We start from the raw sequence: 72,089 nt of genomic DNA, 5'->3' as shown, positions 1-72,089 counted from the left end.
ACCCATATATGCTCTATCAAAAATGTCTTTGACCATGACCTTTGACCTGTCCTTAATTTCAAATGCAAAAGTGGCTTAAACTCCTTACACAGTATAGTTAGGGTAATGGTTACTGTGGAAGCGACAGCGTGGGAGAAGTACAGGCGTGGAAAAGTACAGAACAGTTTGAAAGCAGGTTGACAGCTGTAGAAGCTAAACTAAACTACAAAAAATAAATATTAACATGTTCAAGCCGTTAATCTGTGACACCTGCTTGATGTGGGAAATCCGAGAAAACCCAGCAGAGCTAAATCAAGTGTGTGTAAAGTGTTGCACGATCCAGGACTTGCATAAACTAGTAAGTGTGCTAGAAATGGAGCTGCAAGAAATGAGACAGCAACAGGATCTTGAGGAGCGGCACACCCACAATTCATGGAAGTCTGCACCCATAACAGACGGATAGCCACCAGGGAGATAGAAGAAGAAGGTCAAAACAGCTGGGTTCAGGTAGGCAGAAGCAGAGAAAAAAATAAACTTTGTCAAACACAACCACCAGAAATCAAAACAACCAATAAATTTGAGCCACTTCAAACTTTAGATGATCGAAACCAACATCAAGAGAACGAAAGGAACAAGATCCAGGACCATATTAACAGTGGTGGCCAGACAGCAAAAAGAAGGGAGGTCATGATTGTTGGGGACTCCATGTTGAGAAACACAGCAAGTTCAGTTTGCAGTTTGGACCCCCTTACTAAAACGGGGTGCTGTCTTCCGGGAGCCTTTGACACAAACATCACTGAGAACGTGGACAGGCTCCTAGAACGAACAGGAGATGACCCGGTAGTAGTCGTCCACATCGGTACAAACAACAGTGGAAAAGACAGACCAAAATCCCTGCAAAACAAATTCAGAGAGCTAGGAAGGAAATTAAAAGACAAGACCAAAACTGTGGTATTTACTGCCGGCACCTTGCAAAGGAGCATACGGACGGCTGGAAATAATTAATCTAAACGCATGGCTGAAAACATGGTGCACACAGGAAGGCTTCACCTATCTTGATCATTGGACCACATTCTACAACAAGGACTATATAGGCGGGAAGGACTGCACTTAAATAAAAAGAGAACCAATCTACTTGGAGAAAAGATCCTCCAGCAGCTTCAGAAGCATTTAAACTAGAAAGGAAGGGGGGAGAAATCAATACAAAAAAAAACTGAAGGGAGACAACACCAAAACAAGGGCATTAACTCAGGTAAGACAGGTCATGGTTTCAAGACCTTTGTAAGGGAAGTCCCGAGTTGGTTTGATGCCTTCTACTGTTGGGAGGCTGAATTGCAGACCGAAACCCCTTTGACTCATCACATAAGAAAACTTGTTAAATTTGCAGATGACATAAAAATAGGAGTAGTGGCAAACACTGTTGCAGAAGCAAAGGTCATTCAAAAGGATCTAGACAAAATTCAGAACTGGGCAGACACATGGCAAATGACATTTAATAAAGAAAAGTGTAAGGTACTACATGCAGGCAATAAAAATGTGCATTATAAATATAATATGGGACATACTGAAATTGAAGAAGGAATCTATGAAAAAGACCTAGGAGTTTATGTTGACTCAGAAATGTCTTCATCTAGACAATGTGGGGATGCTTTAAAAAATGCCTACAAGATGCTTGGATATATTGTGAAAAGTGTTGAATTTAAATCAAGGGAAGTAATGTTAAAATTCTACAATGCATTAGTATGGCTCAGCGCCAATTAGTAGCAGGTGTACAGCAGGTGCGGTGCTGGTGCAGTAATCCCAAATAACAAACAGACAACAAATCCAATGGTCTAATGACCAGCCAGTAAATAATAAAGCTTTTGTAATACACAGCAATGTGTATTGCGTAATGAAAATTGGGATTGCATACCTGTAAATAATAAGTATGGTACGTTTTTACACAATTAGACACACGCATTCACAGAGTCCAGAGTGAGTGCTCTCAGTGCTTGTGGTGCAGTACAATTAGTGCTAACAGTGTTAGTCATGACGGTAGTGTGGATTCATGTTTAACTGTCTAGTGACACAAACAAGACTATTACTAATAACACGAAAAACAAACACTCACAAATACTTTCACAATGCTTTCTCTATGTCTTTCACTGTGCTTCTAGTTCTTTAATACAAACCAAGCAAAAGAAAAGATTTACGATTCTCTGGCTCCTTTATGCTGTCACGCATAACCCCTTGGTAAGCGACTGCAGCTGTGTCTATTGCTTACAGCTGCTACCTCGTTTACCTTCTGTGTCAATACGTTCCTGCAACAAAGTCTCGCCTTCATCCAGGCTGACCAACTTCCCAACCCAGGAAATGAACTGTCAGGCCAGCCTGTCCAAAGACTTCCCCTTTCGCTACTCAGCACCCTCACAGGTTGATAGGGAGATTTCCAACCAGAACTCATTATTATATTTCTGTCCAATTAGTAAGACCTCATCTTGAATATCGTGTTCAGTTCTGGTCATCTCGCTACAAAAAGGATATTGCAAAGGTTTAAAAGGCATGTAATATGCAGACAGGCTAAAAGAATTGAATCTATTCAGTCTTGAACAAAGAAGACTACGCGGTGACCTGATTCAAGCATTCAAAATTATAAAAGGTATTGACAATGTCAACCCAAGGGACTTTTTCGACCTGCAAAAAGAAACAAGGACCACGGGTCACAAAGAGATTAGACAAAGGGCCATTCAGAACAGAAAATAGGAGGCACTTTTGTACACAGAGAATTGTGAGGGTCTGGAATCAACTCCCCAGTAATGTTGTTGAAGCTGACACCCTGGGATCCATGATGGGATTCTGGGATCAATAAGCTATTAACATCCAAACAAGCAAGATGGGCCTATAGCCTCCTCTCATTTGTAAACTTGATTATGTTCTGTGATGCACTGTGATGTACTGTGATGCACTGTGATCGACTGTGATGTACTGTACTGTGATGCACTGTGGTGTACTGTGATGCACTGTGATGTACCGTACTGTGATGTACTGTAATGTGTTGCACTGTGATGTACTGTGATGTAGGTAGTTATAATAAAGACAAGGAACCATTGCTTTTTTCACACTTTAGAGATGAGTCTACATTGCTGTAATGTTGCTGACTTTTTACATTTTTCAGTCACATTGAAATTCACAGTGAGCAGTCAAACAGGGAGGCAGCAGGAATGCTGTAGAATGAGAGGAGGGTGAGGCATGTGGTGGCTAACTGAGAGATGGCACAGCTAGGCTCCAGAAGCACTGGTGCCGATTGAGCAGGCTGAACTCAAGGAGAGATAGAGCGGGGGGTGAAAGAGTTCAGCCATGACACAGAACTTATACAATTGATACATTTTGGAATTGTTTTTCTGCTGCTCTTAACAAGCCCTGCTTTGTTTAAAAAAAGCAGAGTTTTACAGCCTCATCACAGTAAACAAAATCAATAAGCCACCTGTAACTGTATGGCTCAGTTAACAAAACCACTCGAGTCAGTCAATATGACTGCAGTCCCTGAGATTAACTATGAAAGTTCAGCAGCTGTAAACATTGGAAAAGAAAAGATACCATACTGAGGAAAATGAAGCAGGTTTAGACAACTTAAAAATGAATAAAACTGAGGAAAACACCAAGCGCCAGATAAAATGGGCTATGAAAGCTTTTCGTAACTGGCTAACTGAAAAGAACATTGACATTAATTTAAATCTATTATCGAAGCCCTATAAAAAAATATTACACAAAATGGTTTAAAATTAAATTTTAGTTACTGTGGAACTACTTTTCTCTCTGTGGAAGGTTACACAAATAAAAATGATTTAAAAAGTTTAAAGTCTTCTTTATTTACCAACAACAAAACACTCATAGACCCATTTAATGATAGTTCACGAGGCAGGAGCCAGGCCTGAGTAAAGAGACTACTAAATAAAAACTAAGTGCTTATGACTAGCAACAGAATTTGGTTTTCCCCTTGACTAGTCACAGAGAACTGCCCTCGCTGATGTGAGGCCAAACCGATTGACCTAAGGAAGGACAAAGGATGAACTAAGGTCTCCCTGGCTTACTGAGACGTCTAATTGAGAGGTCAGACTCTGCTGACTCTCTGAGACTGCATGGACAGCAATATATGCAGGGAGAACAAAAGCCCTGGAAAAGAGGCTAAAGAAATAAACACATTGAGTAGCTGGTGTCTATGGTGGTCAGGAGGCAGAAAGGAGTCTCAGAACTGAAGGTTGCAGTTTTAACGCTGGTTGCGAACTTTTATTTCCCACAGAATAAAAAAAAACCTAAAACCTCTCCATCTGGAGACCTAAACTAAACACTTTGTTTGATCTAAACTAATAAACTGGATGGCTAAGCCGTTTACAGGCTCGGCCGATATGGAGTTGCAATATGAAACAAATGAAGCTGCAAGAGCACTCGCAATCCTTTTTTGAAAATAAATTTCACGAGTTTGTCGACGGACAATCTTTGTAAAAAAAAAAAAGTTGTGCTGGAGAATCAGGTTTGATGCGTTTAAAGCGGCGAAGAGGAATGGCAGAGGGCACAGATGGACAATCAGAGGTTGAAGCAGCAGCATTGTCAGATGGAGGAGAAGCAGGATGGGTGGATTCCTTTGAAAGTTTTTTCGGTGGATTATATGTTGAAGGAAGGAGAAAAAAAAGTTCTTCATCTGAGTCACAGAAAATGAAAGCTGCCTCGGGTGAGAAGTAATTTTAAACTGATTGAAAACAAAGGTTTGTTTTGAGATTGGGTCTGTAGGTCTGCATGGTAACTGCAAACTGAAAAGCAAGACGAGAATTAGGAGGCTGGCTACAGTTTAAATAGGGTGGCTGACAGGTATTTTAGTGGAGATATCACCACTTCTAGGGTGGTTGAAGAAGTGATAACTCACCCTGTCGTGTATTATTGCTTCATTAATAGGGCTGGACTGTTTTGCAGGGTTATATAATACCACATTAACAGGGCTAGACTGTTTGGTTGGACTAAACTTGTGCTGTTTAATAGAAGAAACACACACTAACTTCCACATCCTCCTTTACTGAGTTTAATACTGTACTTTTACCACAAAATAAAACCACTTTTTGAACACCATTCCCATGCTGGTGATGCATGTTAGCCAGCTGTGTTCTCGAATACAGGGGTATTGTATGTCAGTCAGTAAGGAAATTAGCTGATTGATTATTGACAGGAAAAAAGCATAACTGGTAAATAGGTTTGCTTCACCTTGTGCAGCAGCAGGGAAAATGTTTTAATGTTTTACCTAGAACCGCTACGCGGGTCACTTTGACCCATACATTTTACTGCTTTGTTGTGAAAATGAAAGACATACTATCGGATACAACTGAAATGTTTTATTCATGAACATTAGATCTAACATTTGCATTGCAGAAACACTGTATTTAAATAGAAAATTAAACATAAAGGCTTTATTTTTAAAATGAGTGCACATACAGCACAACTGCAGTAAAAAAATACAAAAAAATATACATTTCAAAAGAAATGGGTATGTACATACACACATGTACAGGTATAAACAGGTGTATGTAAACACAAAACTATAAAACCAAAATCATTGTTTCTAATACTACATAAAAATAAAATATAATGCTACTTCCAGTATAATGGCTGCATTGTACTCTATGGAGGAGTGTACGCGTCTCCCAGCTGACTGTGCCTGCATCCAGGAGCTGTGTTGTAAACACAGACGGAGTTCTTTTGAAAACTATTGTGTAAACTAGTACATACAAACCTGTAAAACCGAAATGTTTTTTTTTTCTAAAAGCAATATAAGAAAATAATTTATAACATATGTTTTATATTAGGCACATAAGTTGTTATCCTACCTGTAGTTTCAGTTTGCTGTATGCATCAGAGTGCAGTTGACCGTATTTCAATCAAAATGAGTACTTTCAAGATTATATTTTTCCTTCTGATATATTCCTGGTAACATTTGTGAAAAAAAAAACAAAGTACTGTTGTATGAAAAATAAGAAACTAGGCTTTCACTGAGTTGGTATCTTGACAAATCCACAATCATAGTCTTGTAGTCAGTCTACAAACTAAGGCTTGAAATAAAAAATAAACAACACGTGTGCTAGCAGGAGGAGGTGTGTCTCGTTTGTTGAATTTGCCAAAAAATTTGAATATTTCACATTATATTAAAAAAAGACATGTATTGTAATGCATGGGTTAAATTGACCTGCATGGCGGTCCTAAGTAGAACTGTTTATAACTTTATCATTTTTGCGATTCTGGCTATCAAACGCTGTCAGGATATTTAATTCATATATTTAGGAAAAGTCAAAAACAGACATACATATACGACTTACAATGGAAGAGTAATTTACATTTTAAATGCAAAATAGGTCTAACTGACCCTCATGGCAGTTCTAGTGTTAAAATGAAAATCCATGTTTGCTATAACATGGGTCTCTTTCAAAAGTGGTGTAGAAAAATGTATGGAACTATTTTGCTAGCTACAATTACTTTAAGGTATAATTTGATTTAGGCAAAAATAGGTTCAATGCTATGTTATAGATATCTCGTCATGCTTATTATCTCATGGGTATGTGAACCATAGTCCACTGTCCCACTTCCCATCACACAGACTGCTGGGATCATCAGAAGTCTCTCCACGTGTATATTAGCTCATGTGTATGCAAGCCACTGCAGAAAGGAAACCTTACATCATGCATGGCCTAATTGAAAGCTGCAGAGCTGCATGAGCTACAATTTCACCTGTGCCTCGTCACATTTTAAATTCCTTGAATTTTTGCATTAAACTCCATTCTAACCGTAATTTGAGGTAAAATGGGGGGGGGGTTAGTAAATCTAACGGTACTCTTATCTTGTGTTTATATATATATATATATATATATATATATATATATATATATATATACACACACACACACACACACACACACTAATAAATAAGCAGATTTTGCATTTGAGTGATTTTATTGTCACAAACGACTCTAAAATGCCACAAGCTGTGCTCTTCCTACAGTCCCCGAGGGTTCCTGGCTTGCAGGATGGCTGGTAGTTTAAAAATTCCACTTCCATTAGTTTGCTGGCAAAAACAAGAGCAAAGCACAGTGATCCAGCAGGGCCTCGGTCAGGGCAGCACACATAGGACCTCATTCCCATACAAACATTACATCTGTTGAGTAAATACCAGATTGCACCCAGCCAGGTAGAGGCCAAGCAGACTCTTAAACACAGACATCTGAGTCCAAACACTTGGGAGGGGAGCCAGGAACTGTTGAGCAGACAGGCCGTTAACCATATGCTGCCTATGGGGAATGACCATATTTGCCATATTTATAGTATAAAAATAAAGAACCACACAAAGGAATCAAATAAAAACTTTTTTTTTATTATTTTGAAAAAAAAAAGAGGCATATTACAAATAAGTTTGATATTAAGAATTTTATTTGGTAGGGAGGGAGACCAAAAATAACCTCCATATTGTGCTGTATTCATTTATTTTCAAAACTAGAATACATAAAAATTAGGCTAAAACATTTTATTGCAGAAAATTTATATTTTATAACATTTTATGTATGATAAATACAGAAAGATGACAAAGACAAGACAAGATGCTATAAGAACAGTGAGGCAACATAATTAGAAAACAAGACAGCATGCTATAGGAACAGTGAATGAACAGTGAGGGAACATGCAATTAGAAAACAAGACAGCATGCTATAAGAGCAGTGAATGAACAGTATGGAAACATGCAGTAAGAACAGTGAGGCAATTTGCAAAATAATAAAACTGAACAACAAGCACCTTGTTCATGTATGGAGACCTTCGGGGGAGTGCCAGCTTTGGGGGTGCCAAATGTGAAAATCCTCTGCAGCAGCTCTTTATCAAGGAGGTCCTCCTCCATGGTGTGCATTCCCTTGTGGTCCTCCACAACGAGGATCTCCATCTCCTCAAATCAGCACCTCCTCCTCTCAGTGACTGAACTAGATGTTGGAACTGATTGTCTCCATCCATTTTCTGGCTTACACACACCCACATAAAACATTAAATAAATATTTTATTAATTATTTATATAATAATAAACGATAATAATTAATAATTATAATTAATATAATAATTAATATGATATTATTATTCTATTATTAGATTATTATTTATACAAGAAATACGTGTGTGTGTTTCATTTTCATTTGCTTATTACACAAATGTCATGTACCGTCACACACAAAGTAAAAGTAAACGAATAATAAAATACAGTACATGGTTAAATAATAATAATGACTCCAGCTAAATAATGCCTCTGTTCTTTACACACACACACAGTAAACTAATAAAACACATGGCTAAATATTACTACAACCACTACTACTACTACTACTACTAATAATAATAATAATAATAATAATAATAATAATAATAATAATAATAATAATGACTCCAGCTAAATAATGCCTCTGTTCTTTACACACACACGCACGATTTCCATTACATGAGAGTTGAACTTCATGCTGATTTGAACTCGGCTCTCGCCAGGATAAGCACCAACTAATATGTAGCTCTGCAGTAAACTAATGTGATCCATCTGCATCTCCATCCATCAACACCAGACAGAAGGATATCTACATCTGATGTTGTATATATCCTTCTGTCTGGTACTGATGGCTGAAGTGTAATGCTGGCTCCAGGGATCAGCTCATTTTGCCTCCCCAGAGCATCAGCACACACAGCGGCTGCGATGCTGGCTCCGGGGATCAACCACAGTGCGGTCTCCCCAGTGCATGCCAACCGTCTGGATTGAGCTCAGTAGGGTACACCTCTGGAGTTTTCAAGTGGGCACCTTCTATCCTCTGTGTTTTGTTGACTAGCCCACGACACCTCAAGAGGGCTCAACAGTGATTCTGATGTCCCAGCATCACCCCCCTCCACCCTCCACTCAACACAGTAAACTAATAATTAAACATAGCTAAATAATAATAATAATAATAATAATAATAATAATAATAATAATAATAATAATAATAATCCAGCCAGCTAAATAATGCCTGTTCTTTACACACACACACACACACACAGAGTAAACTAATCATAAAATACATGGCTAAATAATAATAATAATAATAATAATAATAATAATAATAATAATAATAATAATGACTACAGCTAAATAATGTTTTGTTCTTTACATAGGCTACATACACAAAGTAAAAATAAAAATTAAACCAATAATAAAAACAATGGAATAACTATGCCTCATTCTTTTATACATTGAATAAAAAAAATTTAGTTAAAAAAATAATAATAAATGCATAGCTAAATAATAATAACAACCAGATTCAGCCAGCAACTATAAGGCTTCCAAGGCACTAGCGAAGCGTTAGAATATGTTTTCCATAGTAAACATGGAGCTTTCTGCACTATCTAATGAGTAACAAACCATTTGACTGTTAGGAAAGGTCAGAGGTCACAGGCTAACATTATTTTTTTAGCAATTATATATATATATATATATATATATATATATATATATATATATATAGAGAGAGAGAGAGAGAGAGAGAGAGAGAGAGAGAGAGAGAGAGAGAGAGAGAGAGAGAGAGAGCAAACATGGGTTGCTATAAGTGTTCCATAGTAACCATGACCTTATCTGGACTCTCTAAGGAGTTATAAGCAACATTGGTCCATGTCGGCCATCTTGGATTGACGAAAACTCACCATTTGAATAACTTTTGATGCTCTCATGTTTAATAAGATCCCGGAAAATTTCAGCTCAATTGGTCCAGTGGTTCCAGAGGAGTTGCATTTTAAAGCTAAAATGTAGAATCCAAAAGTGGCGGCAACGTGTCAAGTCACTTGATATGTGTAATTGCACCCCTCTCCTAAACATATGTCAGAAGTTTGAGGGCAATAGCAGCAATGTTTTTTGTTGTTTTAGTGTCTTCAAAATTAGTTACTAAAAATACAAAATCCAATATGGTCACCAAACCATGTGACCTATTCACTCCATTTATTTTTCAGGGTCAACTAGCCATAGCCATGTACCACCATACCAAACTGCAACGGTTTTTGTTTTATGGGCTGTTAAAGTCCTTGGTAGACAATAAGAAATAACAACAGTGATAATCCTATCATGAGAGGTCAAAGGTCACAGGCAATAACTGTTTTTGATAGAGCACATATGGGTTCCTATATGTGTTCCATTGGAACAGTGGCCCTGTCTGCATTCTATAAGGAATTATCGACTACTATCACGTTTGACCTCATGTCATAAATGTGGCCACCATTAACAAAAACTTTTCTTCTTGACTAACCTTTAAAGATTGACCATTCATAAACATGTGCAGCAAGTTTCAGAGCTCTAGAATAAACGGTTTCAGAGAAGAGCTTTGAAAATGACCACAGTTTTGCAAAAATCCAACATGGCTACCAAACCATGTGACCTACGTGCACCGTTCCAAACGGCGAGTCTCTGCGTGCTACGGTTTTCATTTTATGGGCTGTTAAAGATTTATCATTGCAGCAGAAGGAAAGAAAAATAATAATAATCTTTTGAAGAACAATAGACTTCCTGCGGTTCTGCTTGGAAGCCTAATTGTGCATTGCCTAGAAAAAGTAAACAAAAATTAGCTAATATATACACAGACATACACAAACACCTAACTTTTGGCATCATATGTGGTATACCTATTTAGTTTTATATATATGAACTAGTTAGTCCTGCCCAACAAGCATGCATGCAACACACAAATGTCAAAAAAAAAAAAAAAAAAAAAAACACTGCAGATATACTCAGCACTAAAATAAAAACTAATATAAAGTTGACAAAAACAACAAGAATATGGCTAATTAGCCCAAGTACTTACCATTTAGATGATATGAAGATTCGCACTCTTGCAATTGTAAAACCGAGTGTAACAGGGGAGACCTGCGCTGACTCTCTGGGCGCATTCATAGTGCTTCAGGAAGGAGGCAGCAGCCCAGCAATAACTGCCTGTCAGTCACGGCATTGACACAGAGAGGTGGGAAAGAGGGTGTGTGGGCTTTCCCCCTCTCTGAGTGGCTGAGGGATGGGCTTTGGGGGGTTGCTGCACTGATCAAATAACGCATTGGGGTTCCCTCAGGTCTGGCTCCTCTCAAAGGAAACGAGCCAGCCAGCTGGTGGAAGCTCTGCTGCCAGACCGAGCACAGCCGGAGAAGAGCGAGCGAAATAAATAAAGAAAAAAGAAAGAAAAGATTATTTTTGCGGGGGGGAAAAACTTGGGCAGACCCCGATTATTGTTTAGGGTAGTGAGGGAACACATAAGCGTAGGACGGAGACCCGGGCCGTGCGAGTAGCGGTGGTTGGGCTGAACGCTGCATAGTGTAGCAACTTTGTTTTGTAGTTTTATTACTGTGTATTATTTTCCCTTTTTCTTTCGCCTTTTGTCCTTTGTGATTATTATTTGCAGAGCACCTGCAAGTGCACCTGCATTGGACTGTGTACCCGGTTTGGTATAACCATGGTCTTGTTTACCGTTGAGAGTACTCAAGACACGGAAAACAGCGCCCTCTGCAGGTTGAAATAAATCAGTGCACCTGAGCTGCATTACAAATAAAATTCTGTCTCTGTGTCAGTGAATTGCACACCACCTTTCCACACTTGGTGTCAGTAGTGGGATTCACTGGCACTGCCCAAATACAGCAGTGCAGAATCAGGAAGAAGAATGGATCCCCAGCAATTTACCAGTTTTATGGATCTCTTGCGGGAGACCCTTGCTGCGACAGGTCAAGGAAATGCAAGAGCTGTGGGGCCAGACCCATGGCTACAGCAGCCAACCAAAATGATAGCAGAGGATCGGCCAGAAACATACCTGGAGGTATATGAATCTCTAGCGACCTCTGCCAGCTGGGCCCAAGAGCAGTGGTCTAGCTGCCTCCTACCGCAGCTGACGGGGGAGGTGCAGGTGGCAGTGAGGACCCTGCATCCGGTAGCGAGAATGGATTACCCCATGCTGAAAGCTGCCATCCTCAACCGCATGGGGGTGACTCCGGAGGGCTACTGCCGCAAATTCCGGCAGGAGAGCTTCGCTGCGGAGGAGCATCCCAGGGCCATCACTCACCGTCTGCGGGATTACGCCCAGGGATGGCTAAACCCAGGGGCGACCACCACTGCCAGGCTGGTGGAGGTGTTTATCGTTGAGCGGTTCCTGGAGTGCTTGGCTCCGGGACTACGCTTGTGGATGCAGCGACAAGCGCCAGTCACCCTGGCTCACGCGATCCAGCTGGCAGAACAGTATCAGGAAGCAGAACCAATGCACACCTAGCTGCCTGGAAACCGCACTGCTTCAGCATCACCCTCTCTACTAGCCCAACGGAGGGCGAAGGAACTGGGGGAGGGGTAGTCAAGTCCTTGAACACAGGCTTCTGCAGTGTTGGACCGGCGTCTCGCCCAGCCACCCTACCGTCGAACCTCCTTGAGGGCTCCTGTGTTTCAATCTCCTGTTGAAGCTTTAGGGCGAGAATCCAGTTCACCGATGTGTGGAACAAGCTGGGAGGTGAAAAACATCAACCGGGAGTGCCCCATTATGGGATGTGATATCAGCCGACCAGGTAAGACTGTTGCATTACGTCAGTCACTCCAACAAAACCAGATGGGTTTTGTTATTCCTGTGTCAGTGGATGGTACAAAAACCCAGGCTCTCTTGGATTCAGGGTGTGGTCAGTCCCTGATACGGGAGAGCCTAGTCTCACCAGGGCATAAACACATATTGGGACGGGTGCATATAATGTGTATTCATGGGGATGTGCGCTCTTATCCCAAGATCAGTATAAATATAGAAATTGGCCTTGGCCAGCAGGTGACGCAAGTACATGTGGGGTTGTGTCCTCGATTGCCTGTGCCGGTAGTTCTGGGATGGGACTGTGAGCAGCTTAAAGATTGGTTGGCTGCCCTGATGGCCCTGTCCTCCCTATTGGACAAGAAAGAGGAAATAATTGGAGAGATTTTCCAATTTCGTGATCCAGAATGGTATTGTCATAAATTTAAACCCCGTAAAACTAAATGGGACTGTTGGATCACCAAGAATGAGGGAGTGGGTCAAAGAAGTTTCAGGTGGTGGCGGTTGGGGAAGAATCTGGGGGGGAGGCCGCGGAGCCAGCGCAGGGACTGCTGTGCTCGAGACCAACCTGACCCAGAGCTGGAAGCCATGGGAGCTGATTTCTTAGCTCGCTCCCATGACCTCCGACTCGAGCAAGGGCATGACGATGTGCTGAGCAGGCTCTTTGACCAAGCAGCTGTGGTTAACAGTCAGGTGGTCTAGCCCAGGCGCACCACCACGTACCCTCACTTTGAAATTAATCGAGATCTCTTGTAAAATGTTGATAAAATACCACAGATCGGGGAAGTGCATCATCAATTGTTCATCCCTCAGCCCTTTAAAGAGGATTTGCTTCAACTGGCTCATGCTATTCACCTGTCTGGACATTTGGGGAGGGACAAGACCAGAGCTAAGATGTGTCATGGTTCTATTGGCTGGGGCTGGATGGTGACGTCAGGCTTTTTTGTGAACATTGTGGGGAGTGTCAGAAGGCCAGCCCAAGAGCAGTCTCACGAGCTCCATTGGTGCCCTTGCCACTCGTGGAAGCTCCGTTTGAGTGTATTGGAATGGATATAGTTGGACCGCAAGAGCACAGTGCTGCAGGAAACACTCACCTATTGGTCATCTTGGATTACGCTACACGTTATCCAGAGGCCATTCCCCTCCGCTCTGCATCTGCTAAATCTGTTGCCAACGAGCAAGTGAAGGTTTTCTCTTGGGTAAGGATCCCCAGGGAAATACTGACCGACAAAGGCACCAACTTTATGTCCCAGCTATTCCATGGAACATGTAAACTTTTGGGGATTAAGTCCATTAGGACCTCAGTTTTTCACTCCCAGACCGATGGTCTTGTGGAGCATTTTATTAAGACCCTCAAAAATATGTTGTGCAGATTCATTGACAGTGATATGCGCTACTGGGACCAGCTGATTCCTCTCATTCTCTTTGCCATCAGAGAGGTACCTCAGGCTTCTATGTGGTTTTCACCATTCGAGCTGCTGTATGGGTGGAGACCCTGGGGTGTACTCAATCTGGTCAGAGAGATGTGGGAGGAACAGTAGGACAATTCAGAAACAAAATTTTAGAACTTGAAGCTAACAAGTAATTATGATGTGATAGGTGTTACAGAAACTTGGTTGATGGGGGACGAATATAATATCTGTGGTTATACACTATATAGGAAAAACAGGCAGGACAGAAGAGGTGGAGGGGTGGTGCTATACATAAGAAAGAGTCTTGAAGCCGAGGTGTTAAACCTGGACAAAGAAAATAAAGCCGAATCAATATGGCAGAATAACAGACAAAAATTCAAAGGGCATAATAATAGGAGTATGCTATAGACCACCAGATTCAGACGGTGAGCAAAATAATCTGTTATACAATGACATTAGAAATGCATGTAGCAAAGGTGAAGCCATACTAATGGGGGATTTCAACTTCCCCCATATAAAATGGGAAAACCCAGTGGGGAGCACGATGGATGAAATTGAAATGGTAGAAATGACAAATGACTGCTTCCTAACACAATTTGTCAAGGCACTGACTAGAGAGGAGGAACTGCAAACGCAAGTCAAAAAGGAAGTTAGAAAGGCCAAGAGAGAAATAGAAATGAACATTGCTACAGGGGCTAAAACCAATTCCAAAATGTTTCTCCAATATAACAACAGCAAGAGAACATTCAAAGAGGAGGTTAAATGTGTAAGAGATACAAATGGCAAAATCATAGATGAAGAAAAAAAAATAGCAAATATATTAAATGATTACTTTTCACAAGTTTTCACAAAGGAGGATACGGATACGGAGAGAGCCGTCCCTAGTCCAACGTGCGGATAAAATATATGAATGAGGCTCAATTTATAATAGCAAATATATGAAATGATTACTTTTCACAAGTTTTTACAAAGGAAGATACTGACAACATGCCCCACATGTCATCCAGTTCCTATCCTGTTTTAAATAACTTTTGCATAACCAAGGCAGAAGTGTTAAAGGGACTAGGAGCTCTTAAAATAAACAAACCCCCTGGGCCAGATGAGATCCTCCCAACAGTACTCAAAGAAATTAAAGAAGTTATTTACAAACCGCTAACCAAGATCATGCAACAGTCTCTTGACACAGGGGTTGTACAGACAGACTGGAAAATTGCAAATGCAACACCGATCCACAAAAAGGGAAACAAAACTGAAGCAGGTAACTACAGGCCAATAAGCCTGACTTCTATTATATGCAAACTTATAGAAACTATAATAAGATCCAAATGGAAAATTACCTATATGGTAACGGTATCCTTGGAGATAGTCAACATGGTTTTAGGAAAGGGAGATCGTGTCCAACTAACCTGCTTGATTTTTTTGAGGATGCAACATCGATAATGGATAATTGTAAAGCATATGACATGGTTTATTTAGATTTCCAAAAAGCTTTTGACAAAAAAAAAAAAAGCAGAAAAGATTAATTCTCAAACTGAACATAGCTGGGATTCAAGGATACACATATGCATGGATTAGGGAGTGGTTAACCGTAGAAAACAGAAAGTACTGATTAGAGGAGAAACCTCAGAATGGAGTGAGGTAACCAGTGGAGTACCACAGGAATCAATATTAGGTCTTCTGCTATTCCTAATCTTGTTAAATTTGCAGATGACACAAAAATAGGAGTGGCAAACACTGTTGCAGCAGCAAAGGTCATTCAAAATGATCTAGACAATATTCAGAACTGGGCAGACACATGACAAATGACATTTAATAGAGAAAAGTGTAAGGTACTGCACGCAGGAAATAAAAATGTGCATTATAAATATCATATGGGAGATACTGAAATTGAAGAAGGAATCTATGAAAAAGATCTAGGAGTTTTTGTTGACTCAGAAATGTCTTCATCTAGACAATGTGGGGAAGCTATAGAAAATGCCAACAAGATGCTCAGATATATTGTGAAAAGTGTTGAATTTAAATCAAGGGAAGTAATGTTAAAAATGTACAATGCATTCCTAAGACCTCATCTTGAATATTGTGTGCAGTTCTGGTCACCTCACTACAAAAAGGATGTTGCTGCTCTAGAAAGAGTGCAAAAAAGAGCGACCAGAATTATTCCGGGCTTAAAAGGCATGTCATATGCAGACAGGCTAAAAGAATTGAATCTATTTAGTCTTGAACAAAGAAGACTACGCAACGACCTTATTCAAGTATTCAGAATTCTAAAAGGTATTGACAATGTTGACCCAAGGGACTTTTTCAGCCTGAAAAAAGAAACAAGGACCAGGGGTCAAAAATGGAGATTAGACAAAGGGGCATTCAAAACAGAAAATAGGAGGCACTTTTTTACACAGAGAATCGTGAGGGTCTGGAACCAACTCCCCAGCAATGTTGTTGAAGCTGACACCCTGGGATCCTTCAAGAAGCTGCATGATGAGATTCTGGGATCAATAAGCTAGTAACAACCAAATGTGCAAGATGGGCCAAATGGCCTCCTCTCGTTTGTAAAATTTCTTATGTTCAATTCGACCAATACTGTCCGGTATGTGTTGCACCTATGCAAACGTCTTGAGTCTGTGGGCGCATAATAATTTGCAGCAGGCTCAACGTAGACAGGAGACCCAATATAACAGGGGAGCCCGGTTACACACGTTTCAGTCAAGGGATAAAGTGCTTCTATTGTTACCCAGCACTGAGTCTAAACTTCTGGCAAAGTGGCAAGGACCTTTTGAGGTTACACACCGGATTGGGAGGGTGGACTATGAGATCTGCCAGCCAGAACGACAGAAAGAAAAGCACATTTACCATGTAAACCTCTTGAAGCCCAGGTTGCAAAAGGAGGCTTTGTTAGTGGCGCAAGCTGAGGACGCCACAGACCTGGGACCTGATCTTTTTGTGTTGGCGGAAAAGGGGTCGGTACAGATTGCACACCAACACAGAAATATCAGGCTCGGGTGCTGGTGACGGAATTTCCTGATGTGTTCTCTCCCATCCTGAGGCAGACTCGAGTAGCTCACAATCACATTGAAGTTGAGCCGGGGGCACCAGAGGGCGTATCGTATATCTGAGTGCAAAAGTCAGGTAATAAAGACGATACTCAGCTTGGGTGTAATAGAGGAGTCCCAAAGTGACTGGAACAGACCGATTGTTACAATGGATAAGCCAGACGGGTCAACTCGAATTTGCATGGGTGAATTAATGAAAAATCAAAGTTTGACACTTATGCTATGCCCTGGGTAGATGATTTGCTAGAGCGTCTGGGCACAGCTCATCTTATGACGACACTGGATTTAATGAAGGGGTACTGGCAGATACCCCTGACCCCCGAATCCCGAGAGAGGACGACGTTTGACTCCCTTCAGGTTGTACCAATTTAGGACCATGCACTATGGGTTGCATGGAGCACCATCCACTTTCCAGCGGATGATGGATCGCATTTTGTGGCTCCATCAGCAGTACGCCGCTGCTTACACAGATGACGTGGTTATCCACAGTGAGGATTGGCAAGGTCATCTGTGGATAACCATGTCATCTATGTTTTGTGCAAGGTAGTGGCAGTACTGCAATCCTTGCGGGAGGCTGGGCTCACTGCTAACCCAAAGAAATGTGCCATTGGGAAGAGTGAGTCAGAGTATTTGGGGTATCAAGTAGGGAGTGGTCAGAGCAGACCGCTGGTTGCTTAGGTGAAAGCCTTGGCTGACTGGCCAGTCCCTATGATGAAAACATTCTGCACAGACATTTGCAGAAATTGACTCACATAGGAAACCATTTTTTATTATTATTTAATCAGAAATACAGTCATGTTGATTTGCTGTAGTTTATTTTGGTGCCTGCAACAGCACCCAACAGCTTCCGTCTAAACTACAGGATGACTCGTGCACACAGAATATAACTGCAAATGACTGTGCTGAATAGTACTGCAAAACCTTTTGTCGCAGCTACAGTGATACAAATGTGTAACTGTGGCAAATTGGCTAGTAAAGGGGGAACAGGTGTAGCGGTGATGCGGTGCAGGAGTGAAAGGCAGACACTTATAATCCTTTAGAAAGCGGTCTTTATTTGTATTCCAGGTCTGGTGACCATTTAAATAATAAATCCCCAGCAATACACAACCATGTGTAAAGCGCGGGGATAACAACAGGGCACAGTCCTAAGCAGAAAACAAATAGACGGTCACCAGTCTTGGGTGAGTGCAGACGTGCTTGTGGTGAGTGAAGATAGGGTATTTTGTGACGGTTTTGTGCAGTGATGATCCGGATTGTGCTGACCCTCGTTGACAGCTCCGGATTGGAGAGTTAACTGTCTGGTGGTGCAAAACACAGACAATTACAAGACAGACAATACACAACACGCTTTTCTCTTTCTGCATGAGAGCTCCTCTCTCGGTCCTTCTCTCTCCTGAGCCTTTACCCAAACGAAGGAAAAGATCAGCGTTACCCTGGCCCCTATTACTCTGTTGTAATCCCGCATGACATCTTGGTAAACGGTTGCAGCTGCCTTATTGCTTGCAGCTGCCCCTCGTTTACCTTTCAGGTCAGTATGATCTTGCAACAGAGTCTTGCTTCTTTCCAGGCTGACCGACTTCTGGTCCTGGAAATGAACTGTCAGGCCAGCCCTTCCAGATACTTCTCCTCCGTTCTTTAGCGCCCTTACAGGTCGGGAGGGAGATTTATCACCAGAACTCATTATCTTTCTGTCACAGTAACATATGCAAATATAAATGCGAAGGATATTATCACTGTTAACAAAAAAAAGTAAATATATTCAAACTTTGGAACCCCTCTGAGTGCACGGGCCTGAGTGCAGCTACACCTGCTATTGCTCCGCCACTGGCAATTGGTTTTACTATCAACACTGTTCCTTACCGATACTGCTTCTTTATAAAGTGCTTGGCTGTGATCTAAATGTGTAATCATACTCGTCCTTTGAAAGAACAGCTCGACAATTTACAAATTGGCCCTCTCTCTTCAATAACCTGGCCATCATCATTTTTTTTTTAAACCAAAATGATCCCAAATAACTTATTATATCCGTTTTTTACAAGGAAAGACTTCGTTCCTGTCATTCTCGCTATCCTCCACAGTTGTTGTGCGCTGCTCTTGTTGAGTTTTGTGGCTATATAAAACCCAGTGAAAGGTTCATTATCGCCATCTACTGGATATTCCTATTATAGTTTTTTCTGCATTCTGTCCAGTTGATGCGGCTCTCAGAGAGGGCAAAATCATGAATATAAAAAAACTAATTACCGCGATAATTAAAACTATTGATGATAAAATAATCGTTAGAATTAATATCACAATTATCTTTTTATCGTCATATTGCAACACACTAATACAGTTTATGGTGATAAGAGTGCTGTGCTTTTATGGGTTTGTGCTGGTCTTTGGCGACAGCTCCGGAACATGTTAGCCAAACGTGTTAAAATGAAGGAAGAGATCACGTCGCTTCAACCCCTACTTATACCGTCACTCATGCCCCTTTGGTAACCGATTGCAGCCGCGCCTCCAATCCACGGCTACCACATAACTGAAGAGAGTGAAGATGGCTGCAATCCTAGCCAAATGCTCTTGCCAGGTGGAGCTGTAAATAACCATGTCATCAATATACCCTGCTGCATATTCATGATGTGGGCATAAAACCTGGTCCATCAGTCTCTGAAAGGCAGCAGGCACACCATGTAGCTCAAATGGCATAGCTATGAAATGAGACAGCCCTTCAGGGGTTGAAAATGCAGTTTTCACTCTAGAGGTGCAGGTTAAGGGGATCTGCCTGTATCCCTTTGTCAAGTCCAGAGTAGCCATAAACTTCACCTTTACCAGTCTATCTAAAAATGTGTTGACCCGAGGCATAGGGTACACATCGAACTTGGTAATACCGTTTACCTTCTGGAAGTCTACAGAGAAGCGATTGGTGCTGTCTTTCTTGGCCACTATGACAATAGGACTGCACCACTCGCTCCTGGAAGGTTCAATCACCCCAAGTTCAAGCATGTCTCATACCTCTTTGTGAACGCCACTGCTTCAACTTTCTGGGATCTGGTAAGGTCTCTCTCGTTAATGATATGTCGTTAAAGATAATATCATATTGAACCAAATTAGTTCTGCTGGGCAAGTCAGAAAAAACATTGCTGAACTCCTCAATAAGCTTATGCAGCTCTGTGGCAGAGCAAAACTCTGCCCTTTAAATTGGCAGGGATGGGGTTAACTTCCCCTACCTGCCTGGGTTTATTATGTTCAGGTGGCTGGGGTTGATTAGTTGATTAGGTTGATTAACGATCAATCAGCGCCCAGCCACCTGATATAAAAGGAGGCCTCTGCTTCTCATTTGGGAAGAGGGAGCTGAGGAAGCAGGTTGGTTTTGTTTTGGTTGTTTAGAAAGTTTGAATCCAGTGAAGGCATTGCCCAGCCTGGAAACTGTTATTTTTGTAAGTTTTGCTTTTTATCTTTTTTGTGTTTAAATTGCTTTGTTTTGGCCCTTGTGCCCTTTCATTTTGTGTTTATTTATAATAAAAGTATATTTGTTTGAACTGAAGTCTGTCTCTGGGCCTCTATCCACTCGCCAGCCTGCCACATTTGGTGTCAGAAGTGGGATAGCGCCACCTAGAGGCTCAGAGCAGTATTTTTGTTTTGATTTGTGGAATTTTTGGGATATTTTTTTTTTTTTTTTTTTTTTTTTTTTTGAAAAAAAAAAAAAAATGGGAAAGAGCAGACAGCGGCAAAGGCAGGAAAAGCAGCAGCAGCAGCAGCTGAAGAAATGTAAGCTGCTGCAGCCACTGCTGGAGGACCCGGCCAGCCTCTTCCCCTGGTGTTCCTGGTGTGGGAAGGAGGACCATCGTTGGCGGTCCTGCCCAGACGTGCCACCGGCAAACTGGTGTGGCCGGTGTGAGGAGGACGGCCACAACTGGGCAGGATGCCCCTACAACCAGGCCCAGGAGGAGGTGCAGTGTTCACCCCGGGCATCAGGGGCCACCCCACTACCTCCAGCACCACCACCTTCACCACCGTCCCAGGAGATCTGGGACTGGTTGATGCACCCTGAGGCAGACCTCGTCCACGATCTCCCCATAGTTATCAACACGCTGTGGCGTCGAGATGGGGAGAGGTGGGAACAGTGGGAGGAACAACACCACCCGGCCTCCTTCCCAGAGGTTGCCCTCATGGTGGTTAATTACCTGGCGGTAGACATGGGAGATGCCCCGGTCACTCCAATAAAGAGGGGTGAGCCGCCTTCCCGAGAGCCAGAGAGGGGTGAGCCGCCTTCCTGAGAGCCAGAGAGGGGTGAGGAGCTGCCGTCGCTCCCAGAGCCAGAGAGGGGTGAGGAGCTGCCGTCGCTCCCAGAGCCAGAGAGGGGTGAGGAGCTGCCGTCCCTCCCAGAGCCAGAGAGGGGTGAGGAGCTGCCGTCGCTCCCAGAGCCAGAGAGGGGTGAGGAGCTGCCGTCCCTCCCAGAGCCAGAGAGGGGTGAGGAGCTGCCGTCCCTCCCAGAGCCAGAGAGGGAGGAGGAGCTGCCGTCGCTCCCAGAGCCAGAGAGGGAGGAGGAGCTGCCGTCGCTCCCAGAGCCAGAGAGGGAGGAGGATCTGCCGTCGCTCCCAGAGCCAGAGAGGGAGGAGGAGCTGCCGTCGCTCCCAGAGCCAGAGAGGGGTGAGGAGCTGCCGTCGCTCCCAGAGCCAGAGAGGGGTGAGGAGCTGCCGTCGCTCCCAGAGCCAGAGAGGGAGGAGGATCTGCCGTCGCTCCCAGAGCCAGAGAGGGAGGAGGATCTGCCGTCGCTCCCAGAGCCAGAGAGGGAGGAGGATCTGCCGCCGCTCTCAGAGCCCGAGAGGGAGGAGCCGCCTCCGCCACCAGAGGGAGCCGGGTCGCAGTGGCCGCCTCCGCCACCAGAGGGAGCCGGGTCGACAGTCGCCGTGCTACCTTGGAGATTCGGGGCCCCCTCAACCAAAGAAGTCTTGGGGGCTCCGACATCAACCCCGCCCACCACCACCCACCATAACAGCCCACCCAAGGGACATAATTGGACTCTTGGGGGGAGGGGGGTGGGGGGGGTGGGGGGAAGGGGGGAGTTGGCCGATTGCGGCCGGTGTACGTTGTACATGGGGGGAGGTGTGTGGCAGAGCAAAACTCTGCCCTTTAAATTGGCAGGGATGGGGTTAACTTCCCCTACCTGCCTGGGTTTATTATGTTCAGGTGGCTGGGGTTGATTAGTTGATTAGGTTGATTAACGATCAATCAGCGCCCAGCCACCTGATATAAAAGGAGGCCTCTGCTTCTCATTTGGGAAGAGGGAGCTGAGGAAGCAGGTTGGTTTTTTTTTTGGTTGTTTAGAAAGTTTGAATCCAGTGAAGGCATTGCCCAGCCTGGAAACTGTTATTTTTGTAAGTTTTGCTTTTTATCTTTTTTGTGTTTAAATTGCTTTGTTTTGGCCCTTGTGCCCTTTCATTTTGTGTTTATTTATAATAAAAGTATATTTGTTTGAACTGAAGTCTGTCTCTGGGCCTCTATTCACTCACCAGCCTGCCACAAGCTCCTATTGCTGATCTGGAACCAATTGTTCCCCCATCAAAGTAATTTTAGTTCTAGGGGTCTCTGGACAGGGGCCTAAATCAACCTCTACATCACCTGGGGCTATAAATAAGGCCTCCCATAGGCCTGCCAGAGCTTTAATAAATTTACATGATCAATTTCACGGTCATTACGGTGATCAGGCTGGCCAATTTCATAATTCACCTTTCCCAAATCATTTTATATGGCCCCTGCCATTTAACACATAATTTTGATTCTGAGGAGGGAAGCAGCAGCATTACCTTGTCTCCTGGTCGAAAGGTTCGAATTAGTGCATTTTTATTGTAATGCTGCTGTTGTCGGTGCTGAGCCGATTTGAGGTTGTCCTGGGCCAAAGGACTGACCAAATCCAGGTGATCTCTTAGCAGGAACACATGCTGCACTACATTTTTGGACAAGCCTTTGTGCTCCTCCCACCCCTCTCTCAACAGATCGAGGATACCGCAAGGCTGTCGGCCATACAAAAGCTCAAAGGGGGGAAAACCCTGATAAACTCTGCGTCACCTCTCTCACTGCAAAAAGGAGTCTTATCAGTCGTACTATGAGGGTAGGGTATGTTGCCATATCTCCATTGACCCAGGAGATCACCACCTAGCCTTGTGGCTGCCACGACACACAGCACAAGAAAGCTGATTTAATTAAGGTTGTAACGATCACTCTGCACAACTGAGAAGCAGTTGTACTGTCCTCCCTAAGGAGATACTACTGGCCCAATATCTATAACTAGTTAAGTCAGCAAGAGTGACAGACAGCAAAAGCAGGGATGTCAGAGGTGTCAATTTCACGAACAAACAGTTTATTGTTGTAAACTATAATGTAATAAATGAAATATAACTACAGCAACTTATTGCAGATAACAGTTAGTTAAGTGGAAGGTACAGGTGAGTAAGAAAGTAAAGTGAGCTAAACAAACATCCAAACAAACTAACATTAAAGCGAAATGAATGTGGTGTCTGGTGGACCTCCAATAAACCGACACACACAAACACAACACCAACACAAAACCAACACACTGACAGGCAAAAAAGACAAAGGTGAATGAATAGTATATGGGGAAAACAATTACATAGACAGTTTTGATGGCAATGGATGATAAATGAAATTTTCGCCCAACAAGTCCAGTGAAGCAATGCACATGTAATCCAAAGTAACAAAAAAACAAAACCAAAATTCCAGGAACCAAAGTATCAAAATAAAGTAGAAAAAAACTAGCAAACAGAAAAGGAATAATCTCACCAACCAATAATGAAGTCCCAAATAGAGTTCTGTACTGATGATGATGGATGTTTGTAAATGGATTCCTCAAGACAAAAGGGAGTTCTCTCCTAGCCTAGCCAGCCAGCTTTAATACCGGTGCTGGCTTCCAAGGAGCTCTGAGATTGGAGGAGTGGATATCTGAATGATCCAATGGGGGGAGAGGATGAACAGAGGGTGATAGCAAGGAACTATGGGAAATTGAGTTTTAACCTGGCCAGGCTACTGACCCTAATTAAATGGGACAGGTGGGTGAAACTTATACCCACTTTATGGAGCAAGTGAATTGCTACAAGGTCTGTTCACACCCAGTGACCACTAAAGCATGGGTTGTCACCTTGCCTAAAACTCTATTAACACTATAAAACCATATTAACAAGGCCCCTCCCAATCATTTTCCTTGTGCTTACCAGCTTCAGATGCCCAATTGCATGCAGTCATGTCACATTCCATTGCCGATGGGCATGACCTGGCCTGGTGCCCCTGTTAGTTGCATTTAAAACAGCTAAGGAAGAAGGAGGGAACATTGGTTATATGTTTGTCTCGTTGCTGGTATAGCAATGGGGCTTGGGTAGCAGCTTTATCCCCGCTGGGGGCCAACCTTAACTTCCGGAATCATACCTTGTGCGTTTCACCTGTGATGTTGAGTCGGCGTAGGATGGCTCGCTTTACCAGGTCTTAGTCGGCGGCTTTGGTGACCATCACGGCCTGATAGGCTGCCTGCACCTCCCTGATCAGGCAGGATCCCAGCTGGCTCTCCCCGTACATTCTGGGCCATGACACAGTGGTAGCCAGATGCTTGAAGGCGACCGGGTAAGCCTTGGGGTCATCCAATGCTGTCAGTTTCAGTGCCCTCGCCTTTGGGGCCATCATCACGGGTGCCGTTGGTACTGCGGTCACCAGACCAACTTTCTTACCGCTCTTCTCTCCGCAACCTCCTGTCTGCTGTCCAGTGCTTCCAGCAGTGCTGAAAGTGATGTGTGATCCATAATCCCATGTTCTGTGCAGGTGATCAATGAACAGACAGACAATTATAATCCAAGAGCAAAGGGTTTGTTTTATTTGGTTTCTGTCCAGTGCCTCACAGCAAAACAAACAATAAACAATAAAGCTGGTAAGTAATATAGCAGTGTATTACTTATTTTAAAATCTCCAGGTTGGTCCAGAAATAATAGTCCAGTTTATTGTATCCCCATGTTAAACACAAAACACATACACAAGTCTGTTAGTGCGTGAATTAGTGGTTATGGTACAAACACAATTTATGGTGAGATGGGTGCAGTGCTGTATCGGGTTTGTGCTGGCCTCTGGCAACAGCTCTGGCATGTGTTAGCTGTCTAATAATAACAAGCAACAATTAGACAAAACAAACAAACACTCACAATATGTATATTCACAATACAGGCCCTTTTGGGTTCTTAGACCAATAACCAAAACGAAGGAACAGATTACGTAGCCTCAATCCCTACTTACACCATTACCCCAATCCATGGCTGCCACACCATTTCCTTTCCAGGTTGATGAGTTAGTGTCCGGCTCTGCCCCTTTTCTAAATGACGACTTCTTTTAACCCTCAGAAGAAGTGTCAGGCCAAGTTGTCCAGAGTTGTCCCGTTTCTTAGCACACTCACAAGTCAGGAGGGAGATTTACCACCAAGAATTATTGTCTTTCTGTCACACCCACCCATCCAAGTCCTAAACCAATGGTATCATGACATGCCCCGTAGTCATTGCTATGACCCACACTTAAAAAAAAAAACAAGTTTGCTGGTTGGACGGCTGAGATATGACATGTTTTGTCATTGTAACAAAAGTTATGAAATTATAAAGTGTTGGCAGCAAAGGGTTAATGGCAGCACAGCGGGGATTACTGGAGGGACAGGAGAACACCAGTTGCCTTGGGTATTGTATTTATTGTATTCCTTCAAATTTAAGACACACTTTTTGAACCATTTTTTGCTTCTCAAAAATAGACTGAGTACAGTTTAGTAATGCATGTTTAAAAGTCGCCAACATAGAGCTTAGGTAGGTCAGGGTGTCCTCGGCTCACCACGCAGCAACGAATCCTGTAGTCTGGCCATGCGCTTGTGGGCTTGCCTGTAAGCTGCCCAGAGCTGTACGTAAGATGTAGAGCTGTAAGTGGCTGCACGGTGAGTTTGCAGCGTGAAAAAAAAGCAGTCTGATGATGGTACATAGTTTGGAGGACAGCATGTGTTCATCTTTGCTGCTCCCGAGTCAGTGTGGGGGTGATAGCAATGAGCTGATCCTAAAAAATAACTGGATATGCCAAATTGGGATTAAATAATAAAATAATTGGTGATTACTAAAAATAAAAATAAAAAAATTGATGTGAGAGCATGACGTGACAACCTGAGTACAGAAACAGCAACGTGACTGACGGCCGAGGAAAGACAAAGACATCTGCCTGAATACACAAGCAGCAATGTGACTTATTTCTGAGAAAAGACGAACCAAAACAGTACTGCTCAAACTCAATTCATCCATGACATACAGGCAGCCATTTTCAAAGAGTCATTAGGTTCCTGAGGAATTAAAAAATAATCTTTGACAATTTCAGCATTTCTAACAAACAGTACCAGCTTGGACAGATCGGAAATGCTGATCAGACCATCGTATTTTCTGATCTCAAATTGGGAGAAAAACAGGTGTGAGTAGTCTGCATAATAACATAAGAACATAATAAAGTTTACAAACAAGAGGAGGCCATTTGCCCCATCTTGCTTGTTTGGTTGTTAATAGCTTATTGATCCCAAAATCTCATCAAGTTACTTCTTGTTGTTGAAGTGTCATCTTCAACAACATTACTGCGGAGCTGGTTCTAGACACCCACAATTTTTTGTGTAAAAAAGTGGCTCCTATTTTCTGTTGTGAATGCCCCTTTATCTAATCTCCATTTGTGACCCCTGGTCCTTGTTTCTTTTTTTCAGATAGAAAAGTCCCTTGTGTCGACATTGTCAATAAGTTTTAGAATTTTGAATCCTTGAATCAGGTAGCTGCATAGACTTCTTTGTTCAAGACTGAATAAATTGAATTATTTTACCCTTTCTGCATATGACATGCCTTTTAAACCAGTAATAATTCTGGTTGCTTATCTTTGCATTCTTTCTAGAGCAGCAATATCCCTTTTGTAGCAAGATGACCAGAATTGAACACAAAATTCTAGGTGAGATCTTACTAATGCATTGTAAAGGTTTAACATTCAACACTCTTCATTGTATATCTGAGCATCTTGTTGGCCTTATTTTAAGCTTCCCCACATTGTCTAGATGAAAACATTTCTGAGTCAACATAAACTTCTAAGTCTTTTTCATAGATTCCTTCTTCAATTTCAGTATCTCCACATTATATTTATAATGCATATTTTTATTTCCTGCGTGCAGTACCTTACACTTTTCTATATTAAATGTCATTTGCCAAGTGTCTGCCCAGTTCTGAATGCTGTCTAGATAATTTTGAATGACCTTTGCTACTGCAATGGTTTTTGTGCCTCCTCCTATTTTTGCGTTGTCTGCAAATTTAACAAGTTTACTTACTATACCTGAATCTAAGTCATTAATGTAGAATCGGAATAGGAAAGGACCTAATACTGATCCCTGTGGTACACCACTGTTGCTCCATTTTGAGGTTTCTTGCTTTAATCAGTACTTTCTGTTTTCTACAGGTTAACCACTCCCTAATCCATGTGCATGTATTTCCTTGAATCCCTACTGCATTCAGTTTGAGAATTAATCTTTTATGCAGGACTTTTTCAAAAGTTAAATCTGAGAAAAAGTTAAATCTTGTTTGGACATCTCTTTGTTAACTGCACCACTCACCTCCTCTTCACAAGTGTATACCCACTAATATTATATTTGTCTCCATCACTCTTGGTTAACCAAGTTTCTGTAACACCTATCACATCATAGTTACTTGTTAGTGCAGTAGCTTCAAGTTCTAACATTTTGTTTCTGAGACTTCTAGCATATAGATAAATTCATTTAATGGGTGTCTTACCCGAGTCATTGCCTTTGTTTTGATGTAGTCTCCCTTCTGTTTTTTTGTTGATTTCTCCCCCACTTCCTTTCTAGTTTACATGCGTATGTTATGTTCTGTTAGTTGGTATTGTGCATACCGTTCTGACTTGTGTTTGCAATGCTATCAATGCTGTTGTGGTTGCTGGGTCACGTGGTGCTGGGATGCGTAGTGTCGTAAGTGAGTGAGTGGTATGTGTACGACAGAGATGCCATCTTAAGTATTATACAGTATGCAGCACAGTAGACAAGCTCCGTGGTTAGTCTACAACAACACTGTTTCAGGTCAGTTTTGTACAATACAACAGAGCAATTAAGGTTCTATCTGTGCAAATGCATATTTTATTTTTTCCTCAAATTGAGGGTGGTAAATTTGGGCTGCGTCTTAAATTCGAAGTAACAGTAACAGTAACAGTAGTTATGAACCCCACAGATTGCCTTGTACCTTGCTCACACTCATTGCATGAGGAACTGTGGCAAAGTGGCTGCTGATCGTGTACAGATGCAGAGGTGATGCAGTGCAGAAATAACTAGAGGCAGGCAGTTTAGGAAAAGTTAGGAAAAGGGCCTAACTTATTTATTATTTTTTTATTTATTTTATTTATTTATTTATTTTTTTGTACTCCCTGTCTGGCGACCAAACAATAAACCTCCTGCAATACATACCTATGTGTAAAATACAGAGGTAATTTTATAAATGCTTCTGCACAACCAAATAATAATACACTTTCTTTTATCCGCCCCACAACAATACAAAACACAGTCACCAGCCCCTTTATGCTATCATGTATGACCCCTTGGTAAACAATTGCAGCTGCTTTTATTGCTTGCAGCTGCTACCTCGTTTACCTTCCAGGTCAATAAGGTCCTGCAACGGAGTCCGGGTGCGTGCTGTAGTGTTTGTGGTGGGTGATAATAATTACAGAGTGTGAGTGAAGTGCATTGATGATCCGGTTTGGTGCTGGCCCACAGCGACAGCTCCGGATAACACACAAAAACAAACAAAACACTCTCAAATTCTTTCTCTTTTATATATTTATCTGGGGACAATCTCCTGGTCCTTCCAGTTCCTCGTATCTCAAACCAAGCGAAGGAAAAGATTAATGATTCTCCGGCCCCTTTATGCTATCACTAATGACCCCTTGGCAAATGATTGCAGCTGCTTTTATTGCTTGCAACTGCTACCTCATTTGCCTTCCAGGTCAATATGTTCCTGACCAACTTCCTGACCCTGGAAATGAACTGTCAGGCCAGCCCATCCAAAGACTTTCCCTTTCGCTATTTTGTGCCCTCATAGGTTGGGAGTGTGATTTCCAACATAACTCATATCTCCGTCACAGGAACACACAAGTTTCATTCCAAGATCAATAAGCACAGCCTCACAGTGTGACCTGCATTGACATGACATTAGTCGTTAGCCATAACACAATCACAAAAATAATAGCATACTAAACACACAATCGGGGTCCCAGCTGCATGCATGCAGCTGCATTTAACCATCGACACATGACAGAGATCAAGAAATGCACAAAAGTTCTACCTGTGTAACACAATGAGAGATGAAATAACCACAGACATAACCACAAAAACATAACCACAAAGACATAACCACAGAGGGGCAGAGTCATTTTTTTGCGTCATAAATGCTGATGCTCACGTAAAAGTTCTGGTAAAATACAAAATACTCCTTAATTTTCTCTGTTGGTTTGCTGTGTAACAGAGATTTGGAGTTTGAATAGTAAATACCAAGCAGTCATATAAATACTGGCAGCTATGGTTTGAAGTCTAAGTTTGACCTCGGTGGAATGTCACCTCTGGTTATGGCCCTGTCTGTGCACAATCATAGTGTTTTCTGTTTATCGAAAATGCATGCAGATATAAAAAGCTGTGCCTTTTTCTACTTAAACTTCAGGAGTTATGGCAAAGATACCAGCTTTCACATGCCCAGTGAAACTCAGCTAGTGTTTGAGACAGCTTTTCCTCTCATTATACATTGTTTTGATCTGGAATGCCCAGTGAAACTCAGCTTTTCTTCTAAAAAGTGGACCATTCGATTTAGAGTTGGTAATTTGGCTTTGGAACAAACATGCAAAGAACATTATAGAATCCAACAGCAAGAGAGTTAAAGATGTATCTTTTATAAACAGGTACAGTATTTTGCTACTGTATACCAAATGATGTCTAATGGCAGTACAGGCTGACAATGGTACTGAAATGATTGTGCAGCAGTTCTGTACCAAGGGGTTAATGGTACCACACAGACAGCTACATTGGTAGGAGGCTGCCATTAACACTAGAAGGACCGGAGATATACTCATACCTAGAAGCCTCGCAGCAGTCTTTCTTACGGCTGTAAGAAAGGTTTTCATCAAGGACTTCTCTGTACTTGGCTCCATTCATTTTCCCTTCTGTCCTGACAAGTGCCCCAGTCCTTGTCGATGAGAAACATCCCCATAACATGGTGCTGCCACCACCTTCACCAATGCTTCACAGTAGGAATGGTGTTCTTTGGGTGATATGCTGTGTTGGGTTTGCGCCAAACATAAAGTTTTGCATTGTAGGCACAATTGCCTGAAATTAATAACTATTTTTGATACAAGGACATATCTGATGGATACAATTTTGAGCACACAGTATGCAGTGCAGCATGTGAACTATTGACTGGAGCAGCTGCTGAATCACCCTACATGAAGGAGAGGGGGGAGTGAGCTGGGTCGGTGGACTTTGACTGAACCTGATACAAAGGGGTCTCTACAGGATCATAAGTACTTTGGAGCATTTGAGCAGAATTTATGGCAGGAAACGAAAAGCTGGAGACAACAGAAGGGAAGTTATAAAGAAAATCATGAGGCCAACCCATGCAGGGTGAGATCTTTGTGTAAAAGTCCTATAAGAGCTGGTAATTTGCAGCAAGAACTTTGAATTGGTTTCTGAAACTGGTTTCTGAGTCTAACGTGGCTCCCTAAGAGAAGATAACGCTAAGCTTTATACCTCTTGACTGCAAGAAGATTCTGTAACCTGCAATAAACGAACGTCAACAAAAGCTCCATGTTCAGGACTCCCGCTAATAGGAAAAAGAGACGTCTGCAAGTCAGTTTATCTACGCGTCAAAAAGAAACATTCCTGGCTTGGACTCAAGCTTCTGTTCCTAGTTTGTAATCACAGCATAACGAGACTGTGTCTGCCTTTGAGGCGTAGCATTCAAGAAGAAAACACCTACTTGGGTTTTGAAGATAAAGGAGCCCAACTTGGGTTTGCGGAAATGAAGCGAAGACATAACTACAATGGAAGACTTGCTCTGCAGACTTTTGGGGTCTTCCTCAAGGAACCTCACCTTTCCCTCGTGGAACAAGTGTAATTAATGGTAATTACAACACGTAGAAATTGGTAAAATAGTTATATTACATTGTGCTTTTAATGCACGTATGAAAAATCCCAGTTTGAACCTTGCTAAAAAGAACTAAGCTGCTTAACTCATATTATCATATGAAGTGCTTATTTGAAAGTATACTTGTGCAATTGTTAGTAAACAATTGAAGTCCAGCCTTAGCTGTGATATGCTATTAGAAGAATTGAAATTGAACAAGTTTTGTTTTGCATTTGAATAATAGATGCTTGTGTTTTACTAGAGTTATTTAGCTTGTGAGCGCTAGACGCAGGGCCACTGTCTCTGTAGTTGAGTTGAGGCAACTGTCAGTTGGGTGACGTCATCACTGGCTAGCAGAGCCACGCAGCATGTACTGAGATTGAGACAGAGGAGTGACTGTACTGTGTTATAATGAAATGCGGAACCTATACTGAATGTTAGGAAAGCAATAGAATTCTACTTGTACTGCAGTTTTAATTGTGTTATTGAGAAATGACATATATAAGCATCTACATCCAATGAATGAGTGTTTACTGGTGCTGCTTTGATATATGTGTAAATCATTATCTCCTGATGATTTTCTAAGTTTTTCCTTAGTACCTTAGTATTATTATCTAATAAACTGCTACGATATTTTAACCTACCTTGTTGTGGTTGAGGGTGTTTTGTATGTTCATTGTAATTCCTCGATCTTATACATGTCATTAAATAAAATTATATATGAAGAGGTCTTAATTAACGTGAATGAATATTCCGAGTATTTAACAGATAACTAATAGACTGTCTATGTTCAGTCGATGATCTAATATGGTAATGGTGATATAGTATTCATTCAAGCTGATTAACACACATTAATTTGAACTATATTAATTTTTCAAATTAATTAATTGTTTAAAGTAATTATTAAACAAACTAACGTGATTAGCCCCACAGCATTTAGGTCAAAAAGTACATTTTAGTTTCGTCAGACTACAAAACTTTTTGCCACATGGCTACAGAATCTGCTGGGTGTTTTTTTGCGTACTTCAAATGGGATTCAAGGTGGGCTTTCTTGAGTAAAAGCTTCCTTCTTGCCACCCTACCATACAGGCCAGATTTGTGGAGTGCTTGGGATATTGTTGTCACATGCACACTTTGACCAGTCTTGGCCATAAAAGCCTGTAGCTCTTGCAAAGTTGCCATTGTCCTCTTGGTAGCCACTGATGAGGATTTAGGATTGCTATTACAAGGGGATGGGGAGGGGGGGTGGACACTTATCCAACTAAGCTATTTCAGTTTTTATTTTTAATTCATTTTCTACACCTTTCTAGAATATTTTTTTTCACTTGGAAGTTGTGGAGCAGGATGTGTAGATAAATGAAAAAAAAAACAATTTTAATGCATTTCAATTCTAGGCTATAAGGTAACAAAAGGTGAAAATTTTGAAAGGGGGTGTAGACTTTCTTTAGGCACTGTATATTATATATATATATATATATATATATATATATATATATATATATATATATATATATATATATATATATATATATATATATATATATATATATATATATAATATATATAACGTTTATTTTACAAATCAAAACAGGAAAAAGTAAATAAATTAACATCTGAACAGACTTCGATTTACAAGATACTGCACATATTTTTTACTTTTCAACTGTAATCGGTTTATTATCAGATGAGCAAAATCAACTGAACAACGTAGATAAACAAACTTAGAAAAAAACATTTACAGAATTGCACAGCACAAGAAGTTATAAAAAAAAGTATATTTCATTACTTTTTTTCATTTACCTGGAGTCTAAGGCTGTTCACAATCAACACAGATAATGCGCTTCTCCTAGCCACCATTCTGCACAGGGCACAGCTGTCCTAAGTTTTATTTTTATTGCACTTTTCAACGTGGTATTGGCGTCTCTTGCGGCTCTCAGTGGGGTTGCCAGTTACAGCTGTGGGAACATGCATGGCACTCTCCCTTTGTTCCAAATGCTTCTTGTGGAGTTCCTGTGTTAAATGTAAAATATATTCCTCCTTGCATTCTTTGTAAAGTACCCAGGAGTTGATGGCTGCTAGATCCAATACATTGTAAAACACCTGAACAGACCACCGTCAGGAGCCAGCTTTCACAGAATACTTCCATATGATCCAAAACATCAACTCCATATTTTGTTGCGTTGTAAAACTCCACTGTCTCTGTGTGGCAGGCTGGCGAGTGGATAGAGGCCCAGAGACAGTCTGCAGTTCAAAAAAATAACAATTTTATTATAAATAAACAAAAATAAAGTGCACAAGGGCAAAATAACAGATACTCAAACATAAATAAAGCAAAAACAAAACTCACAAAAATAAAGTTTCCAGGCTGGGCAATGCCTTCACTGGATTTAGAAAATTCAAAAACCACAAAACAAACACCAACCTGCTTCCTCAGCTCCCTTCTCCCCAAATGAGAAGCAGAGGCCTCCTTTTATATCAGGTGGCTGGGCGCTGATTGATCGTTAATCAACCTAATCAACTAATCAACCCCAGCCACCTGAACATAATAAACCCAGGCAGGCAGGGGAAGTTAACCCCATCCCTGCCAATTTAAAAGGGCAGAGCTTTGCTCTGCCACACTCTGGTATTTATTTTCACTAGTCCCGATGCTAATCGAATGACCAAAGCAGCGCAGCTGGTAAGCAGGCGCCAGCCTTCAAAAGCCTGATTTAAAACAACAGACTGTCAGTCATTCACTCAGTCAGAGAGTAGAGACTAATCTGATTACAGCTAAACACATTGCGCACTGGTAAGTAAAAATAATAAAGTAGAATACCGTTCTGTATAATCAAAATACAAAATTGTATGATCAAAATCTAAATTGTTTTCTGTGTGGCCGTCAATGTCACTGCTCCCTGGGCTTTTACGCATAATGTAATATATCTCCTTTATTTCTGCACTCCCACGTTTAATGCTTTGTGAGAATATTTCATATATACAGACAGAAAGGTACAGGAACGCGTAGCCCCATATGTGTTACATGACTGGAGAAAATTACATTTTAATGACGACCTCGGAGCTTCTAGTATTAAGAGAATGGCACAATAGTTGTAACACAGTGGATAACTCAATGGTATCACAATGGCATGTGCCAATGCACACTGCTGGTAATTACAGTGCCAAGCATGCTGTACGCTACTCAGGATCAGGGCCTGCAAGTGTTCCTGCTCGGATTTCATCTGGATAATACTAGGGGTTTTAACTGATGAAAGATTAATCACACCTGTGGTCTTGGATTAATTACAAAATAATTGATTGATTAATCAAAAAACAAAATACATCTTGAAAAATGGTGAAGGGTACTTTTAAAGACCTTGGCAAAAGGGCACCTGGAAGGTACAGCCAATATTTCACAATATGTCAGAATACAAAAAAAGAGACTGAACTTGCAACACTTGCTCATTGGTGCTTTCCTTTCACGACAGTATTGCAAGGTTATTGTATCATCTTAGTCGCAAGTAAGCTGCTTCTTCTTTTTATTCAACAGATTTCTTTCAAACCGTATCCGAAAATGAACAGTTATATTGTACTTTTTCTTCAGCTAACTAAAATAAAATAGCAAACAGTAAGTTACCTTTGTTAGTCTGAAACTAGAAAGCTTATGGTTTACCAAAAAAACGGATCTGTTAAATCCAGTATTCTACGCTGGTAATTTACAATAATATATACACTCTTGACATATTTTTAATCCTTTTCTTTTAGACATGGCATTTGGCGGAAGGCTCAAGTACAGCTCAAGTACAGCTCAAAAGAAAATGTCAGCTTACGTCTCTAAAAGTGATCTCTTGTAATTGTCTTTCAATACAATTTCATGTCACTAGCAAACAGGTGTGATTAATCGATTCATCGTCAATAGAAAATGTCGAGATTAAAACCCCTAGATAATATATTAGAATCTAGATTACATTTCTAAAAGAAATGTCTTTATTTATTGCGGTTCAGTTCTGCATAAATCTGGTCCATTACTTTCTGGAGTGTAGAACATATTTTTAAAAAAGAAGGGAGAAACTCTTTCCTGTGTTGTGCAAAGTTTTAAATCCCAGCCCTTAGGATATTGGAATATCAAAACCGTATGTTTAATAACGGCTTGACAAACAAAGAAAATAAACACTCATTCAACTCCAATTGTTCCACGTTGGCAAACGATTGTGATACTCGTCCTTTCTTGGCAAAGACACATCTTATCTTTAAGTTTTGGATTTGGCAGAGGCATTAGCAGATCATATCATTGCCATATGTGTGTGAAACAGCATCCAGACATGTTGAGCGGACAGTCACTGAGCGGCACTATTAGAACATCAGCAATATTAACAATGGACAGAAACCATCTTATAACACCAGCAATGTTAGAGATGGACAAACAGAGACACTGTTTGCTCCAGTGAGGCACGTCCCTTACAGCATGCCTATTGTACGGGTCAGAATCTTCTAACACAGTGACCAATCAAATTGCTTTTTAATGATCTAGAGCAGTGGTTTGCAACCCTGTTAACACCACACCCCTTCTGTCTGGAGGTTTCAGCTCAAGTACACCTTTACAATATTCACTCTGCTGAATGGTACCAAAGTTGCAATAAAAGGAAAAATAATCTGATTTACAATATTTTTTCTCTTTTTTTAATATATCTGTAACAGGGCTTGCAGCCCTGTACAGTGTTTATTTTAGAACGGCGTCTCCCCCTCCGCCCCTGTGTTATTTTGTATTTGTTTATTGTTTTATATTTTTGTTTATAGATGACGGCGAACCGACGTGTATTTTGTTTGTTTATTATTTTGTATGACGGCGTAGCTGTGCTTTAGTTTTGTTATTATTTTGCAGCGTGGATGTGAAGCCCCATCCACATTCTAAAACTCGTGCAGAAGGTGGCCATCTCCTGAATTAGTTAAGTGATTAATTTGTTGCAGACACGGCTGCCCTGCAGCAGAATGTCAACAAGGGGGTTTATTACAGCCGTCTGCAGTACAACGGTAAGGCCGATTGGTGAGACTTTGTAAAGCAGTTCGAAATGATGGCAATGATAAACAACTGGACAGACAGAGAGAAAGCCAGTAATTTAATTGCTTGTTTAGAACCACAATCAATCTGAATGGCTGTAGTAGCTGTGGGACATTGGTTGCTGAACTGAGCGTGTGTCTGACAAGAGAGTATGACGTTAAGCCCCGACATGGGCCCCGTGCTGATCACAGGAGAGAGAATATGCGGTGTGGGGGGAACATGTTGCAAGGGGTGAGCCGGCAGTCAGTGAAAGCAGGCCGGTATGATGGTAGATCGCCGTGGGAGGCATACCACGTCAAATTCAGGATGGCAGCCCTAACTAATGACTGTGGGCCGAAGGAGAAAGCAGGACAGTTGGCGGATGCATTAGAGGGAGAAGCGCTGCAGGTTCTGCTGGGCTTGGGCCCAGACGAGGTGGCCCAATACGAGTTGCTAACCGCAGCTCTCAAACGCCGTTTTGGGAGAGTGGAGCCCGCAGTCGGGTTGCGCCTGCAGCTGGCCAACTGCACTAGAGCTCCCGAAGAGAAACTGGGCGTACTGGCTGCTGATGTCCAGTACCTGGCCCGGAGGGGGTACCCAACGTTCCTGCCAGCCACCCAAGAGGACCTGGCTGTCGAGGCCTTTGTTCGCGGACTGACCCAGAACGCTCTACGTCGGCAGGTTCGGTTTGCTGCTCCAACCTCCCTAGAGCTCACAGTGGCTCACCGCGAACGAGTCGAGGCGGTGCTTGAGGAGGGGGAGCGGGACCATGCCCCTGGGAGCGAGAGTGGTCAGCAGAAGAGGCGGCCTGACCACACACCACCTCGAGCACGCATGGCCCAAGCAGAAGAAGAGGAGGCCCCGTACCGCACCATTGACCCCACCGGGCCCCCGGAGCTTAACACCCTCATCAGGGCGGCGATCACCCAGCCTGTCGATTACCGGCGAGTGAAAGATGTGACGGAGAAGGACTCCTACCCCCTTTCCCGCATCGATGAGTCCCTTGACTTGGTGGCTGGCTCTAGTTGGTTCTCTTCGCTGGACCTCCGCAGTGGTTACTGGCAGGTTGCGCTGGATCCCTCTGCATGGCAGAAGACTGCCTTCTCCACTGGACGGGATCTGCGGCAGTTTACTGTGATGCCGTTCGGACTTTGCAATGCCCCCGCAACGTTCGAATGGCTCATGGAAAAGGTGCTGGCCGGAGTACCCCCATCGGAGTGCCTGGTCTACCTGGACGACCTGCTGGTCCACGGAGGGACCTTCCAGGACGCCCTGTCCTCCCTGCGTGAGGTGCTCCAGCGAGTGAGGAGAGCGGGGCTAAAACTGCACTCTGAAAAGTGCCAGCTGATGCTCCAGGAGGTCTCATTCCTCGGGCACCGAGTGGGAGCAGAGGGGATCCAGACAGAGGTGGACAAGGTCACCGCAGTGAGGGACTGGCCTATTCCCGTCAACCCCCGGCAGGTTAGAAGCTTCCTAGGGCTTGCGTCCTAATACCGCAGGTTTGTGCAGGGCTTTGCCACCATCATTGCCCCCCCTGCACCGCCTCCTGAGGAAAGACGAGCCCTGTGAGTGGACCCCGGCATGCCAGGAGGCGTTCTCCTCCCTGCAACATGCGCTGTGCCAGTCCCCGGTGCTGGCTCCCCCGGATGTCTGTTCTCCCTTCCTGCTGGACACGGATGCGAGCAACGAGGGGATCGGGGCTGTCTTATCCCAGCCTGGTCCGGAAAGGGAGCATGTGGTGGCATATTTTAGCCGGTCGCTCAGCAAGGTGGAGCGCTGGTATTGCGTCACCAGACAGGAGCTGCTTGCGGTGGTGGAGGGGGTCCGCCACTTCCGCCACTATCTCGGCGGGCTCCCCTTCACCATTCGCATGGACCACGCTGCCCTGCAGTGGCTACTGACGTTCCGGTAGCCGGAGGGACAGGTCGCCCGTTGGATCGAGCAGCTCCAGGCGTTTCAGTACCGGATCCAACACCGGGCTGTGCCCGGGAGGGATACGCCCATTGTAGCAGAAAGGAGGAGAGGGAAGCAGAGCTGTCCCGCCGGGGGGAAGAGCAATGCCGGGTGGAGGTATCGGCTGAGAGGGTGGATTGGAGAGCCCATCAGGACAGAGACCCGGACCTCCGCCCAATACCACAATGGCTAGAGGAGCAGTAAAGGCCTCCCTGGGAGGAGGTGGCCCCTTTTTCCACCACCACCCAGGGGCTGTGGGCGATGCGCCAGGAGATGCTAGAGGCCCATCATGGGACCCCAGGCACTGGTCATTTTGGAGTGACAAAGACCCTGCGGCAGCTCCACCAGTCGTTCTACTGGAGGTAGTGCAGGCGAGACGTGGAGGACCACTGCCGACGCTGTGACATCTGCACTGCCCGGAAAGGACCCCAGGGCCGGTCGCATGCCGCACTCCAGCAGTACCAGGTTGGGGAGCCTATGGAGAGGGTTGCCGTAGACGTACTAGGCCCCTTTCCACGCTTCGAGAGGGGGAACTGGTTTGTTCTGGTGGCCCTCGATTACTTCACTAAATGGCCAGAGGCGTACGCTTTGCCAGACCAGGAGACGGAGACGGTCGCTGAAGCACTGCTGGAGGGGTTCTTCACCGGTTCGGGGTCCCTCAAGAGTTGCATTCTGACCAAGGGCGCAACTTTGAGTCCCGGGTCTTTGCCGGGATGTGCCAGCGCCTGGGCATCAAGAAGACTCGGACCACCCCTCTGCACCCTCAGAGCGACGGACTGGTAGAGAGGTTCAACCGCACGCTGGCCGTGCAGCTGGCTGTCACCACCCACCAGTGGGACTGGGGGACACCCACCTGACCGTCATGCTGTTGGCCTGCCGCTCTGCTGTCCAGGATTCCACCGCATGCACCCCCGCCCTGCTGATGCTGGGGCATGAGCTGCGCACTCCTGTGGAGCTAGCTTTTGGTCGTCCCCCAGATGCCCCCAGTGTACCCCCGGGCCCTGAGTATGCCAGGAGACTACAGGTCCGACTGGAATCAGCCCACAGCTTCGCCAGGGACCAGTTGCAGGCTGCTGGGGTACGGCAGAAGCGGAACTATGACCTCCAAGTACGGGGGTGCCACTTCACCGCAGGGGAGCTCGTGTGGGTCTTCAGCCCTAAGAGACAGCGGGGCCGTTGCCCCAAATTGGACAGCCACTGGCTTGGTCCTTGCCATGTCCTGGAGAGGATCGGGGACGTGGCCTACCGGGTGCAGCTACCTCACAAAGGACGCAAGGTAGTGCTGTACCAGGATCGGCTGGCCCCCTACTTGGGACAACACCCAGCACCCTCCGACCCAGCAGCTCCTGACAGTCCTCTCCTGCCCCCTCCTGATTCACCCCGCCCTAACAGTCCTCCCACGCCCAGGGCTGAGGGTTTCTCCCCCGACGGTTCAGTTTCCCTGTCCCCTGTGGCTGATAGGAGGCCGTCCTCCACCAGGGCTCCCGCCCGCAAAGACATCATCGCCTCCCGGGTCGTTTCTGCAACTTTGTTCTTCCCTCGGGGACAAGGGACTAAGGGGGGAGGCTATGTAACGACCCTGGCGATGGCAGCATCCTGGACATTGTGTTTGTCTTGTTTGTTACGTCCTGTTAAGGTTCCGTGTATTGTGAGGGTACGGGGCACGTCGTTAGTGTGTGTCTGCGTGAGTGTGTGTGTGTGTGTGTGTGTGTGTGTGTGTGCAGTGGGCGGTTCCCCCGGACTCTATAAGTAGGAGGGGGGGGGGCCGCGAGCGGGAGAATGCGGGTGAATGTCTGAGGGGAGAGAGACTGCGAGAGACGGAGAACTGGCTGAGAGAGTCCTTTTCGATGAAGCAGTGTGCGACCCCCAGTGAGTCTGCGGTGTAAAAGAGAGAGAGACAGCTATTTATTATTTTGGCGTGAACTCAGGCCCAAATAGGGTTTTGTTGTGTTATTAAAAAAAATAAAATAAAAGTACGTGGAACCTCATCTGGTCTCCCCCGAGTCTGTCTCACCCCCTTAGCACAGAACGCTACAATATCATATATGTCACAACAGTTTGGGACTGACACACTGCTGGTTTAGGACAGAATAAAACAGTACCTCTTAAAACAAGTCTCTGGTGGTGGGAGTAAGACTTAAATATCTGAATTATGCCTGTTGCATCAATTGACAATTTAGTCTATCTTAACTACATCCAATGATACACAGGATAATCTGGATGCATGGCCCTAACTAGCTGTGAGGACACTGAGGTCGTGTCCTAGGTTGTTTTTTTGCATCACAAATGCTGATGCTCATGTAAAAATTCTGGTAAAGTACAAAAGACTCCTTAATTGTCTCTGTTAGTTTGCCGTGTAAAATACATTTGAAGGTTGAATAGTAAATATCAAGCAGTCATATAAATACTGTCAGCTGTAGCTTGAAACATCGTTTGACATCGGTAGAATGTCAGTTCTGGTTACAATGCTGTCTAGATGTACACTTATCAAACACCGTAAACAAATTCAGCCAGCTGCTATTGCTGTTGGATTACAGATGGATGACCATTTTTCAACTATACTCTGAGCTGCTAAACAAACACAATGTAATGCCTTAATTTTTTTTTTCTTTTCTCATTTCTTAGAAGTACCCCTGTGGTACGTGTGCCCCCAGTTGAAAACCCCTGCTCTAGTGTTGCTTCACCTGGTATAACAGTTCATCCATTAATGAGAAATTAAGAAGCACTTCAATAAAAGTACTGGATTCATTTAATTAAATCTGCTTCATTCAATGATAAGGAATATTGTACGTGAACATTATAACATAAAAGACAAATACTTTTCATGAAAACAATCGGGTAAATGTGTAATTTCGTTTCTTGGTAGGTTTTGTTTATGTTTCAGTAGCTCACTCTACAAGTTGTTAATCGTTTTCTAAGTCACCTGTGCCTAAAAAAAATAGATGAGAAACTTTCTAAAAATGCAGAACAAGCTAAAGCACAACCTAACACTTTAAAATATTACCTGAAGTGAATAGCGGCTCTAGCACCTGCTTTTTGGAAATACCATAAATTCAACAGGACTTGTCATTTTTAATATAACAAATGATGCACTCTAAAAAAAATGTTTTTACTTCGCTCCAGGGTACATTCCCTGTTCATTCATCAAAACTGGAAATATGATAAATACTCACTGTTAATTTCAGTACGGCTGCCAGCATCACAGTTATTTTTTACTAGTTTTGTTATATTACTGTAAATAATTTTCCCTTTCCGTTGTTTGCACAAAATCTTATTACCTTAGAACAATCTACAAATACTGTTTGTGAGAATATTTTGACTATTGGTACAATGTGTTGGAAATAGAAATACAGCGTTTTTCTTGAGGCATTGCATCATATTCAGTTTGTTTACTTTTATTTCTGTGAAAAGATTTTTGTTTAACTGGTGCTTTTTTAAAAGGTTATAAACTGAAAGTAAAGATGATGAGAGCAGTGCAACTCAGATGCACAATGAAAATCCACACCAGTGCAATGAGGTTTCTCTTTATAAAAATACACACTTCCACAGATGCTCCAAATCACAGAGGGTAGTCTTTAGAGGCATATAAGCTGTTAAAGCTCACAGAGAGCAGGCACAACCCTTCAGTTCGACGTAACACTTTGGCTCTGCTTTGAGGTGTTTTCAGAACATTATAAATAGTGCTGTGTTCCATTAAGCCAAAGCACATTCCCTCCTCTCTCTCCTATTTGCTCAGCCACAGACCAGACAGAGCGACCAGCACCAGACATGTGGAGAATAAGCTTTCTGGTTACCTCTTTGCTAGCCCTGGTGGCCAGCGTCTCCCCCGCTCCAAGCCAGTGCCCCAGCCCCTGCCATTGCCACAGTGACCTGCAGCATGTCATCTGTGACAACGTGGGGCTCAAAAAGATCCCAGAAGCATCTGATGCAACACGTCTCCTCAACCTGCAGAGGAACCAGCTGCCTGTGATCCCCAGCGGTGCCTTCAGCAGCTTGCCAGGGCTCATCTCCCTGCACCTGCAAAGCTGCCACATCAAGGAGATCTCAGGCCAGGCCTTCAAAGGGCTCAAGAAGCTCATCTATCTTTACTTATCCAACAACGAGATCAGCATCATCAAGCCGGGCGCCTTCGAGGACCTGAGTGAGCTCACCTACCTCTACCTGGACAGCAACCGCATCAGTGACCTGCCCCGCGGCATCCTGGCCCCCATGATCAACCTCTTCACCCTGCAGCTGAACGACAACAAGATCCGCGAGCTGCGGGCTGGCTCCTTCAGCGGTGCCAAGGACCTGCGCTGGCTCCACATTAGCGGCAATGACATGACCTCCATCCAGCCCTCTGCCCTGGAGGATGTGGAGAACCTGGCCATCCTGCATCTGGAGAGCAACCGGCTGACTTCCTTCCCCAGCGCCGCCCTGAGCAAGCTACGCGTGGTGGAGGAGCTCAAGCTATCCAAGAACCCCATGAAGAGCATCCCCGACAATGCCTTCCAGTCCTTTGGGAGATACATTGAGAAGCTGTACCTGGACAACATGGGTCTGGAGCGGGTAAGCGCGTCTGCTTTTTAAAGGGGGGTGGGGGAGGGTATAGTCCAACACAGTGGAGTGGTACTGGTACTCACTTGTGGCTTGTTCAAGCGATGTCAGTTTTTTTTTTTTTTTTCTAACCATGACCATAAGTACTGAATTGAGCTGTCCCCAGCTATGTTCCAACAATGTCTTGTTAAGTTGAACCAGGGATTGTTGGAACAATGTCCTGCACTGGCAGGGGCTAAACTGAAAGCACCATAAGTGCTCTAATCTTTGGCAAATAGTTGATTAACTATGTAACAAAGTGGTTATGCATTTGTCAAAATGTTGTGTTAAATACCTAAGCATTTTATTAAAAGACCACAGATGTAATCACAATTGAAGCAGTAAAATTATACCTTCCATACACAAATTTCCATAGTTTTCTGTATTAAAGTTCCCTCTCTAAAACAACAACCTTTTTATCAGCATTAATTGTTACTAAATCTTGCCAGCTTCTTGTTACAGCAATAACGAAGGTTAATAAATATTTTTTGTTCAAATACTTGTTTACATTCTCTTTAATTCATTTTTATGTAAACAGTTGTTTTCTTAATCTTCTTCAATACTGTTACAAATACTGTTTTTTTTTTTTGTTTTTTTTTTTTTTTCCACATTCACAATTAAACCTTTTATGGATTCCAGTATTGACCCTTTTGTGCCAATGGGAGTGCTGGTGTGCATCATTGCTAGTAAGAAGTGTGGCTATGTGCTGCACATGCGGCACTGTAATCTGTCAGGACTCTACAGAAGTGAACTGGAATGAGTGTGAAGAGCCATGTTTGTATTTGTTACACAATTTAAAAGTCATAAACAAGTAGAAATACCACCTGGATCAAAAGTTCAAAATCTCAACACTGCCCACATGAAGAATGCAATAGTACCACCCTAATGAATAATGTAATACAGTGGTCCTGAAAGCTGTTCTTAAATTATGGATTGTGAACACATTTCTGGCGGGTCGTAGCGTGGGAAAATAAAGAAAGCTTTAAACACATTTTCCAACAAAAGTGCCACAGCAGCCTGTTGACAGCGCTGCTCGCTTATGCTGTGCTTGTACGTACTCGACATTTTTTTTTTTGTTTGTTTGTTTTCTGAATGGCTTTTGCCATACGATCAACCAATTGAATATCTGCATTGTCTGTTCGGTAGCCCAATCATAATTTAGCTGGGCGGGACAGGTGCAGGTACTGACTGTAAGTTTAACCAATAAGAGAGTCAAATAGCTGCCAAGTTTTACTCAGCTGTCCAATCATAAGCAAGAAGAGGCCGTTCACGGTATTCTGCATTAAAATTGACGGCGAGTGAGTAGCCAAAGGGAAAGTGAACGATCTGACAGCTGTCCAATCATTCGCGAGCAGAGGCAGGGTGTTAATATGTCGGGTAAGCCCTGAATTTCGCCGACTCTTATTGATAAAAATAATACATTTTAGTATTTAGAATTTCATTTTCTATCTCTGTATTTTTTTTTTTTTATTTCACCAGACACGGGAAACACCAAAGTATATTTAGATACGAATCCACTTTCTCTGACTAATTGTACTGGAAATGAGCGATCTTTAAAACAGAGTAGTGTTGACAAATTTGTTAAATTGAAACAAAGGGAGATGCTATCTACACTTGTTTTTTATTTCAGTTTATTCACGTTTACTTGTGTAAACATGCTATTTAAAAATATTTGCATTGCATATTTTGTGTAAATTATTTAAAGAGTAAGCGCAGCCCGCACAATTACTGCGAAAAGGCGGTGTGTAAGATAAGAACCAATGCAATAGTCAGCGTGCCCTTAGACAGCCAAGTAAGATAAATTTATGACCGTGCCAAAATTACTTTGCCTCCCGAACAAACAATAACAAGTTGAGCGTTTCGAATGTTGTATGCAATGTTGCAGATTCACTTCGTTTAAAAGGAAAAATAGTCAAATAATTATGCTGTTAATTTAAATAAACTGTCTTATTATTTATTTATTTATTTTTAAGAAAAAGAATGCACACATATATGTTGGTCAAAAACTCCAATATGTGGGGAAATTGCACCACAGCCGTCACACTGATCTTGTACCATTTTGAAACGCCCACCAAGTAAGCTCCTCAGAATGTTAGCTATCATTACAAAGCACTCTCATTCAATAGACACACACAGCTTCCTGCTAATGTACAGTACCAAGTGCCCAAATGCTCCACACCCTCTACCTTCTGGGAGAGAGCCGTCCCTAGTCCAACGTGCGGATAAAATATATGAATCAGGCTCAATTTACAATAGCAAATATATTAAATGATTACTTTTCACAAGTTTTTACAAAGGAAGATACTGACAACATGCCCCACATGTCATCCAGTTCCTATCCAGTTTTAAATAACTTTAGCATAACTGAGGCAGAAGTGTTAAAGGGCCTAGGAGCTCTTAAAATAAACAAATCCCCTGGGCCGGATGAGATCCTCCCAGTAGTACTCAAAGAAATGAAAGAAGTAATTTACAAACCGCTAACCAAGATCATGCAGCAGTCTCTTGACACAGGGGTGGTACCGACAGACTGGAAAATTGCAAATGTAATACCGATCCACAAAAAGGGAAACAAAACTAAACCAGGTAACTACAGACCAGTAAGCCTGACTTCTATTATATGCAAACTTATGGAAACTATAATAAGATACAAAATGGAAAATTACCTGTATGGTAACAGGGTCCTGGGAGACAGTCAACATGGTTTTAGGAAAGGGAGATCGTATCTAACTAACTTGCTTGATTTTTTTGAGGATGCAACATCGATAATGGATAATTGCAAAGCATATGACATGGTTTATTTAGATTTCCAGAAAGCTTTTGACAAAGTCCCGCACAAAAGATTAATTCTCAAACTGAACGCAGTTGGGATTCAAGGAAACACATGTACATGGATTAGGGAGTGGTTAACATGTAGAAAACAGAAAATACTGATTAGAGGAAAAACCTCAGAATGGAGTTTGGTAACCAGTGGTGTACCACAGGGATCAGTATTAGGTCCTCTGCTATTCCTAATCTACATTAATGATTTAGATTCTGGTATAGTAAGCAAACTTGTTAAATTTGCAGACGACACAAAAGTAGGAGGAGTGGCAAACACTGTTGCAGCAGCAAATGTCATTCAAAATGATCTAGACAAGATTCAGAACTGGGCAGACACATGGCAAATGACATTTAATAGAGAAAAGTGTAAGGTACTGCACGCAGGAAATACAAATGTACATTATAAATATCATATGGGAGATATTGAAATTGGAGAAGGAATCTATGAAAAAGACCTAGGAGTTTTTGTTGACTCAGAAATGCCTTCATCTAGACAATGTGGGGAAGCTATAAAAAAGGCTAACAAGATGCTCAGATACATTGTGAAAAGTGTTGAATTTAAATCAAGGGAAGTAATGTTAAAACTGTACAATGCACTAGTAAGACCTCATCTTGAATATTGTGTGCAGTTCTGGTCACCTCGCTATAAAAAAGATATTGCTGCTCTAGAAAGAGTGCAAAGAAGAGTGACCAGAATTATTCCAGGCTTAAAAGGCATGTCATAGGCAGACAGGCTAGAAGAATTGAATCTGTTCAGTCTTGAACAAAGAAGACTACGTGGCGACCTAATTCAAGCATTCAAAATTCTAAAAGGTATTGACAGTGTCGACCCAAGGGACTTTTTCAGCCTGAAAAAAGAAACAAGGACCAGGGGTCACATGGAGATTAGACAAAGGGGCATTCAGAGCAGAAAATAGGAGGCACTTTTTTACACAGAGAATTGTGAGGGTCTGAAATCAACTCCCCAGTAATGTTGTTGAAGCTGACACCCTGGGATCCTTCAAGAAGCTGCTTGATGAGATTTTGCGATCAATAAGCTACTAACAACCAAACGAGCAAGATGGGCCGAATGGCCTCCTCTCGTTTGTAAACTTTCTTATGTTCTTATGTTCTTATGTTCTTACACATTCGTTTATTTCAGTTTTAGGTCATTTTAAAAACCTGTCCAGTCTCAAATGTGCACGGTCTGCCTCTTTACATTTTAGAAGCGTTCCTCTTTAATTAGGGGTTTTGAATTTTAGAAAAAAAGGTAGGTAAAGGTAAAGGTTTACAATGCAGGAGGCTGACCTCCTGAAGCTGGCAAGAAGGGTTTCAGTGCATAGCATTTGTTCCTCTCCTTTTATATACTGCACGGAAATTGTGAAATGAGCCCAATGCCGTGATTTTTTCAATATTTTTAAAAAATTTAAATACATTTCATAATTACTATTTGTATTTCGTACAAAAAAATTAGATTAACTAAACTGTACAGCTCTGCTGTGTGCCTGCGTGTTATATTTGCCATGCACATAGTGCTGTGCAGTGATTATATCATGGGACTTCAGTATATGCAATCTAGGCGGGAAATTAGAATACTACACACTGTAAACAAGAAAATGGATGTCTTTAAAAATGTATGTAAATGTCTAACTGGCTAGTCCTAACCAAGCTAATTAGCATCATCAACCCTAACATTCTTAGAATGACTTCAATAACTGTTGCCAGATCATGCTCCAGATTGTCAGTGGCTTGAAAGGAGTCAGACGTTCCTTTTACTGCACTTTTTTGTGATTGTGTTTCATTACAGCGTGCAGCAATTGTTCCCTGTGCAATGGGATTCCACTGACAAACCTGAAGATGTTGTGCATTAGCACACATAGCCAGAATCAAGGGTGATGGGGGATGGGCCTCTTTAAACTTGATTATCCAATTTTCAAGGCAACAAGAAGCTCTGTTAAGAATTTTTCTGTTTTAATGTCAGTGGTGAAGACAGCTTCCTACTTTGCGGTCATTTGCTCATAAGCCAGACATTGGTTGTGGGTTGAGGCACACAGAATTTGTGTGCATTTGCATATTTTCGTAAAATTCATGGTGCGTTTCATGTGACATGGTTGCATCAGCAGCTGTTCAAGCCTGAAAACACAACAGCATCACAAAAGGTCCAGAAACTCCATTAGTGAAGCTGAATTGCAGAATTGTATAACCCAAAGTAAATGCAGTGATTTAGGATGGAAGTTTGGGTTCAGAGACCAATGTGCTATCTGTCTGTCTGAGGTGTTGTGAGAGCAAGGTGCAGTTTGTGGAGAGGACAGGCAGGACTTTATGTTACTCAACTCAGTCAGTAACTCAACAGAGTTTAACACACAGACCTCAGTGACGGCAGTCCCTCAACACCTAAACATATTTAGGAAAATGTTTACCCATAAAATGTCGACTAGAGGAGTTTAGCAGAGGACTCATGTTGGCAGCATGTGATGAAGGGTGGTAAGCACAGTCCCCTGAAGATTTAGCAAGACATCTACCTGAAAAAAAGGCTTTCCAGACAAAATCGTGTATTTTTAGGCATGCTAATTGGCCACCACCCAAGCGTGTGCAAGCTGAGTGCTATTTTCAGATGCTAGTTTATTTTCTCAATAGAATCCCCTGTAAACAGGCTGCAGAGGGATCCTGGTCGATAAATATAAGCACAGTGAATTAGGCTGCATGAGGAGCAGTATTTTTAAATTGCCATCGACCTGCTGAATAGACAATTGGGTCTATTCAGCAGCACTGAGCCCTCGTTCTCAAGCAGTGGAATTTTCCATCTTCTCTCACCTCAGATGGTCTTGCATAAGACACACATGTTTTTCTTTCTCTTTTTTGTTTTATAAGAGGGAAATCAGCTTTCAGAGATTCAATCTCTTGGCACCACCCCGAGAGGTTTAGCATTTCAACATTAAAAATGTTTGGCGGCCACTACCAGGTGGATGATCTGCTCTCAAAAAAGAACAATGAGTGAAGTCTTAACCCTTTATACACAGGATGTATGTTGGAGTTTGCATTACCTGGTAACTTTCATCAACTCTTTATATTTGCTATGTTCTGCAAAGCGAATGTAGTTTGTTTGGGTGCTCGTTTTATAAATAAACTTGCTCTTTTTCAATGTTTATTTAAGAAGCTCACAAAATGCCCTAATGAATTGCTCACTTTTTAGACATATTTGACTGGGTTCTTATTTGAAACGAGGGATGCAAGTCGGCTCTCATCGGTTCAGTTTTTTATCAACTCGTTCAACTGTTTCTGGCATCCAGACGGTTTTCAGTAAAACCAAAATGAAAATTTAAAACTGAACTGCATTTCTGAACCACAAAGAAGGCAGATTGAAAATGAATCTGATAGCGATGATTTCATTCGCTACCGCAAAGCCCATGTGGTAAATTTATTATTTTATTTATTTTTCTTTCATTTTGTTTGATCACTTTAACATTTAAAACCTAAAAAATTAACATTGCTAAACATAAAACAACAATGCAGTGTTAACAAATGTCATAACTTGTGCTGATAAATGTGTGTAAGTAACATTTATTTAGACCGTTTGGTGTATAGTAAACCTGATTTAATATTGATCATTTGTCCATGTGTAACAACATGATTTAAGAATTCAGATCATAGCAGGTAATTGCAGTTATTTGTTATAACTGTACATTTGGTATCGTTTTCAGAGGACGATGTCTGGAAAGGGTTTATATAGTGTAATAAATGCGACTGTTCATCTGATAACTAGAACCCAGTTTTAAGAATAATTTAGTTATTTAGCAGACGCTTTCTGTAAGTGTAAATGCAGTGTGGATTATTCGTGCGCATCATTTTTAAAACCGGCAATTTGCATACATGCTGTGTATGCATAGAACTGTGTGTTACTAATCGATGCATTTTGTATTATTTCATTACAGCTGGTTTTGCAGCACACTGGTAAACGGAAGAGAGTTGATTTAATGTAGTGCAGCATCAGCCACGGTCGGCAGTGGAAATGAGGCATAAGATGCAATTCATGTTACACTAGCCTTAAGAAGCATCTATCATGGGTACCTAACAAGAACAAAAAGCCAGTTAAACTCCAAAATGTATCAACTCTGCATAGCTGGAAAGTAGTGCCAGAGGTGTCCTATATTATTGCTACGGGCTACTGACAGGCTTGAGCGACTATGTATAAAGTTAAATCACTTAAACCTAATTCATATGGCAAGATGTATTTCACAAGAACAAAAACATGACAAGGAAAAAAGAATAGGATGTTGGTTCCTAGAATTTATTGAAAAAGACAATATCCTTGCTGCAAAATTTACAGAACCAAGTTCCAGAAAGTTACAAAAATGCCCTGGTGGATCAGCATCTACTTTGGAATTTGTTGAACTTGTATGGGCTACCGGTATACTGGCTCCCCAAAAAATAGAACTTTCTACTGGCGAGAGCCTTGCACCGTCCCTGCAGAATTTAGATTAATGTATTTATTATTATTTTTATTATTTTTATTATTATTATTATTATTATTATTATTATTATTATTATTATTATTATTATTAGAAGATGAACATTATGTAGTGGGCGAGTAGGATAGCCTATTGTATATTTACTACCAGTATTTTGAATGGAAATGCTTATATTATTTAGAAAAAGTGCTGGATTTGAGCTCAGTTTGTCTGGCCTTCTCTAAGAAATCTTAATATTTTATATATGTTTGTGTCTAGTGTGTATAAATATACAGTATATGTGTAGCAGACATGATTCAGTAGCTGCTACGAGACCCATCGCCACCCTGTTTTACACACCGAGTGTTAATTCAGTCTTTCTTTATTTTCGTTTGTTTTAGCAGAAAATAAAATTAAAACTGTCACATGCAGATAGCTTCAGACGTTCTCTTCCCTCAGTACCAATAACAATTCAAATCTGGGATCATGTTTTTCGTTACACTCAGACAAGTGTACCAATTCACAGTTAATTAAAAAAATACAAAACCACATAGAAGTTTTCTTTTTTTAATCCTATAGTTATTTTTTATTTATGTATTTTTTATTTATTTATTTATTTACAATTTATGAGTTTACAATGCACATTCATCCTCATTCAGTTCATGGGATTCCAATTGTTTGTTTTTTTTATTATTATTATTATTGTTCCTCTACAGACATACACACAGGCAAACCTTATGAGTTTTATTTTTTTAAACCACAAAATAAACAGAAAATGGCAGAAAATAAAGTGAAAACCAGCACATGCAGATAGCTTCAGGCGTTATCTACCTATATAAAACAATCATTTGTCACTAATAATGTTAAACAAACCCCACTTAATACAAGCATAATACTGTAGCGATCTAGGTTAATGCAGGCAGGCACATCACACACAGGCAGAGGGCGGGCGCGAATCCGGGACCTCTTGCACTAAAGCATAACGCCAATACCGCTGTACAAAAGAGACGGCTCCTTTGCACCTACAAGCCCTGCGGCTGCCTCTGTGCATGCTACAATACTACACGCTCAAAAGTTAGCGAAATAATAGCTTCCTTTTCAAGTGGAATGACAACCATTACTGAATGGGAAGAGCTTCTCTAATTGTAAATCACTGAGCATATATAAAAAAGCTGCCCTATCAGGTCCCTGCTGTGAGGAGGAAGTCCCTCCTGTCTCCTGCTGAAGAGGATCATCCTCACAGTATCATATCACCATTTTCTGGTCATAGATTGCCTCATGCTTTCTTTGTTCAGAAAATTGGCTGATTTGTACGGTTTCGACCTACAAATTGAGATACACGGTAAGCTACATATTAAGTGCTCTGAGATTGCTTATTGCCTTAGTCTCGTGTCAGTAGTTTTCTACTGATTAGAGTTGGTTTTGACCCCTCTATTTGAGATTGGCGATTTGCTTTGTTCTCTTCACTGCCTCGTGTAGTTAGTTTACCGTTGACAAGAGCTATTGTGGTGCTGTAGGGTGACCCCGCGGGCTCACGGCACCGTCCACTCGGCCTCAGCTACCTTCCAGCTCGGACCTACATGCTCATAGACTCTGACGCCGATTGACTTGGCTATATCAGCCTGGCATCGACCGCGCTCTCCTCGGCGACGACCCCAATGCCGATTTAACTCGGCACCGACTTGAACACCCTCCTCGACGACGACCCTGACGCCGATTGACTCGACGCCGGTTGAACATCTTCGGCGCCAACCCAGACGATGATTAAACTTGGCACTGGTCAGTACCGACCTCGGCACGACTGCTCGGCACTGACCGCGCTTTTCCTCCGCGCCAATTGACTCGTCACCAACCGCGCTCTTCCTCGGCACCGATTGACTCGGCACCAACTGCTCGGCACCGAGCCCGCTCCTCCTCCCTGTCAACTGCAACAGCTCAGCACCGACCATGCTTCCTCAGCACTGCCGTCGATACACTTGGCACCGATTGATAGCCCGCCACCATCTGCGTTCTTTTCAGCACCAACACCGATGGGTGCACCCATGACACCGACACCAATAGCCAACACTACCAGCTCGGCACCAACTGCTCGGCGCTCTACAGGGTTTTCCGCTGGGTTCCACCAGTGCGACCAATGTGCAGCAAAGCTCCCCAGGTAGGATGAACACACCTCCTGCGCCAGATGCCTAGGGCCAGACTACGTGGTCAAGGCACTGGCGGGTGAGTTGGACTGCTTTCTCTGCCAAAAGTTCTCAAAAAGAACAAAGCGTAGAAGGGCAGTCCTCTCCTCAGTAGAGTATCTCTCCTCGGGGCAGGGGAGAATGAGATCTGTGGTCCAGGGCCCACCCCAAAGGTCCTCTAGAACCCCACCCGACACTGTGACTAGGGATCTCCCCCATACCCCAGGGTCACCCTCACCTTCCCCACCAGCGGTGCAGAGGTGTAGGTGATGGTCGCCGTCTAGGCGGCACTGAGGGCGTTCCCCAGCAGACAGCTCTCCTTCCCCGCGTAGGCACAGGCACTCTCCCTTTGAGTCACCACAGAGATGCCAAAGCTCGGCTGAGCGGCATTTGTCGAGTTCGCAGAGACAGTGAGGGCCCAGTAGACCATGCTGGAGACCCTGTTGAAGTCTCAGGGTAGGATGCCCCCTACCACCGGGCAGCCCCAGCTTCCCCACTCCCGCTCTCCATCCCTGGCCCCACCTAGACCCTCCAAGCCCAAACAAGCCATCATTTACAGCATCAAGGTCGGACGTGTCTGATCTTGCCACTTCAGTTGGGAAGGCCACAGCGGGGGGCTCCATACCGCCCCTTCCGCATATATCACAGATGGAGGAGTTTCAGGCCTTAATGCAGTGCGCAGGTGCTGTCATGGACGTTCCCTGGCCGGCAGAACAGGAGGGGAAGGGGAACTGCTTTTTAAAGCTAAAAGGGCACCCACAACAAGCCCTTCCCTTGTGTCAGGACTTCCTGGAGCTGGTTTGCTCATCTTGGAGCAAACTGGAGAATGCTCCCTCAGGGTCCAGAACAGCAGAGTCCCTGCTACACACCGCAGGAGCCCAAGAAGCTGGCCTAGGCACGTTCCCTACTATCGGAGCTACGAACACGGTGCTGGTGCAAGGATCCACCTTCACCAGAGGGGACAAAGACCCCATTTGCCTGTCCAAGCCATGCAGGACTACTGACACCATGCTTAAAAATGCATGTGCATCGGCAGAGTTATCAGTCCGGGTGGCAAATGCAATAGCCATACTGGTGCATTAGCAGTCGCAGCTAGCGGCAAGGCTGCAGGAACGGGCAACTGAAGCAGACACGGGAGAGCTTCAGGCAGTGATGGGGGCAATGACTGACCTAATGCAGGAGTTAGGTCAGGCATGTCTCTAACGGCGCTGGTAGCTACTCACCGACACCTCTGGCTGACACCTTCTCGCTCCATCCTAAGTACCGCCTGCGCCCTAGGTGGCCTTCCCAGCCTGCAGGGGCAACTGGACCTGAATGCCGGCCTACACCCCAGACCAAGCAGGCCGGCAGAAGGGACCACCGCCGGCCAGAGGTAACCGGTTCTCCAGCTGGAGACCGAGGCCGGGGCCTAAGAAAGAGGTGCCCCCTCCCAAGCCCAAGGGAGACCACCCCTGAGGGGCTCTGGCTGCCACCTTCTTTCCTGGGGATCAAACTGAACTCTGTGAGCATGCTTGCCTCACTGTTGGAAGACAAGATTTGGTCGGTGGAAGTCGCATTCTCCTAATTCAGAGAAGATGCTCTTCTCCAGGTCAGAATATTTCAAAGGTTTTTGGGGCTGATGGCAGCTGCCTTGAGAATCATTATCATAAGGCTGCTGAGAATGTGTCCGCTTCAATCCTGGGTAAATACGCTCAAGTTGCACCTGGTCTGCGATCGATACTGGCTGGTGCGAGTGTCCAAACAATGCCGGAAGACACTGGAGTGTGGCTCTGCCCCGGAAATCTGTGCCTCGGATCTCCCCTTGGATCCCCTCACAGAAGGGAGGTTGTCATTATGGACGCCACCAGTCTGGGCTGGGGAGTGGTCTGGAATGGGAGGTGAATAAGAGGTCAGTGGAAGGGACATTGGCACCAAGCGCATATAAATGCCCAAGAGCTGCAAGCAGTAGCCATGGCGCTATCTCATTTTCGCCAGCAGTTAGCGCACAAACATGTGCTCCAGATGGACAACACTACAGTGGTAGCCTACATAAACCACCAAGGCGGCCTGCGCTTCCTGGGCCTTCACCACGCAGTGCATACACTCCTGTCCTGGACGCACAGAAACTTGTATTCCATCAGAGCAGTTCACCTCCCCGGTGTGGACAACAGGGCAGCAGACCTCCTGTCCAGTGGAGCTCCAGACAGCTCGGAATGGAGGCTGCATCCTCAAGTGGTGAAACAGATTTGGGAGAGGTTTCGTATGACACAAGTTGACCTCTTCACCACAGCCGAGTCCACTCATTGCCCTCTATGGTTCCCCCTATGAGAGGGATGGGGCCCCCTGGGAGTAGACATGCTAGCTTACCCCTGGCCACAGGGGCTCTTGTATGTATTCCCGCCGCTACCGCTATTACCCCTGACACTAGAGAGGATCAGGGTGGAGAGAGCCCTTGTTTTGCTGGTTGCACCTAGATGGCCGAGGCGCCTCTGGTTTGCTCTCCTCTCCAACATGTTGTTGGGCCAACCGTGGTAGCTCCCGCTACGCAAGGACCTCCTGAGCCAAGTGGAGGGGTTATTATGGCACCCGAACCCAGCCCAGCTACAACTCTGAGTCTGGCCATTGAATGGAGCCGTCTATCCAGACAAGGTTTACCAGATCCAGTGGTAGAAACAGTACAGTCTGCTAGGGCGCTGAGCACTAGAGCCCAGTAGTCATATAAATGGAAAGTTTTCCAAGACTGGTGCATTGCTGAGGGTCACGATCCAGTGACCTGCCCTATTGAGACAATCCTCCTTAAAACCACCTTAATACACCTGTTTGATGCGGGAAAATCCGCGTCCACTCTGAAGGTCTACCTGGCACCAATATCAGTGTACCACAATAAAATTGACACTGTCCACTGGGGCACACTTCCTGGCAGTGCAGTTTCTTAAAGGGCCTCAGAAGCTCTGTCCTCCGATGAAAAGCTTGGTCCCTAAGTGGGATCTGGAACAGGAGCTGTGGGTCCTTACGGGTCCCCCATTTGAGCCCATGGCTTCAGCAGAGCTGCACCCTGTTTCCCTTAAAGTGGTGTTTTTATTAGCCATTACGTCTGCTAGAAGAGTAAGTGAGCTTCATGCGCAGTCCATCGATGACACATGTATGGCTTTCACCGTAAATGACTCACGGGTAACATTAAGAACAAACCCAACCTTTTTTCCAAAGGTCTCATCATTCTATATTAACCAACCAGTGGTTTTGGAAATTTTCAGACATCCCCCGCACGAGTCAGAGGAGGACCGTAGACAGCATGTGCTTTGCCCGGTCCAGGCTCTGCGCTGTTACCTGCATAGGACAGCATCCTGAAGACAGTCCAACCAGCTGTTTGTCTGCTATGGGTCCCGCTCTAGAGGTCAGGCCCTATCGAAGCAACGTCTAGAACACTGGGTGGCAGATGCCATACGCTTGGCGTATGAACAGACAGACTCCCCCATGCCGGGGGACATTATGACCCACTCTACCAGGGGCCAGGCAACTTCGTGGGCTCTCTTTCATGGCGACTCCTTGGAAGAGCTTTGCAGTGCTGCTACGTGGCCAGGTAGTTGGACATTTGCATGTTTTTACCGCCTTGATGTTGCCAAACAAGCGAGGCCCTCTCTGGGCTCTTGGGTGTTGCAGGCGGCATGCTTCATGAGGGCTCTGAGGCTATCGCTGAGCGGCTGAACTGTCGGTAATCTGGAGCCACGACAGCTTTGGTACAGCTTCTTATTCGGTAGTGGTTGTCATTCCACTTGAAAGGGAACATTAGGTTATTACCATAACCCTGGTTACCTGAAAAGAATGACAACCCTTACCCGTCGAGATCATTTCACCAGCTGACCTCAAAGGGTATATTTCGAAAGAAAATGGTGATATGCTACTGTGAGGAAGATCCTCTTCTGCAGGAGGTAGGAGGGACTTCCTCCTCACAGCAGAGTCCTGATAGGATAGCTTTTTTATATATGCTCAGTGATTGACTGTAAGAAAGGCTCTTCCCATTAAGTAATGGTTGTCATTCTTTTCAGGGAACCAGGGTTATGGTAATAAGCTAACATTTCTTTCCTTTTACAAGCTTTACACAGTCTGGTGAAAGACTCATTATTTACACATAATGAATACATATTACAACATATTAAGAGAGAAAGTGTGAAACGCGATTTGACCTCGTATCAACAACAATGCAACTGAGGGATTACTGGGAAATTTCTACATGTGCTTTGTCTTAAAGTCGTATTCCCCAATTATTGATCTCCGATTACAATTAAAGTAAATGAACATTTTTCTTTGGATAAGTATATTGTTTTTATTTCAAATTTTGGTGAAATTTAAAAAATAAAAAATAACAAAATACACATGTTACATTTGCAGTCAAAATGTTTAGCAAATAATACAAAGCACTTTCTTTAGGAATATTATTGCAGTGCTACCTCGTAACTCGACCCGTTATAGTGCGAGATCGGTTACAACATGGTAAGATCGTGGCTCCCATTTCCCCCATAATGCAATTTCACTCACAAACATTGGGTTTTATTATTGTTTGAAATTATCATATTTAAACCCATATATTGTAATGACCCAGGATTTATACTGTTACATTGCTGGCCTACGGACCCTGTGTGTGTGTGTGTGTGTGTATGTGTGTAAGTAGGGAAGCGGTAAGCTTGCCTCAGCCGGGGTTGATTGACATCCGGGTATTAAACCCTTCTGCATTAAACCCTTCTGTGAATAACATCACTTTCCATCATTAAACCCTTTTGGAAATAAGATCACTTTCCATCATTAAATCCTTCTGTGAATACAAATGAAGCCTCTTCATATCATGACTGCCATGCAGGCATATTTCGTGCTATAAAACGGTTCATGATATAAACCAGGTTCCACATTTGCCTATGACAGCACATTACAACTGTGAATTAAAGAGCATTGTTTTAATACTGTACATTTAGCTGTTCTTTACATTGAAATAAATGCATATATTTTACTACATGACAAATATGTTTTGTATCATATACTGGAATGAAACATTTTGTGTCATTATTTATTGTTGACTGATGACAGCTATCAGTTAGGAATTGCACTTTTTTTTGTGTGCATTTGTATAAGACTATGTTAAAGAAGAAAAATATGGTAACATTGGTGTTTTGTAACTGAACTGTATACCATTAGTACCACCCACGCAGCATTTGATAGGCTGCCCAAAATGTCAGTTTATCAGCCTAGATGATTATTGGTTGTTAGTTGTGTTGAAGATTTATTATATTCTATGGTTGCTTAGTAAAGCATGGCCAAGCAGCATTTGAGAGGCTGCACAAAAAGTAAGAATTTGCTGGTTTGTGAGATAATATTAAGAGAGGTAATTTCTCAAAGAACCTATGGGGCATGGTGAGTTGTTTTTGAAAAATCATGATAATAAACAGGGTATGATATTAAGTGAGGTGATATAAAAACAGGTTCATCTTTAACATCACTTTCTATCATTAAACTAAACACTAAATAAAAATAGTCCTTCTCATCTCGTTCCAATAAAACATGCCAATAAAGCATATCACTCAATAGTGGAAGCAGCTGATTGGTTCATGGCAGGAATGGAGCCAGTAATGAGCAGGGACAATTTCACTCTCCAGATGACATGACCCAGGAAGTGCAAGACAATTTGCTTCTAGTGTAGTACCAGATAGCATGTTTTTTAAATGTTTAACTTTCTATTAAAAATGCTCATTTGAGATAGATGTAATCTCTTTAATTTAATATAGTGTTTTAAATACATAATTAAATTAAAAAAATAATTTCCTTTAATTTTACTTTTGAAAAAGGTCTGTCGCTTAGCAAGTCGTGCCCATAATGTCTGCTTACCCTGCACTGTACCTGCCTGCCTGCAGACAGTACCAGGGTCCTGGCGAGCAGTGCAGACAGGCCCCTCCCTAACAACATGTTCCTGCTCAGTTTTCAGATGGAGCATTTAACGGAGTCACAGCCCTCAAGTCACTGCATTTGGAGAACAACAAGCTCAACACCCTTCCCAGCAGCCTCTCCTTCACCACCATCCAGAACATGACAATCGCCAACAACCCTTGGATGTGCAGCTGCCCGCTCGCCCCACTGCGCAAGTAAGTGACTGCAGGCAGTGCCAGAAACACACAGAACAATACTGCCTGCAACCCTCCAACCCATATATAAACTACAGCCACAACCCCTCCAGCACAGGTAAAGCTCTACCTACAGCAGAAAAATTGTGCATTGCAATTTGGACACTATCAACCTTGATATGCCTAAAATCATATTAAATCTGTAATCACTAGGTTATGAATGGTACCAGACACAGAGCACAAATGTAACTACTTGTGGCAAAATGGTGTGCAGTGAGCAGGTGTAGAGGTGATGCAGTGCTGAAGACAATGACAAACAACAAAGGACTGGTGAAATGGTGGTTTATTTATAGTTCAAAGTCTGATAACAACAGTAAATAATAAAGAGAACTGGCAATACACAATGATGTGTGTTACTTAGTTAAATTCACGGGGTTCAGTCCCAAAATAATAGACATGGTATTTAAACACACACAGTATACACAAACACTGTCACAACTCCAAAGTGAGTGCTGTAGTGTTTGTGGTGAACAAGGTGCAGTGTTGTCCGGGTTTTGTGCTGGTGTAGCGACAACTATGGATCGTGTTAGCCATCTAATAACAACAAACACGCAGATTTTAGACACGACAAAACAAACAAAATACTCACGATAATACCTTTCTCCTTCTCCTTTAACCATACAAAGGAACAGATCACCTCTCTATGTCCCCTTTTGTATTGTCAGTCTCATCCCCTTGGTTAGCAATTGCAACCTTTTCTCCTACAATCCGCGGTTGTCACAACGCTTCCATTCCAGGTCAATGACTTTGTGTACCGTAGCTCCGCCCCCTTTCTAGATGAGCGACTTCCACCTAACCCTGGGAATGAATTGTCGGGCCATCCAGTCCTGGGCACTCCCTTTACACAGCGCCCTCACAGGTCGGGAGGGAGATTTATCACCAAGAATCATTCTGTCTCTGTCACACTACTGTATTTAGTTTTTAAATCAATTAAAATTAAAGGTATTTATTATTCACCTTAACTATTTACCTAGAACTATGATGTCACATTCACTTCTGCAGTCTGATTACAGTAACAATGTCAAAATTATAGTCAAAAACTATTATTAAAACTGCCCTATTAAACCAAATTGCAGCATGGGTCCCCACAGTGATGGGGTGTTAGAATGACAAGGCTATTTTGTGATTGCAGGTGGATGGACTCCAGCCGGCTCCGCCCAGAGGGTGCCTGCGCCGCTCCCTCTCAGTACCGAGGCCAGCAGGTCAGGGACAGCACCGCCTTCAACGGCTGCAGACAGAAAACAAAGAGGGCCAAAAAAGGGGCACGCTATTAAAGAGGTACAGGGCGGGCCTCTCGCTCTCTTCTCCCAGAGGCTACTGCACTGCACTTCATCTTACATTAGCATTCACAGTTACAATTGAAGCCATGACTTCTAATTCATTTTGTAACGCTGTACATTTCTGTACACATATTGATTTAAAAGCATGCACATTCTTATTGCAGCTTGCGCACAAAGTCGGTGTCGTACAAATGTAATGAGTTGAAAATGATTGTAATAGAATTTTAAAATGATTGTAATAGAATTTTAGCTCAATCGACTATATATATATATATATATATATATATATATATATATATATATATATATATATATATATATATATATATACACACATTTTGTTGTGTCAGTGCCTCAGAGTTTCATGCATTTAAATGAGGATTTTTTTCCACTTATCTACACAGGATGCTTCACATTGTTAAGGGGAAAAAAGATTTTATTGAGAAAAAAAATTATATATTACAAACACAAAACTGAAAGATCATAATTGGATAAGTCTACACCCCCTGAGTGGAAGCACCTTTGGCAGCAAACAGCTGTGAGTCTGTTGGGATAGATCTCTACCAACTTTGCACACCTAAATTTGGCAATATTTGACCATTCTTTACAAAACTGTTCAAGCTCTGTGAAGTTCCTTGGGGAGCATTGGTGGTCAGCAATCTTCAAGTCATGTAACAAATTTTCGATTGAATTTAAGTCGGGGCTCTGACTGGGCCACTCAAGGACATTTACCTTTTTGTGTAGGACATTTGCTTCAGTGTAGCTTTGGCTGTGTGCTTTTGGTCGTTGTCATGCTGAAAGGTGAACTTCCGTCCCAGTTTCAGCGTTCTTGCAGAGGGCAGCAGGTTTTCCTCAAGGACTTCTCTGTACTTTGCTCCATTCATTTTCCCTTCTATCCTGACAAGTGCCCCAGTCCCTGCCATTGAGAAACATCCCCATAACATGATGCTGTCACCACCATGCTTCACAGTAGGGATGGCGTTCTTTGGGTGTTGCACTGTGTTGGGTTTGCGCCAAATATAACGCTTTGCATTTAGGCCAAAAAGTTCCGTTTTAGTTTCACCAGACCACAAAACTTTTTGCCACATGGCTACAGAATTTCTTGAGTGTTTTTTTGCATACTTCAAACTGGATTGAAGGTGGGCTTTCTTGAGTAATGGCTTCCTTCTTGCCACCCTGCCATACAGGCCAGATTTGTGGAGTGCTTGGTATATTGTTGTCACATGCACACTTTGACCAGTCTTGGCCATAAAAGTCTGTAGCTCTTGCAAAGTTGCCATTGGCCTCTTGGTAGCCTCTCTGATCAGTCTCCTTGCTTGGTCATCCAGTTTAGAGGGGCGGCCTGATATAGGCAGGATCTTGGTGGTGCCATACACCTTCCACTTCTTAATAATCGTCTTGACCATGCTCCAAGGGATATTCAAGGCCTTTGATATTTTTTTATACCCATCCCCTGATCTGTGACTTTCAACAACTTTGTCCCGGAGTACTTTTGAAAGCGCTTTGGTGCTCATGGTTGAGTCTTTACTTTGACATGCACTATCCAGCAGAGGGAACCTACAGGAACTGCTGAGTTTATCCTGAAATCATGTGAATCACTACAATTTAACACAGGTGGAGGCCACTTCACTTGGTGTGTGATTTTGAAGGCGATTGGTTACACTTGAGCTAATTTAGGATTGCTATTACAAGGGGGGCGGACACTTATCCAACCAAGCTATTTCAGTTTTTATTTTTAATTAATTTTCTACAAATTTCTAGAATATTTATTTCAATTGGAAGTTGTGGGGTAGGATGTGTAGATAAATGAAAAAAAAAACAATTTTAATGCATTTTAATTCTAGGCTATAAGGCAACAAAAGGTGAAAATTTTGAAAGGGGGTGTAGGCTTTCTATAGGCACTGTATATATATATACAGTAGAGCTGTTTAAATCAGCCTTCTTGTGTGCAATCAGTTTACGACAGCGTACACAGGACACTTTATGGATAATAAATGATGTCAGTGATTCAGTGGCCTTAAACTAAAGAGCCTATTGTTCTGATCAGTTTCCTGCTAGCCTATCACTGTTATAAGCACTGTATTCCTTTCTAAAAATATGCTTTTGCCTTTGTATTCACGTGGAAACAGTCTTGTTTTCGTCTTCCTCCCTTTAAAAGTTTCCACAGCAGGTTTCCTGGCTCTGCATGGCAGCATGGAGATTTCCACATGTGATCCAGCTGCTGCTAAGTCCTTTGTATTGAATCAAGATGCTGTCGTGTCCTAGTGATGCGTTTCCCATTTTCTGGCTCTCAGATCCACATTTCTGGTTTCATGTTCTGGCTTGAAGGCCCTGCACGGACTGTCTGGCTCTGATATTCGAGTGCAGTGCCTTCTGGTTAACTCCCTTGATTTTCTTCCAACAGCTTAATAATTACCAGATAGCACAGAAGCATTTTTAGTTAAGTGCAATGCAAAAAGGGTGCATTTTTTTCCTATTTTGAATGAATGCACTGCCAGGATACTAAGACCATGAATATCATTTGGCTAGGTTCTGCAAAAAAACATTAACAGCACGCCTGTTAGATTAAATGACTATTTAATCTAATTGCACAAGAAGTAGCACATTAGTACCACTGTATGTATAGTGAATTGTATTGTGATCTACAACCCATTAGTATAACTGCATGCATAGTGAATTGTATTGTGATCTATATATTCAATATATCTATTATATTGCAACTTTAGTGGATCATTGCACCCATTACAAACCATTACAAAGCTGAAGATCCCCAGCGGTATGTCTCTTGGGAGAAATTCCCTAAATCTGCGCCACTGACACTGGATTATCCAAAGGAGTGGCACAGATCTGCTAGAAGCCCCCAAACTGGGGTGCCTCCTGTCCTTTGCCACCCTGGTCCTCCACCTCCCTTCTCTCCCCACTGCAGGCTGTTTGACTTCACTTTTCTCCTTGTGTCTTTCCACAGGAGAGAATGGAAAAGTCTGTCCAGGTGACCAGCTATTTCTGTGAAGAAAGAAGTCAACTGCTACTCTCAACTCAGCATCTCTCTAACCCTTCTTGCCCTTCCCTCTCTCCCCTTTCAGCTACTCTTGCTCTTTCCCTTCCCTCTCTCCCATCTCCTCTCCTCTCTCCACCACCCTCACTTGTTCCCTTCCCTCTATCCACTACCCTCCCTCTTTCCCTTCCCTCTTTCCACTACCCTCGCTCTTTCCCTTCTCTCTCTCCCTTCTCCACTACCCTCGCTCTTTCCGTTCCCTCTCTCCCCTCTCCACTACCCTCCCTCTGTCCCTTCCTTCTCTCCACTACCCTCACTCTCTCCCTCTCGCCCCCACCTCAACAGCAAAGAATTTCTCACCCCGTTGCCAGTCTCCACAAATTCCTCATCCCCAAGACAGCTCCACACTCGCCAGACTCCCGTTTACTCTCTAGGACATGATTTATAGCAAAATAAAAAGAGTAACTTCATGGATGCGCAAACTGGATGCGAGGGAGAGAGATGTGAGATGTGTTATTGGGGGGATGCTTTTCGTTTTCCATTGGCAAATTTGTGCATTTTGTCAGAGGTTTTACTCGGGCTGTTCTTCTCCTCTTCAGATATATAAACTCTCTTTGGTCACAATCAAAGCACTCAAGGGTATGATATTTACACATAAACACAGATTAGTGGATCAAACTGAGGAAGGGTTATAGCAGGACTGGCATAATCTCTAACAGCGTTTTCACACTAGGATTTACTAATTTAGCAAGCGCGCTCTCGGACAGACTACCTACTGGATACTGGGAGTAAATTCATGTAACTTATCCCAAGTTAACCTGTACTAGTTTCAATATCCAGTCATCGAGCACAGCAATAGCTCTGTAACCATTAACATGGTCAAAAAAGAGGGTATCTATGAAGGTACTGTGTGTGAAAACGGTGTTAAGAGTCCAGACATCAGAATTACTCATCCTCTAAGTGCGTGCCAGTAGAACCTTTAAGGCCAACCTCTTTTGCTTGCTGTACAGCCAGTAGACAGAAGCAGCTCAATACTTCAGAACAAGCATCCTTGAGAACTCTGTCAGTAGATATGATGTAGCTTCCAATGAGTGTGAAGTTGCAACTGTTTATCTGGGTGGGTAATAAATCTATTGTTCAGGGTTTTAAGGTATCATTTATTGCCTATAAAAAGTTGACCTATCTGAAGAAGCGCAATATCGAGTGAGCAGGAGGTCAGACAAAATTACCACAAGGTACAGATTACACCCGTAGGGGTTTGGGTCTTTTAGATAGAACTGGGGCGGGTGGATAGGTACAATGAAGTGTGGGGTGGGGGTCAGGGGTTAGAGTTTGGGGTTTGGGACCAATCCTGACTGGCTATCCCATGAGTAACTCTGCAGGCATGTCTCCATTTACAACGTGAACCAAACTTTTAAAGATTCGATTAGGGCGGGTCATATAGCGGTGAACCAAAACAACTGTCTGTACAACCAGCAGCCAGTATAGGTGACCTGAAATCGGGAATATACTCAGGTGGCAGAAGAGTAATGTAAAGCAGGGAGCTGCAATAGCCAGCCAGGTATCAATGAGCTGCAATAGCCAATCAAGTAACAATGAGTTTCAATAGCCAGCCAAGTAACAATGAGTTTCAATAGCCAGCCAGGTAAAAATGAGTTTCAATAGCCACCCAGGTAACAATGAGTTTCAATAGCCAGCCAGATAACAATGAGTTTCAATAGCCAGCCAAGTAACAATGAGCTCCAATAGCCAATCAGAAAGACAATGGGCATTGCAGGCGAACCCATTCACCTCTCGAGGCCAGGCTTCAAAGCTCATTCAGTACCACTATGAATTGAAAGGGAGACTATCTTCAGCTGGGCTTTGCAATGAAACCACAGGGCTGGAGTACAGGGCCTGCATTTACCTTAATGATAATTAAAGATTCAAACTTATACTTGAGACTCACTCATGCTGAACTCTGATAGAAATTGGCCTCCACCAGTTTCAACCACTAAAAAGCAGTAAGAAATGGTGATGTGTTCTAACAGCCAGAAATAAAAGCATGTCAAAAAATTATAGTACATTTTGCTGTAACTATTTGAACCATTAAAAGTCGAATGAATATCCAATTTAATTTCATAAAATCAAAGTCCATTGAGTTGAGTTCCAGTCTTCTCTAGATTAAAATCGCTCCCATCCTCCCCAGAACCCTTCTAAAAGTTTACTGCGGTAAAGGGAAAAACCCACACACCACACCCCGCAACCAAGGACCAAGAAAAAAAAGAAATCTCCCGAAAAAAAAAAAGAAAAAACCCCCCCATCCTCCCCAGAACCCTTCTAAAAGTTTACTGCGGTAAAGTCAATACAAAGTGTAGGCACTGTGAGTGCATCTTTACTGTGCCAATGCATAGCAAGGTAAACTTTTCGAAGGGCACAGCACATGGGAAAGACCTGTTTCAGTGCAGGACTGCTGCTCCAGTTTCTGCTGTGCTTGGCTCTCCTCCAGAATTTGAGTGAATGGTTGCCTCTCCATGCTGGTGTGGATTGTGTGGGGACAGGGCTGTGCTTGGCTCTCCTCCAGCAGTTGAAGGGTGAATGGTTGCTGCTCCGTGCTGGTCTGATGTGAATTGTGTGAGGACAGGGCTGTAGGTCGTGCAGGTCACTTTACTATACAGCTCTGCCAGGGCTGTGAAATCCATTCATTCTGTATTTCTGTTCAATACCATTAATAAAGCAGCAGCTGCCCAGTTCATCAGTCTTTATAAAACCATGTCTGCTAAGACTCTGTTAATTCTAATTATAATCTTTACATTTCATTCTAAGTTAAGATTCTATTTATTCTAATTCTAGTTCTTGCATTTCATTCTAGTAATATATACCTTTTTGTTGCATTTTATTTTAATAAAGTTTGTATGCTTTAATAATAAAAGTGTGTTGCGCTCGTGTTGTTTTTGTGCCTTTCCTCTGCCACACAAGCAACATGATGCGGACAAAAAAATAGAAACACCAGCCATAACACTGTCCATATGGAGTACGCAGGACCATCATAGTCTGGAATTCCTTCTCCCAAGTGCCTACTTTAATCCCTCTAGTCCGAGAGACATCCCATCTATACAGACTTATGTACTACAGTACTTACTGCAAGTGTTCCTCATTGTTCTGTCCACACCTGTAAAGATCAAATTTATATCCCTCTGTTTGTAAAGGGTTGCCACCTCACTGTCTGTGTAACACTGTTTGTAGCTTTGGTTTACAATATATATTTCTGGAGCGCCATCTAGTGGCCAAAGATGTGCAACACAGGTACATGAAAAGACCTCAAGAAAGATTTTCCAGGAAAAAAGTATTTTGGGAAATTATAAATTCATTTAACTGAACTAATACAGGACAATATTAATGGATGAATGAAAACACTGTGATTCCTTTCATATTATCTATGCCCAAAAAGCACACAGTAAGGAGATATACCATCATTTAGTGAGGTGAAACACAAGGTTATTTATTTGGACAGCGTTTCTTGGTTTCTTATGTGTTCAATTTTAACTATATTAAGTCTTTAAGGAGATACATGACCATTTGATAATGTAAATATGACTATCTGCAGTCTGTAAGGTGATATAAGCTATCAAACATTTTGTGACCCTCCAAAAAAAATGTAAATTTAAATCAGATTTTTTTAATACATTTCTGCCCCCCTTCCCTCCCTTTTACATTAAGATTGAAACCCATTGTCTTGGCTTCTGGCTGCCGTAGCTTCAGATCTGCTCTGCCTCGCTCCATTTCTATCCTTAGTGTAGCGGCGCAGCCACACCATAGCTGCCGTAGCAAAGGCATCTTCAGTCACTTGCATGGTAAAATGATGCAAGGCATCCTGGCATGGGAAATCGTGATGTATAACGCTCATGAAAATAAAGTAGTCAAAGGACGAAACATACTTAAAATTGAATTTTATCGTCTGTCTCACCGTACTAACTACTAACAAATCGTTTTGATAGCAATATATATATAATATATACTATATATATTTATATATTATATATATATATTATATATATATATATGTGTACACACACACATACATGTGTTTAACTAAAGCAGACAAAGCAAGTCTTCGTCTTTTCGTTGGACTGGAAAAACCTAACATAGGGTGTCATCCGAAAATAGGTCAAAATCAGTTTTATCCGTTTCACCTGTGGTCAATTAGTTTAAAAATACTACTTATATGCACACACACACACACACACACACACACACATATATATAATATATATGATATATATATATATATATATATATATTATAGTATAATTCATGAACTTGTACTTATAAGTACAATATTTGTTTTTAGAATAGAATGATGAATACTCGCTAAAAATAACGCCCTCTTCTTTCCACCTTTACCGACCCAATTGAATTGTATAGCAAGGGATTTTGATACTTCTGAACCCATAATTCTATTTACTTTGGTTTTAAGGTATGTACCACCGAATTTAGAGGTCTGAAAGAAAAAAGGTAAACTTTTCAGAAGAAAGATCTGTTTACAGGAGTATGTTAAAAACACTGTCCCTCTGCTCGTAAATCAGTAGGCCAAATTATATTTATTATTGTATTTATTTGGCCAATACCCCTTTCCAAGACAACTTACAATCGCTAAATGGTAAAATAAGGTTACAAACCCAAAGTGGCAAAAAGGATTAGTATATAACATTATACAATAAATGCATGTATACACATACATATACATATACACACACATACACAGTGCCTATAGAAAGTCTACATAGAAATGTTCACCTTTTGTTGTCTTATAGCCTGGAATTAAAAGTTTTTTTTTTTTTTTTCATTTATCTACACATCCTACCCCACAACTTCCAAGTGAAAAAATATTCTAGAAATGTGTAGAAAAGTAATTAAAAGCAAAAACTGAAATTGCTTGGTTGGATAAGTGTCCACCCCCCTTATAATAGCAATCCTAAATTAGCTCAAATGTAACCAGTCGCCTTCAAAATCACACACCAAGTCAAGTGGACTCCACCTGTGTTAAACTGTAGTGAGTCACATGATTTCAGAATAAATTCAGCAGTTGCTGTAGGTTGCCCCTGCTGAGTAGTGCATTTTAAAGCAAAGACTCAACCATGAGCATCAAGACACTTTCAAAAGAACTCCGGGACAAAGTTGTTGAAAGGCACAAATCGGGATGGGTATAAAAAAATACCAAAGGCCTTGAATATCCCTTGGAACACAGTCAAGACAATTATTAAGAAGAGGAAGGTCTATGGTACCACCAAGACCCTGCCTAGATCAGGCAGCCCCTCCAAACTGGATGACCAAGCAAGGAGACTGATCAGAGAGGCTACCAAGAGGACAAAGGCAACTTTCCAAGAGCTACAGGCTTTTATGGCCAAGACTGGTCAAAGTGCGCATGTGACAACAATATCCCAAGCACTCCACAAATCTGGACTGTATGGTAGGCTGGCAAGAAGGAAGCCATTACTCAAGAAAGCCCACCTTCAATCCAGTTTGAAGTATGCAAAAAACGCTCAGGAGATTCTGTAGCCATGTGGCAAAATGTTTTGTGGTCTGACAAAACTAAAATTGAACTTTTTGGACTAAATGCAAAGCGTTATGCTTGGTGCAAACCCAACACAGCGCATCACCCAAAGAACACCATCCCTATTGTGAAGCATGGTGGTGGCAGCATCATGTTATGGAGATGTTTCTCATTGGCAGGGAATGGGGCATTTGTCAGGATAGAAGGGAAAATGAATGGAGCAAAGTACAGAGAAGTCCTTGAGGAAAACCTGCTGCCCTCTGCAAGAAAGCTGAAACTGGGACGGAAATTCACCTTTCAGCATGACAACAACTCACGTGGAGACTTATCCAATTATGATCTTTCAATTTTGTATTTTTAATATAGAATTTTTCTCAATGAAAACTTTTTTTTCCCTTTAACAGTACAGAGTATGGTGTGTAGATAAGTGGAAAAAAAATCCTCATTTAAATGCATGAAACTCTGAGACACTGACACAACAAAATGTGAAAAAAGTTCAAGGGGGTGTAGATTTTCTACATGTTTAATATTGGGTCAGTTGCTATATATATAAGATGATGATGCTGGCAGATGTTGGTCAACGGCTTATTTTTCCACTTGAGAGTGCCACCACTAACCTTCGACCAGACACTGTCTTGTGGTCTGGATCAGCACGCCTTCATCTGGTAGAGTTAACAGTGCCATGGGAAGATGCTGTGGATGAGGCGTATGAGAGGAAGAAACTTCGGTATGCTCAACTAGCTGCTGAAGTGGAACAGTGAGGATGGAGAGTCCGAGTTTACCCAGTGGAGGTGGGCTGTCGAGGATTTGTGGCACACTCTAGAACCTGGTTTCTCAGAGATGTCGGGTTCAGTCGCCAAAAGTTGCGTCGCACAGTGAAGAGCTTATCTGAAGCCTCAGAAAGGAACAGCAACTGGCTGTGGTTGGGCCGGAAAGATTCAGGATGGGGATCTCAAGCACAATAGAAAGAAAGCAACGCTTATGTACAGATAAGTAAGCAGGGCTGAGCTGAGTGGGGGGTGGAGGGGGGTGATGCTGGGATGCCAGGATCACTGTTGAGCCCTCTGGTGTTGTGGGCTAGTCAACAAAACACAGAGGATGGAAGGGGCCCATTTGAAGACCCCAGGGATGGTTATCATGCTGATGCACTGGGGAGACAGCACTGGGTTGATCCCTGGAGCCAGCATAACAGCCGTTGTGTGTGCTGATGCGCTGGGGAGGCAAAATGAGCTGAACCCTGGTGCCAGCATTACACTTCAGCAATCAACACCAGACAGAAGGATATCTACATCATCAGATGGAAAACAACACAAATGGATGGAGATGCAGATGGATCACATTAGTTTACTGCAAAGCTACGCCTTAGTTGGTGCTTATCTTGGCGAGAGACAAGTTCAAATCAGCATGAAGTTCAACATCTACTCTCATGTAATGGAAATCATGAAGATCTGGATACATCCAGTGACTGCTGTGAATGGTGCAGCTGGCAACAAGGGAAAGACCTCGTGACAGCATGGAGAGACGGCTGAGAGGAGGAAAGATACCTCATTGGGGCTGGCAAGGGTTAGCTACCCTTGTCGGCAGTGTCCAGCTCTTTGTTTTCAAAGGTAAACAGGATGCTGGAGACACCAGCCCAAGACTTCTAAGAAATTAAAGAGAAAAATACCCCTTCTGCGAGAGTGGGGACAGAAGATGACTCAACGTTGGATAACAAGGTTAATAATTTAGGAACGGAAATGGATATGAGAATGGAGAGTACTTCACAAAAGACTAGTTCAAGATCTGCAGTTAGCAAAGACATGGAACTCCAGGTTTGTGTCTGCGGCTGGAGCAAGGCAACAATGGTCAGGGGTTTGAAGTTTCATCAAGGGAGAATTAAATACTTGAAGGAGAAGTGACAAGGGACTCGCACTGATCAGTACTTCTTACAAAGTCAGTCAAGTCGGTCAAATGAAATCTAGCGACAGGAAGCAAACCACAGTCACAGGATATCAGCACCCCTGTCATAGAAGTGAGGAGGACTTGTGTGGATAAAACTATTAATGAACCTAATGATCCTTGTGAACCCGGTCAGACGAACCAGCGTAAGAGAGAAAAGAACCTCAACGGGCACAAGCCTGGAGTTAAATGGCCAAGAGCTTGTGAGAAAACTGCGTGGGACACAGTAAACACAGATCTCTGCTTTGCTTTGGAAAGGTTAAATGGAACAGTTGAAAAGAAGCTGGATAAATTTGGGGACATCATCTACGCATATGGAAGCGAGAGGTTTGGAATTGAAAAAAGGAAGGAAAAAGTACAAACTATTCCTGGAAAGTCTAGACGGCAGCAGGAGATTGAAAGCTTAGTTAGAGAAAGGAGGCAGTTGAGGAAGCAATGGAGAAAAGCAGAACAAAGTCAGAAGGAGGGACTCCGGGCCCGATCTTCGATCTTCGCACAATCCCCTCGCTAAATCTGTGCCTCGAAAAAAAAAAAAACTGTCCTTTGGCACAAAATGAGAGATATTCCAAAATTGCGAGACATTGGAATATAGTAGTTTTATGAGTAATTCACAAATCTTGTTTGTGCCTCGCAAAACTATCTACACATTCAATACCAATATAGCAACTGCACACAACAGCCAAGCAAGAATGCAGAATGATGGACAGTCACCATTAGTAATGGCATTACCCCGACAAGCTGCTATCATTGGTGTCACCACAGTATGTACCAATATGACAGCAGACAAGCCCACACAATATATCGTGCACACATACAAATACACAATTGGCTCCACAGCTAGGCACCGAGTTTTCAAATTAATGTAATGATAACACCACTGTTTTATTGAATACGGACAGTATTGTATCACAAGGAAATACTATAAAGGTTTCTTTAAAGGCCAGCTCATCTGACAGCTGATCTGTTTTTTTTTTTCAATTTTTTTTTTATATACACTACCAGTCAAAAGTTTTAGAACACCTCCATTTTTCCAGTTTTTATTGAAATTTACACAGTTTAATGTCTCAATGTACTCTGAAATTAAAGCATAGAACAAATAAACAATTGGAGATAAAAAAGAAATGATGCAATTGTTTTGTTTAACAAAATTGAATCAAAATTTTTGACTGATCAAAGTAGCCACCTTTTGCAGATATAACAGCCGAACACACTCATGGCATTCTTTCTACAATGAAAATCAAATATTGTTCGGAAAGTTCTTTCCAACACTGTTGCAGAAGTTCCCACAAGTGTGTTGCTTTGCTTTCACTCTTCTGTCCAGTTCATCCCAAACCAGCTCGATGGAGTTTAAGTCTGGAGACTGTGCTGGCCATTCCATGATTTGAAGCCTACCGTCTCGTTCTTTTCTGCTAAGGTAGTTCTGACATAGCCTGAGGTATGTTTTGGGTCATTGTCTTGCTGTAGGATGAACCCCTGACCAACTAGACATATTCCAGAGGGTATTGCATGGTGCTGCAAAATTCTGTGGTAGCCGTTTTGATTCAGGGTGCCACTCACTCTGTGCAAGTCGACGACTCTGGATCCAGCAAAAGAGCCCCAGACCATCACTCTTCCTCCTCCATGTTTGACAGTTGGTGTCACACACAGAGGAACCATCCTTTCGCCTACTCGATGGCATACAAAAACTCTGCGTGATGAACCGAAGATTTCAAATTTTGATTCCTCGGGCCATAAGACCTTCCTCCAGTCTTCAGTAGTCCACTGGCGGTGCTTCATGGCCCAGGCAAGCCTCTTTTTCTTATTTTGCCTTCTTAGCAATGGCTTTCTTACCGCCACTTGACTCAGTCAAATCTGCAGCTCGAAGTCTTCTCTTCACAGTTGAAACTGAGACTTGATTACTTCGACCAGTGTTAAGCTGTGCTTGAAGCTGTTGTCCCGTGAGCCGCCTATCACGCAAGCTGTTGACTCTCAGAAACTTGTCGTCTGATTCTGTTGTGGC

General features: G+C 42.8%; 1 protein-coding gene across 1 annotated transcript; it reads left to right on the top strand.

Moving 5' to 3' along the window:
• The first annotated feature begins 41,890 nt into the window (after positions 1-41,890).
• Positions 41,891-62,634, top strand: LOC121295989 (chondroadherin-like). Its single transcript, XM_041221101.1, has 4 exons — positions 41,891-42,744; positions 58,142-58,305; positions 59,477-59,622; positions 62,590-62,634. The coding sequence occupies exons 1-3, from the start codon at positions 41,965-41,967 to the stop codon at positions 59,616-59,618; spliced, it is 1,086 nt and encodes a 361-aa protein (XP_041077035.1). The 5' UTR covers positions 41,891-41,964; the 3' UTR covers positions 59,619-59,622; positions 62,590-62,634.
• The last annotated feature ends 9,455 nt before the right edge of the window (positions 62,635-72,089 follow it).

The sequence above is a fragment of the Polyodon spathula genome, chromosome 21, assembly GCF_017654505.1.
Source record: "Polyodon spathula isolate WHYD16114869_AA chromosome 21, ASM1765450v1, whole genome shotgun sequence".
In the NCBI taxonomy this organism is placed as follows: domain Eukaryota; kingdom Metazoa; phylum Chordata; class Actinopteri; order Acipenseriformes; family Polyodontidae; genus Polyodon; species Polyodon spathula.
The sequence above is the reverse complement of the archived record's forward strand: the minus strand, read 5'-3'. Positions and strand labels throughout refer to the sequence as shown.

Bases quoted from the DNA above. Each gene is read 5' to 3' on its own strand.
- LOC121295989 (XM_041221101.1), top strand. From the start codon at position 41,965: ATGTGGAGAATAAGCTTTCTGGTTACCTCTTTGCTAGCCCTGGTGGCC. The intron at 42,745-58,141 runs GTAAGCGCGTCT...GTTCCTGCTCAG, and splicing joins ACAACATGGGTCTGGAGCGG to TTTTCAGATGGAGCATTTAA. The intron at 58,306-59,476 runs GTAAGTGACTGC...TTGTGATTGCAG, and splicing joins CCGCTCGCCCCACTGCGCAA to GTGGATGGACTCCAGCCGGC.